Here is a 72,089-nt window from a genome sequence, read left to right as displayed (position 1 = left end):
GGGGAGAGAGAGAGAGAGAGAGAGAGAGAGAGAGAGAGAGAGAGAGAGAGAGAGAGAGAGAGAGAAGAAGAAGAAGAAGAAGAAGAAGAAGAAGAAGAAGAAGAAGAAGAAGAAGAAGAAGAAGAAAAAGAAGAAGAAGAGGAGGAGAGAAAGGAAAATAAGTATTCTTTGAGGAGAACAGAGGGAAGGAACAAGTTTTATGCATGCTCAGATGCTCAGACCATGGCACAGAATAGAAGGTAACATGGCACCACGGCATCCACCTAAAGATAGCCTATAGTTTAATAGTTCTGGAGATTTCTGACCCCCTAAAGAGAAGGAGCACTTCGATACTTTGTTTGGGAAGGGAGACTTGAAGAGAGCATCTCGCCGTGGACCAATGGGGACCAGAAAAGGAAAGCAATGCCCAATCTAGAGAGCAGAAACCCAATATTCTAATCCTTTTTATGTGATGCTAAGACATATATAAAAGAGTGAAATATTTACTACTAGAAAACTATAACTTTCGTGAGAGGAAAACTAAAATAAAAATGAATTTCATTTCAAAACTGAATGTTAAAAGTGATTATTGTTTTCAATTTCTAGTTCTTTGTCTCTCCAATAATCTTTTCCCCCCACCATCCTGATTCAATATCAGTTTTCCAGGAGCTAAAGAGTCATCTCCCACCTCCTTCCCTCACTCGGCATTTCTTGGGATTTCCTGAGGATTATCAACCACTTCTCATGTTGAGGATGGTAACACAAACATAGGGTTTTATGAAACTTTTCCAAGTCTGTCTTCACATTCACACCCAGGGGCAGAAAACTACATGGAATCTCCCACTTGACAAAAACAATGCTGCACTTATCTATGACCTATGAAATACATTTATACAGTAAACAAGAGATGTGACATCAAAGATCAACCTCCCTGACGCTCCGGAACGACTTGTGTTTCAACATCTTAGCTTCTTAGTGACGACTTTCCGAGAGTCTGAGGCGCTTGATCGGATAACGCCCCCTTCCCTGTGATTCATCTGAATTCTTATGTTTATCTCTTTTTCCTTGGAATCTACTTTCCCCAACCAATTTCTCTTTTAGCTTATTTTCCTGGAGCACATTATCAAGGAACTATAGGCTAAAGTTCTTTCTCTATCTTCAGATGTATGAGACGGTGACAAAAGGAGTAAAAGGGTGAGTAAATTGACCTGATTCTTTGGTAGAAAAGTAGTATGAAAGAGGACCCAAACCAAAATTAAATTCACTGCCAGAGTCTCCATAGGACAGGGTAGAACTGCCTCTGTGGGTTTCCAAGACTGCAATCTCTCCAGGCATAGAAAACCTCATTTTCCTCCCATGAAGCAGCAGGTTATTTCAAACTGCTGACCTTGTAGTGCGCAGCCCAATGTCCAACCCGTCACCAGCAGGGTTACTATGAAGATGACAGAAAACAGCAGTAGCTCCCATTGGTTAACAGGAACGTACTCACATGGTAAAGCACTGTGCTCTCTCTGAGTTTGCTACAGATCAACTCTATTGCTTCTAAAATGAGCTATGATTGTGTTGCCTTTAGAGATATCATCTATATTTTAAGCTGTAATATCTACCAATCTCTCATCTGATATTTAAGACACAGATGTCCAAAGTAATTTGCTTCCTTAGACAAAGGAAGAATCAACTTCATTATAAAGAAGGGATACTGCACAAAACTTCAATTGACTCACACGAAAAACAAATTTATTTCCTTTTTGGGAACATACATGCCTGAAATTAGAATTGATATGAAGCCAATCAGCCCAGAAATGGAACCAGGGATGACTATATGAGTATTGTTTTTTATATGGGAATAATTATCTGACATGTTTAATGTTAGCTGTAAGGCAGTGAGGAATTCTCACATCTAAAGTGAGTACGAGAAAATGAAGACATCCAGATTTAATAGTTGGAATAAAATGGGAAAGTGAACAGCCAAATGGAAGGAGATAAAGAACAGAGTTAAAGATGACACTGGATTTGGATAATCAGCATAAATCATCAAGAAAATTTTTATTGCAGAGGTATTAGAAAAGCCAGATCCCAAATCTTTAGCATCAAAGAAGTCATCATTTATATTTAAATATTCATGGTGTGTCACATACTGTGCTCTATGCTTACTTAACAGGAGGTCTGGTGGCATACTGGTTATCCATTGGGCTGCTAACCTCAAGGTCAACAGTTCAAAATCATGAACTACTCAGTCCAAGAAAGGGCTTTCTACTCCTGTGAAGAGTTACAGTATCAGAAACTCACATGGGCAGTTCTCCTGTGCCCTATAAGGTTGCTATGAGTTGGAATTAACTCGATGGCAGTGAGGTTTTTGGGTTTTTTTGTTTTGGGTACTTTTTGTTTTGGTACTCACTCGCAGTTCCTCAATAAATGTTCAAAACAACCTAGAAATAGTGTTAACCTGTTCATCGGGGTAATATCAGCTTTGACTATCCTGGCCATTTGAGAGTCAGACATGTCCACAGGCTCTCAGACTTTATTTTTCTCTGTAATGCCCAATACATTCTTGTTTGGCTGTCTGTTTCCTATTTTTAAATGTTCATGTGGTTTATCTTCCATGATTCAAACCCATGGAATTATTCTTATTTTCTCAATCATTTTTGGTAATTCCCACTCTTAAATTAAGACACTCAGACATCTTCATACCCATCACTTGAGAGTTTCTGAAATTTTCTCTACTTACTAAAATTCAGATCTCCTCCAGGAAAATACCTTCCCTGAATTTTTTCAATCATTTTCCAATATATCAAAATTATCAGAATCCAGAATGACATGAGGAAGCTCCTTGCTATCTACTGCTACTTAGAGACAATTATACTTGCCTTCTCCTGCAAAGGGGAACCTTTCATCTCTTCCCATCACAAATATTTTAAAAACATTTTATTATGAACTGGGTGAAGTTTTAAAAAGTAGATAATCTGTTTTACATATTCAGTGATTGACACACATTTAGTTCCCACTCATTCATTGAAATTCCCCGAATATAACATTACTTACCTACTTTCTCCTTGTATTGCTATTTCTTTCCTGTCCCTTCCTGCCATCTGGACTTTATCTATGAGTAAATGCTGTCAAGTAAAGAGATGCAAAAGCTTACCTTAAAGTTCATATGGAAAGTAAAGAAACCCTAAATAATTAAATTTATTTTAAAAGAACAAATTGGTTGTAAACATCACTAATTATGCACAAAATAACTCAATATAGATCAAAGATGTAAAATTACCAAAGGAAAAATTAGAGAAAATTTAAAGTCCTTAATATGTGACCAAAGACACCCCCCCCCACTATCTAATATCACTAAAAACACACAAAGAAGACAAACTAGATGATAGGAACATCCTTTTGTTGTTGTTCCCAAATCACTCTATTGGGAGCTCTTATAAACATCATACCATTCCATAGTTCAATCACAGCAAGCAGTAGTGTACATTTGCTACTCCAATGAGTTTCAGAACATGTCTTCCTTCTTGAGCTTTTTGACATCAGCTCCCGTTTACCTCCCTCTCCCATTGTGCCCCCAGGAACCCTTGTCCTACTTGGTGCCTCTATAGGTTCATCAATCCCAGGTTTAATATACTGAAATATGGAAAAACATGTAACAATTCAAGAGGGCTACCCATAATGACAAGAAACATCATAGATAAACTCCACTATGAAACCCCTCCCCCATGATCCACACACAAGTATTGAAAACTAGATCAAGTCCACCGTGTATCAGCGGTGGGAACAAGAGACAGGGTTTTAACAGTTCGTCAGATTTATTTTTTTGATCTCCTATAGTCATCTCTCCAATACACTCTGCTTCATAATCAATTTATTCCCATTCCTCAGTTATGGTTAGAGAGAAATCCCTGCTGGAGCCTTATTTCCTGTGTAGCTCTTTCAAATGTATCCTAGGCTTCTACTGTCTTCCATAGCTTTCTGCAAAACAGAATTTCACAATTTAAGCTCTGATGCTATTCCCTGTTTCAGCTCTGGATTATATAATTTACAATCCTTGGGTCATGGACATTGGTTTGTTTCTTCCATGTGGACTTAGTTGACATCTCACTTAGATGGCTGTTAGGACCCCATCTAATTTCTTCACCACACTTTTCTATAGCACTCACATCTTCTGTGCTTCCTTCATGAGGGCACATATCAAGCAAGGCCATGTTTTAAGAATTAATTGTTTTTAAAGTGGAGCTTGGATTTAGTGTCCAAATTCCATTCTTGAATCTATGTGCTTTTTAAAAATCTGCCTTTGGCTCCCTTAGAGACCTTCTTGTTAATTTATGGTAGAGAATCTAATCAATCTTCTCCCTGGAGGATGAGGATATTCCATGAATAGTGTCATTGATTAGCTCCTGGTACTGATTTTTGAGACACTGTTGAGGAAGGGATATTGGATCCATGTAAGCTAACTACATATCACAAGACATGAATTATTCCCCTGTACAGAATAAATCTTTACATGCTGGACACTATTTACACAAATAATGGGAGTTGGTTGTCAGGCAAAATTTACAATAATATTCACTGCCAATATTAATCACTGGATCTGCTGGTATACTATATATCTTAATCCAGCATTGATGTACTAAGTCAATTTTTGTCTGCCTAGACAGTTCAAGACTCTTGGTAGAGCTGTCTTCTGCTTCTTCCAGCACCATGAAGTTTCAGTCTTTTTTCCTAAGGTTACAGGTGTGTTGGAGGTAGAGTCCAGTTTCCTAGTGGAGTTTCCTCATTGGATCCTTCAGATATGGCTTTTGGGTGTGTCGTGCACCTTGAAGATCCAGGTGTCAACACCCCGGTGTCTTATGGCACTTGGCCTGGATCTCTAGGGTGTTCCCAGAAGCTTGGGCCAATGTGGCTTATTAGGTGCATATTACCAGGCATATTCTTCCTTTAGGGTCCTTAAAAGTATTGTTAGCCATTTTCCCCCACTTGGAAGTTGGTCCCCCTCCCCATTTTCTACCAATAGACATGCACTTGTCTTCTCCCAGACAAGTCTGCTCCCTTTCCCCTCTCCTGACTTGACTTTGTTATCAGTATCCCTCACTCTTCTGACACGGATATCTACCTGTCCAGGGGGTCCTCATCATAACTTTGCATGGAAGCCACTAAGTGGTCAATATCCCTTACTTACACCATTGGCACTTTGAGCCCAGTTGATGTGAGGAGCCCTCTACCAAAGTGACCTTCAAGATACATACCTAGAGAGGATGGCGCATGAAAAATCTGAAAAACCAAACATCCATGTGCATCAAAACTTCACCAAACATACCGAGTGGGAGAAAATTTTTTGGCAAGAACATATCAGACAAGGGACTAAACTGTAAAATTTATAGAAAACTTGAGCACCCCAACAACAAAAAGCAAACAATCCTGTTTAAAATTGAGTAGAGGACACAAATAGACATTTCACCAATGAAGAAATTGACACATTTACCAATCTCAAGAAATGCTCAGACTTATTAGCCATAAATGTGATGCAAAGCAAAACAGCAATGAGTTATCATCTCTTACCAGTATTTTTAAGCAAAATTCAAAATAAAATGCTGGTGGGGATCTGGAGAGACTGGAACCTTCATACATGGCATGTGGGACTTTAAAATGAGGCAGTCACTTATTATTGTGACCTTGTGCTTCTTTTAAACATTGGAAACAGGAATACCATATAACTCAGCAGTCTCATTACTAGGTATGTGTCTCAGAGAAAAAGGATCCATGGGACCAGCAGGTATAAGTACACCCATGCTCATTACAGCATTATTCACAATAGCAAAAAAGATGGAAACCATCCAAATGCCCATCAATGGGTGAATGGGTAAACAAACTATGCAAAGCTAAGGCATACTTATGAATTTCTGAAATACCTCGTGACACGGATGAACCTAAAGGACATCATGATGAATAAAATGAGTCAATCACAAAGGCGAAAATAATTATATGGGAACAATGTTGTAAAATCTCGAGAAAAAGTTTATATACTGAAAGAAAATTCGTTAATGGTTACCGAGGGTAAGAAGGGAAGGGAGTTTGTTTACCAACTAGAGAATAGACTCATTAACCAGGGTGTAGAATAAGGTAATAAGGTAATTTTTGCAAATCAGAGCAACAATGAGGTATCCCCTCAGTACTGTACACCTCAGTACAGTAGCAAAGTCAAAAATAACAAAAATGTTGGTGAGGGTGTTGGAGAAACTAAAATTCTTCACTGTTGGTGGGATTTTAAAATGGTTCAACCCTGTGAGAAACCTCACAATCCCGCTATTTTTTTCCTAGAGAACTAAGAACCATGACAGGAACAGAAATATGAATACATCCATCATAGCTTTGTTCACAATAGCAAAAAAAAAAGGGAACAACCTAAGTGCCTCTCAATGGAAGACTGGACAAACAAATTAGTATCAGAACACAGTGGAATATTGTGTGGTTCTACGTATAAAACTGGTCCTAAATATATCTGATTCTCTCCATTTTAGCTACTACCACTCCAATCCAAGCTACAATCACATTTTGGCTGGACGACTACAAGGATCTCTTAACTGGAACTTCATTCTCTACTTGGCCCTCAAAATCCACTCTTCTCATAGCGCAAACAGTGGTCATTACATCTCATCTTTTAGAGTACTCATGCACTTAGAGTAAAATGCAAACTACCTTACTTGAACAGCAAGGCCCTGTATCAGCTGTTCTATTTAACATCTAACTCTCTTTTTTCATTCACACTCATGTGGCTTGCTGACTTTTTTACTCATCCAACATCGCAAATTCATTTTTGCCTCAAATCAGTTACACCTATTTTTCCTCTACCGAAGATATTTTCTGTAAGGTGATCACCTGAGTCTATTCAGCTCTCAGCTCACATGTCATCCCATAGAGGCTATCACCTGTCTGTGCCAACACCAAGAATCTTCTCACAGAGCCCTGTTTCATTGTTTTAGTCATTATCAGAAAGTACTTTTTTTAGTTAGTTAGTTTTTAATTTATTGGGGACTCTTATAGCCCTTATTATAATCCATACACATACCCATTGTGTCAAACATATCTGTACATATATTGTCATTCATCATCTTTTTCTTTTTTTAATTGGGGTTCATACAACTCTTATCATAATCCATACATACATCAATTGAGTAAAGCACCGTTATACGTTCGTTGCCCTCATCATTCTCAAAACTCACCTTCCACTTGGGTTCCTGGAATCAGCTCATTTTCCTTTTTTCCCTCCCCCTCCCTCCCCGATCCCCCTCCCTTATGAACCCTTAATAGTTTATAAATGATTATTTTATCTTATCTTACACTGCCCATTGTCTCCCTTCACCCACCTTCCCATTGCCCATCCTCCAGAGAGGAGGTTATATGTAGATCCCCGAGATCGGTTCCCCCTTTCTATACCCACTTCCCTCCCGATCACCACTGTCATCGTTGGTCCTGGGGAGTTCATCTGCCCTAGATTCCCTGTGGTTCCAGATCCCTACTGTACCGCTGTGCATCCTCTGGTCTAACCAGGTTTGCAAGGTAGAATTGGGATCTTGATAATTGGGGGGATGGGGGAAGGAAGCATTTAAGAACTAGAGGAAGGTTGTGAGTTTCACTATTGCTACACTGAACCCTGAGTGACTCATCTCCTCCCCACTACCCCACTGCAAGGGATGTCCAGTTGTCTACAGATGGGCATTGGGTCCCCATCATGCACTCCCCTCATTCAGGATGATATGATTTCCCCACCCCCCAACCCCCCGCCTTTGTTGCTGGAAACCTGGTCCCCTCGGCCCTTCATGATCACACATGTTGGTGTGCTGCTTCCATGTGGGCTTTGTTGCTTCTGGGCTAGATGGCCACTTGTTTACTTTCAAGCCTTTAAGTCCCCAGATGCTATATCTCTCAATAGCTGAGCACCATCAGCCTTCTTCACCACATTTACTTATGCACACAATCGTCTTCAGCGTTTATGTGGGGAAGGTGATCACACAATGATGGTTTTTGTGTGTCTGCTACCTGATCTCTTTTGTGTGTCTGCTACCTGATCCCTTTTGTGTGTCTGCTACCTGATCCCTTCAACAACTCGTATTCACTTAGGCTTGTGTGCTTCTTCTCTGTGGGCTTTGTTGCTTCTGAGCTTCTTTGCCACTTGTTTGCAACCCCAGACGCTATATCTTTTTGATAGCCGGGTACCATCAGCTTTCTTCACCATGTTTGCTTATGCACACATTACAGTAATTTTTGTAATGGTTTGTTGTTGTTAGGTGCCATCAAGTCAATTCTGACCCATAAAGAGTTTATGCACAACAGAAAGAAACACTGGTTGGTCTCGTGCCAGTCTCACAATTGTTCCCATGTTTGAGCCTGTTGTTGTCTTCATGGTGTGTATCCATTTCCTTGAGAGTCTTCCTCTTTTTTGTTACCCCTGTATTTTACCAAACATGAGGTCCTTCTCTAGGAACTCTAGAATGTCTCTACTGACATCATGTGCAAAGTATGTAAGACAAATCTCCCCATCCTTGATTCTAAGGAGCATTCTGGCTGTACTTCTTCCAACACACATCAGTTTGTACTTTAAGCAGTTCATGGTACTTTTTATATTCTTCCCAGCACCATAATTCAAATAGAACCCTTCTTCATCATTCTTCCTTATTCAAAGTCCAATTCTCACATGCTTATGAGACATTGAAAGCACCGTGACTTAGGTCAGACACGTCTTAGTCCTCAGAGGAACATTCTTGCTTTTCAATACTCTAAAGGGATCTTGTGCTGAAGATTTACTCAGTGAAACACTTCATTTGTTCTCTTGACTGCTGCTTCCATGAGCATTCATTGTGGAGCCAAGCAAGATGAAATCCTTGACAACTTCAATCTTTTCTCCTTTTATCATGATGTTACCTGTTGGTCCAGCTATGAGGATTTTGGTCTTCTTTACATTGAGTTGTAATCCATACTGAATCCTTGAGCTTCACCAGCAAGTATGTCAAGTCTTCCTGCCTTTCAGCAACCAAGGATGTGTCATTTGCTTATTGTAGGTTGTGAGTAAGCTTTCCTCCTACCCTGATTCCATATTCTTCTTATAATTCATTTTCTCTGATGATTTGCTCAGCATACAGATTGGAAAAGTATGATGAGAGGATATAAGTCTGTTGCTCACCTTTCCTGATGTTAGAACCATGTTGCACAATGATCTCTTCTTCCACATACAGTTTCACCATGAGCACAATGAAATGTTCTGGAATTCTCATTGTTCTGAAGGAGATCCTTAGTTTTTTAATGATCCACACAGGCAAATGCCTTTCCATAGTAAATAAAACACAAGTAATCATCTTTTTGTTGTTCTCTACTTTGAGTCAAGATCCATCTGATATCAGTAATGATATCTTTTGTTCCAAGTCCTCTTCTGAAACCTACTGGAACCTCTGGCAGTTCCTGTCAGTGTACTGCTGCAACCATTGTTGGGCCATCTTCAGCAAAATTTTCCTTGCATGTGACATCAGTGATATTGTTTTATAGTTTGAGCATTCTTTGTGTCGCTCTTTTGGAATGTTTACTAATATGGATCTCTCCCACTCAGTCAAAGTAGGTGTTTTCCAAATCTCGTGGCATATATGAGTAAGTGCTTTCAGTTCTTTATCAGCTTTTTGAAACATTTCAAGTGATATTACTGAAGTCTTGATTTTGGGTAATGCTTTCAGCATAGCTTAAACTTCTTCCATCCCCATCATTGGTTCTTGCTCATATGATACCTCCTGAAATAGGGGAATGTCAGCTACTGGCAACTCTTTTTTGGCATAGTAGCTCTATGTATTCTTTTCATCTTATTTGGATGCTTCTTGCATCATTCAATATTTTCCCCATAGAACCTTTCAATATTGCACTTGAGACTTGAATTTTTTCTTGAGTTCTTTCTGTTTAAGATATTCTGCACTTGTAACAATCTGGAGGAGAAAACAACGGTACCAGTGGTTCCAGGGGAATATGGGAGAGGGGGAGGTTGGGGAAAGGAGGTGGTGTTGACCAACCCAGGAACAAGGGAACAACAAGTGATCCAAAATTAGTGGCAAAGAGGGTGTGAGAGGTCTGGTAGGGATTCAGCAAGGGCAATGTAATGGAGAGAAATTACTGAAACCCAAATGAAGGCTGAGAATGATAGTGGGACAAGAGGAAAGTAAAAGGAAATAGAGGAAAGAGCTAGGAGGCAAAGGGCATTTATAGAGGTCTAAATACAGGTATGTACATAATGTAAATATATTGATATAGGATGATGGGGAAATAGATCTATGTACATATTTTTATAGGTTTAGTATTAAGATAGCAGATGGACATAGGATCTCCACTCAAGTACTTACTCAATGCAAGAACCCTTTGTTCTATTAAATTGGCATTCATTGATGCACACCTTCCCAACCTGATCGCTGAAGACACATGTGTGCATAAGCAAATGTGGTGAAGAAAGCTGATGGTGCCTGGCTATCAAAATATATGGCATCTTGGGTCTTAAAGGCTTGCAGGTAAACAAATGGCCATCTAGCTCAGAAGCAACAAAGCCCACATGGAAAAAGCACACCAGCCTGTGGGATCACGAGGTGTTGAAGGGATCAGGGATCAGGCATCAAAGAACAAAAAATCATATCATTGTAAATGAGGGGGAGTACAGAGTGGGGACCCAAAGCCCATCTGTAGGCAACTGAACACCCCCTTAGAGAAGGGTCTCAGGGAGGATATGAGCCAGTCAGGATGCAGGGTAGCAACAATGAAACACAACTTTCCTCTATTTCTTAAATGCTTCCTTCCTCCAACTATCATGATCCCAATTCTACCTCACAAATATGGCTAGACCAGAGGATGTACACTGCTACAGATAGGAACTGGAAACAGAGGGAATCAGGACAGATGATGCTTTCAGGACCAGTGGTGAGAGTGGCAATACTGGGAGGGTGGGGGAAGGTGGGGTTTACAGGGGGAACCAAATACAAATATCTACATATAACCTCCTTCCTGGAGGGGGGGGATGGACAACAGAAAAGTGGGTGAAAGGAGATGTCAGACAATGTAAGATATGACAAAATAATAATTTATAAATTATCAAGTGTTCATGAGGAAGGGGAAGTGGGACTGTAGGGGAAAAATGAGGAACTGATATCAAGGGCTCAAGTAGAAAGCAAATGATTTGAGCATGATGATGGCAACAAATGTACATGGACTGTGATAAGAGTTGTACGAGCACCCAATAAAATTATTTTTAAATGATATGCTGCACTTCTTTTTCCCTTCGGCTTTTGTAATTCTAGGTCTTTGCCCATATCATTATAATATTTCACTTTGTCTTCTCCAGCTGTCCTTTGAAAATTTCTATTTAGCCACTTGACTTCATCATTTCTTCCATCTGCCTTAGCTTGTCTATAAATAAAAGTAAGTTCCAGAGTCTCTTCTGACATCCACTTTGAGCTTTTATTTCTTTCCTGTCTTTTTAATGATCTTTGTTTTCTTCTTGAGTGATGTTATTGATGTCCTCCCACAGCTCATCAAGCCTCTGTCATTAGTGTTCAATGCTTCAAATCGGTTCTTGAGATCTTCCTGAAATCCAGATGGGATAAAATCAAGGTTGTATTTTGGCTCTCGTGGACTTGTTTTAATTTCTTCACTTTAACTTGAGTTTACAGCCAAGCAATTGATCATCTGTTACACAGTCAGCCCTTGGCCTGGTTTTAGCTACTGATACTGATTTTTCTTCATCTGTCTTCCCACAGATGTGGTCAATTTGATTTCTGTGTATTCCACCTGGAGAAGTCAATGTGCACAGACATATTTTGTGTTGCTGAAAAGGTATTTGTTATGAACAAGTTGTTGATTTTACAAAATTCTCTCATGCTATCTCCAGCTTTGTTTCTGTCACCAAGTCCTTATTTTGCAGTGACCACTCCTCCCTCTTTGTTTCCAACATTTGCATTCCAATCACCAATAATTATAAATACATCTTGATTGCATGTTTGATCAATTTACAACTGATTTTTTGGGTAGAATTTTTCAGTTTCTTCATCACTAGCTATTGTGTTTGGTGCATAAATTTCAATACTCATTGTATTGATTATATTTCCTTGAAGGTGGATAGGTATAATCCTATCATAAACAGCATTTTACTTCCTGATTGATTTTGCAATATTCTTTTTGATAAAGAATGCCACCTCACTCTTCATTGTGTTATTCCTGTCATAGTAAATCACATGATTATTTGACTCAAAATGATCAATATTACTCCGTTTCAGCTCACTAATGCCTATGCTATTGATCATTATGCATTCCATTTCATATTTTTTTACCACTTCCAATGTTCTAGATCCACATTTTGAATAATCTAAGTTCTAATCATTAGCACCTTTTTTTGCAGCTGTTTCTCCTTACCTTGAGCCATGCCCCGTCAGCAAAAGAAGATCCTGTGGCCTCTACACCCACAGGCTTTAACTGACTCCCTTCACTGTGGTATACTCCCCTTGGAGAAATCAACTCCTTCCCAGTCATTTTGAGTGTCCTTCAACCTGAAGGCCCATCATTCCACAATGTCTCTGAAAATGTTCTGCTTCCAATCAGTATGCCTTCAGTATCTGGCAATGGTTCCAACTATATATAAGGTTTTCAGGGGCTCCTTCCTCTGAAGTGGGGCTCCAAGTTTTTCTTTGTTGTCTGTTCTTAGTATGGAAGCTCCACTGAAAACTGTTCAGTTCAGGTGACCCTACTGACTTTTCACATACCCATAACAGCTTCCAGGACCACAGCAACACAAGTCACTAAAGTAGAACAAACTGCCAGACAAGTGGTGGTACGTATTTGTCATGGTTACAAATATGTCTTCCAGTCAGTTGACCAAGTAGCTGTATTTCACATCTCCTGGCATTTGAATGCATTCCAACTTTGGCATTCCAATTGTCAATAATATTCAATGCTTCTTAATTGCACACTTGGTCAATTTCCCACTGAAGGTATAAGTTCTTTCAGTGCTTCATCAGAGCACTTCAATTTTTCAGCTCCTAGAGTCTTGTTTTTGTCTAATTCTTTCAGTGCATCTTGAACTTATTCATTCAACACCACTGGTTCTTGTTCATATACTACCTTGAGAAATGGTTGAATGTCGATTAGTTCTTTCTGACACCATGGCTCTATCTTTCCATCTTCTTTGGATGATTCTTGCATTGCTCAGTATTTTGCCCATAGGATCTGTCAATATTTTAACTCAAGGTTTGATTTTTTCCCCTTAATTTCTTTCACTTTATGACACAGGGTGGATGAGTCAATGTACCACTGGGGGAGAATTATGAGAGTATATTTTTGCCCCTGCCAGCTGAAGGAAAACTGCTTATGGTGGTCCTTCAAGACTGGTATTTAGAAGAATGCATTAGCCAGATCAATAGCTGCTTACCAAGTACCAAGTGATCAATTAATTTGCTCAAGCAATGAAATCACATCTGGAACTGCAGTTGCAATTGGAGTCACCATCTGGTTAAGTTTATGATAATCCATTGTCATTCTTCAGGATCCATTTTTTTGGGGTTGTGTTTTGTTATTTTAAACAGGCAAAATAGGTGAGTTAAATGGGGATGTAGTAGGAATCACCACCCCTGCATCTTTCAAGTCTTTGATGGTGGCACTGATGTCTGCAATTCCTCCAGGAATGCAGTATTGCTTTTGGTTTGCTATTTTCCTAGGTAATGGCATAATAACCTTTCCTACCATAATAACCTTTATTCTACATTTCAGGATCCAATATGGGGGTTCTGCCAGTTACTAAGTATGTCTATCCCAATGATGCATTCTGGAACTGGGGAAATAACCACAAGATGGGTTCAGGGACCCACTGGACCCACAGTGAGGTGTACCTGAGCTAAAACTCCATTGGTAATTTGACCTCCATAAGCCCTAACTCTGACTGGTGGGCTTTGAAACAGTTTGGATTTCCTGGAACTAGTGTCAGTTCTGAGTCAGTGTCCAGTAATCCTGAAAAGTTTTATTATTTCATTTCTCCCAGTGAACAATCACTTTTATGAAAGGCCACAGGTCACTTTGGGGAAGGTTAGAAGAAAGACTTACAGTATAAACCTTCGGTGATGTAGCAGGGTCCTCCTTCAAAGGGACACGGCGTTCCTCTCATTTGAAGGGTTGTGAGTCTGTAAACTGGCTCAGGTCTGGGAATTGGTTGACTGATCATGACTCTATTCTGCTGTTGACCTGATCTATCATTCTTCCACCTGTATAGATCACGTAAATATTTAGTAGGTTTCCAATGTATTTCACTCCTAGGTGCACTGTGGCTAAGTAGCCAATGCCATAAGTCCACATGAGACAGGTTGCTTTAATTACTACGGAAAACTTCCTGTCCATTACAATAACCATGTCCACCTAAACTCTGTTGATTCATTGCTGACACCTACCCTCTACCACACCGGGCCCAATCAGCCCCATTGGGGGCAAATGTCAGAGTTCACTAAGGGCAGTTCCCACTGTTAATCCTGGTGCAAATACAATAGCAACCAGAGTCTTCAGAGATGCTGAAGCCCACTTCACAAACTTGCTCCTTATGGTTGTGGTAAAAGGTATGTCCTTGGGCACTTCCATTTTGGGTCTATGGGATTATTTTGATAGAACCATTCCAACATACCAATTTCCCTAAGCTTTTGAATGCCTTCTTCTACAGTGTACCAAGGTAGGTCAGGTACCTCAAGTTGGTCTAATCTAGGCAATCTGGCAGCCCATGCTTCAGTGAACCAGCCAAATATGCAATTAGATACTCTCTTAACCTCTCTTGCTGAGACATTGAAGGAAGAATCTGTGTTTAGGGGCCCCATATCAAGAAAAACTGGTCTAATATTACATTCTTTTCACATAATGTTAAATTCCTTGCATATAAGGGTATCCAACACCCTTAGTAACCATTTCCAGGGATATTCCCCAGGCTTCTGCTTGTATGTATTAGAAAACCCATGCAGATATTTATGAGTATAGCATGCTTCTTCCTGAGTCATCTTCTGAATTCACCTTTAGGAAATTTCTGAGACTTAATTCTAATTAAGGGTCTAGAGGAAATAATGGGTGGTGGGGTGTTTTCTGGGGGCGCTCAGAAATATCTTGTAAGGCATAACCCCCAAGCAATGCTACACATGCTGCTCCACCTGGCATTCCAGCTTGAGCACTTTGGTAAATCTGCTCAGGTGTGGGTGGTTTTATTGATAGTGGATTAATCCCCTCAGGTTGGAGGGGTGGGTCTATTGACTGAAGTGGCTCAATCAACTCTAGGGACTCAATATCCTCCTCTTCTGGATTATCATCCCATATGTTCCCATTCCATGTTTCAGGGTCCCAAATTCTTTCTCAATAATGCCCTTACTTTATGCCACTATTCTAGACCTGCAATTCAACTGATGCTGGAATTCAGCTACTTCTATGATGTATAATGAGACTCTGGGTTTGGTTTTCGGCAATGTCGGCTCTATTCCTAGAGGAGAGAAGACTCTCCTTTTTAGCACATGCAGAAGGTTTTAGGTCTGTTATTTGGCACTTGAGACGTGCTTCTGAAGTTCTGAGATTATCCCTTTCCTTGATCACATTTTCTATTGTAAGGAGGACAAACCAGCTTCCCTATACTTCTCATCCTGACAAAACTGCTAGAAAATATCAAGCACACAATCATCTAGAGCCTCTTCTCTCACCAACACTTCATCTATTGGTGGTGATACTGTGGATATTAGCTTTGCTGCTTCACACCATGGGTTAACCCCACCCACTCTAGTAAGAGTGGCAGACTTATCCATGTCTTTAGGGGTAGAGATAGCATTATTAGTGCTGTTAAGCCTAATCAGGCTGGATAGCCAGTTTGAGAAGCCCATATTTATGATCTTGCTTCTCTAGAACAATTGTTCTCAACCTTCCTAATGCCATGACCCTTTTATATAGTCCTCAAGTTGTGGTGACCCCAACCAGAAAATTATGTTTGCTGCTACTTTATAACTGTAATTTTGCTACTGTTATGATTCATAATGTAAATATCTGATATGGAAGATGTGCTCTCATTGTTACAAATTGAACATAATCAAAGCATAGTGATTAATCACAAAACAATATGTAATTATATATTGTGAAATATTTTTTTCTAATTAGAAATAAATCAATTTTTTCTTGAAGCATGATGTAGCATGGGTAACTGTCTTAATATAACAAAAGTAAACTACATTGTTACATTTTGCAACCGTATGTGTAAAAAGCCAACATCAGTGTGAAGGTTGAGATAGCATCTTTCACACCAGATCAGAAATTCTTCAGGGCAGTCTTTGCAAGAACACAACGAAGATCATCTTCCACAACAAGTCTAGTTCTGTATTTAGACTTGATAACCAACAAACCAGAAAACCCTGTTTCACAAAGATATGTTGTTGGAAATGGAAGAAGGCACAACACAGTCTCAGACAGAACAGTATATGACTGCAAACCCTTGATCCAGAATTTTGTAACTAGCATTGTAGAGAAATCAGTTCTCACTGCATTGCTGTTAATAAGTCTAATGAATTCCTCATGTGCTGTCTCAGGAACATCTTCAACTTTGACTGTGAAGGGCCTTCTGGCAAGTGCAAATGGGTGTCAGGTAGATTAGGAAAGTATGATGAAATTTCATCTGCAAGCATGTGCAAGTGTTCTTTCACAGAAATTATCATAATCCTTTTGTCGGTTTCAATGTCATGTTCCTCAAAGAAAGCAGATAGGATAGGAAACATGTAAATTTTATTTGCATCCATTTTTCTTTTTTTCCCCCCAAAGCTTAAGTTTCATTTGGAATAATCAGATCTTTTCAGACAAATCGAGGCATGTTGCATTTGGTCCTTTCAGTGATAAATTTAACTCATTTAAGATGGCAAAGATGTCAACCAAGTAAGCTATTTTCTGCAGTTAACTTTTATCACTGAAAAGTGCCTTGAAGTGCGGTCTTGCTTTCTGATTTAAAAATCATTTTGAGTTCACCACAAAGCTCAAAAATATATTTTAAAACTGTTCCTCTCGACAACCATCTCACTTCAGTGTGAAATAGCAGAGCATTATTCAGCGCGTCCAATTCGTTGCATAGTTGTGAAAACAGTCGACTGTTTAAAGTGCTCATATTTACAAAATTGACAGAACTTATGACACTTTTCATTACTTTTTATAACTCTTGTGGCAGCATCCTCATTGTTAATATTTGCCAGTGAATCATATAGTGAGTTCAGATGACTTTTGGTGATTCATTCAGTACCAAACGTTGAAATCCAGATTGACATCCTAGCATAGCTGGAGTACCATCTGTGCACACACCACAAACCTTTTCCCAAGAGATCTTATGCTCTTTCAGAAATGAACCAACTGTGTTAAATATATCACATGCAGTAGTTGTTGTTTCAAGAAGTTTGCAAAAAAGAAACTCATCTGTAAAGTCACCATCATTAATATACCTCATGTAAGCCAGTGACTGTGAACAGTTTGCAACGTCTGTAGATTCACCATTCTGGATGCTAAATATTGGAAGTGGAGCAGATTTAATTTCCTGGGTTACCTGATCAAGAATATCAGCAGATATGTCACCTATTCTTCTGCCAACTGTGTTGTTGAATAAGGAAATTGCACGCAAATTCATAACAAATTCGTCACTGATCATAACTTGAGCAATGTCTTTGGCCACCAGCAACAGTGAATACTCAGCAATGGTGTGAGGTTTTATAGCTCTGGGGATTCTGAGTGCCACTAAATATGAAGCTTCAATGGCTACCACATTTTGTTTGTGGTACTTGCAACCAGTGTCAAGTCTGACTTTCTCAATTCCATCAGCTTTGCTTCTAAAATTGTTGGTATCCTTGCCGGCAAAGCTGGGATGTTGCTATCAAAATGGCATTTTAGTTTGTTCGGCTTCATAGATTCAGCTGATATAACTTCACAACAAATAACACATCACAGCTTCTCAATTCCTGCTGTAATTATTGAGGCAAAACCATACTGTAAAAAATGCTCACTATCTTTTTTTTCTTAGCATTCTTCTCTACATGATCCATTGTCATGGGATGGTTTGTTAATGAAAATGATATATAGCAATAGCTTTAATAATACTAAAGATGATACAAGGTATAGTTCAGTTAATAGAGTTCATTAACGTTGCCTATGATTTACCATTGCTCTGTTGTTTTTTTTACATACCTGTTACTATCACAAGGGGGCAGTATTCACACCATGCACAGCTGAATATAAAAAGACCCATCAAAATCCAGATGGATATCATATATATATATATATTGCAGTCATTGATGATTGTATAATACATAATTTTATATTTACCCTATAATTATAATTCATGAAGTGTTGTTTTACCTCCAATATTGCTGCTTTCAACACAGCAGCTGCATTCTACACAGTAGCTGCTCTCTACACGTGTGTCTGGTCCACATAAGTACATTATGGCACCAACCCTGTCACACACACCTTTATTTGTATGGGGTGTATGTGATGGGTTGGTCAGAAGATTCCATCACACCAGGTACTTGTATGTGGGTGTATCTGTAAGTGGGCAGACCCACCTGGAGATAGATAGTAGAGCAGTGTCTCAGTTTCTAAGGCCATTGGAAATATGTGTTTTCCGGTGGTCTTAGGTGCCCCTTGTGAAAGGGTGGTTAGACCCCCAGAGGAGTTGCAACCACAGGTTGAGAACCACTGTTCTAGAACCACTCTGGTTACCAATTGTGTTAGACAAAGTTCTCTAAAGAAACAAAACTAGAAGATCTATCTATCTATCTATCTATCTATCTATCTATCTATCTATCTATCTATCAAACAAAGGAATATAACAACTAATTAGTCCACACAGCAGAGCAATACAGAGGGCTCAGTTCAACCCATTTCTGTAGAACAGTCAATATACTGAAAGTCCTTTAACTTACCAGGGCCCCTTGGCCCAAAGTCAAGGAAGCAGACAGCTGAGTCTTCTGTAGGGCAATGCATGCAGCCAGGTCACAGGCAGCAGACAACATGGAGGGTCACCAACAATCAGCAATATGACAAGATCTGACAGTCCCACGCTCAAGCAACATATACACCAGCAGCCTGGCCAAGCAGGTCTCAAAGGAATCTCAAGCTCTAGTGACATGATCCATGGGTTGGCAGTTCCACAGGTAGGGTAGCTCACCAGTTGAGGCAGAAAACAATCAGCCGCACACTCGTACAATCACAAGAGAGCAAGAGAGAGAGAATTGGGGCTTGATGAGCCATTTCTCTCTTTGCTCACCAATCAAACTGCGACCTTATTAATCCCACATAATCCTATTGGCCAGGTTGGCACAATTAACCTACCTATCACAGGGTTGATCATAATAAACTCTGGATAACCTTGAGAAGAATGGGAATTCCAGAACACTTCATGAGGAACTTTCACATGGGTCAAGAGGCAGTTGTACAAACAGAACAAGGGAATGGCACATGATTTAAAATCAGGAAAGATCTGTGTCAAGGTTGCATCCTAACACCACACTAATTCAATCTGTATGTTGATCAGATAATCAGAGAAGCTGGCTTATATGAACAAGACTGTAGCATTAAGATTTCACGTAGACTTATTATCAACCTGTAATATGCAGACAGCACAACCTTGCTTACTGAAAGTTAAGAGGAATTGAAGCACTTGATGATGAAGATCAAGGATTGCAGCATTCTGTATGATTTGCAATTCAATATAAAGAAGACAAAGATCAATAAGAAACATCATGATTAATAGAGAAAGGTTGAAGTTGTCAAGAATTTATTCTTGCTTGGATCCACAATCACTGCTCATGGAAGCAGCAGTCAAGAGATCAAAAGATGTATTGCATTAAGTAAATCTGCTGCACAAGACATTTTTAGAGTACTGAAGAGCAAGGTTGTTACTTTAAGGATTAAGTTTGCTGACCCATTCCATGATAGTCTGAATTTTATATATGCCTGTGAAAGTTGGACACTGAATAAGGAGAATCGATTTGAATTGTGGTTATGGAGAAGAATATTGAAAATACCATGGACTCCTAAGGACAAAAGACCTGTCCTTTGAAGAAAGAAAGCCCAGAGTGCTCCTTAGAAGCCAGGATGACAAAACTTTGTCTGTGTTAGTCTGGGTAGACTAGAGAAATAAATTCATTGACACTCATATGTGTATAAGAAGGAGTTTCAGAGGAGGGGAGAAAATGGCGACGAGATAGGACTCATCCATCCAGAGCTCCTCCTGCCAGACCAGAAAATTGGGAGGTAAGGTGAAGGAAATGGGGAGGTGGAGTACTGAAATTAGAACTGGGGTACTAGGGTTTCTCCTGAGCCCCTTTTTGTGTGGGATTTCCACTCACAAAGCAAACCAAGAGCACTTTAAAGTGCTCTAACTTTGGCGAGGCAGCAGGCGCCGGCTGTGCCCTTGCTGGGAGCAGCGATTTCTGCAGGCAGACACCCAAGAGGGGACAGAGTCCCAGACATGAGGGGAACTGTTAGGTAGCTTAGCCTAGGGATTGGGAAGACCATTGACGCAGGCCCAGGATAGCCAGTATAGGACAAAGCTGGATTTTCCCGCCGGTGGGCACGGATGGGCGTTACACCTGGAGCAGCCCACCTGGGCCAGGTGACAGCAATTCAGCCAATGGGATTGACCTGGGGTCATTCACCACGCCTCCCTCGGGAATCCTTGAAAAGGCAGGAACTGAGAGGGAGAGGGACTTGTCTTGTCTTGTCTGGTAATCTTCGTGGGAGGAAACTTGGGAGAGAGATCTTTGCGTGACCCTGAGCAGTCTCTGCCAGGCCGCAAGGTCAAAGGAATCCTATGGGTTCCAGGTAAAACCTGATGCTTCTTTGAATTTTCATTAAATTCACTTGGATCATGAGCCCAGCTCCAGCGTGAATTCTTTCTCGTGTGGAGCCAAGGACCGAGGTTGGAATTTAGCCCGGAGAGAGAGACAGCACAGAACCCCACTCCAGATCTCTCTAAGCAGTTGGCTGCCTTGAGCTCGTGCCCAGGGGAGTGGTGGCGGGTAGCCATAATTTAGAGTAGAAAGGAAGATCGCGCTGTGTGGAAAAAATAGGCCAAAAGTCTGGAGCCCAGGGAGAAAATTTAGTTCCAATTGGCGGAGAGGGAAACAACACCCCTGATAAGCTGGATCTCTCCCTTTGGGGGTCAGCCTGACAGCCCCAAATCAGAGCATATCACAAGCATAATAATAAAAAAAAGGGTGAAATATATATTATTGGTTTAAAACTCAAACCCAAGTCTGGTTGCTCAGCTCCAAGGAGCACATAGGTGGAGGCCCTTAACATAAATCAGCATAAGAAGAAACCTAGCAAAGGAATGCCAGAACTCAGCTACAGGGCCTGGTGGCTTTTAGCATAACAAAGATCTGCTGTAGCAAGTGTCAGCTTTAAACACCAAGGAGCTGCAGCCCAGTGACTGTGAGAGACATTTTCATTTGAGTTTATTCTAGCAAATGTAATATACACCAGTAGACTAGATAGGACAACAAGCCGAGCTTCCCTCTCAGTGATTCTACACATAGCTAGGGAGCCCTGCCTGTCCTGGGGCCCTAGATGGGGCTGAGGGAACACCCCAGTGACCCCCCTCCCCCCATCCCAGCCCCTACTGCCATGCTATATACAGCACAAGGCAGGTACACCAGTGAACTCCAGTACCCAAGTGACCACTGGTCATGGGCGTGATCTTGCTTTTGAAGTAATTGCACACAGCATCTGTGGAACCCTATCAAACAGGACCACCCTGCTATCTTGAGGAAGAGTTGGAATACCTCCAGCCTCACAGACAGGTGATCAAAGCTCAGTTATTTCCTTTCCACTACTCTATTTCTTCTCGCTATATTCACTAGCCCTTCTAACTTTCTCACCGCACCCAGTTTAAATGAGCTCAGGTTTGTGTTGGGGTTTTATTTTCTCTCTTTCTTCTTAATCCCTCCCCCCCCCCCTTTCCCTCTTTTCCTCTTCTCTCCCACTCTCTCCTATAAGATGCCACTACTGGCTTCCATGTCACTAACCTCCGCTTAGGGCAAATCAACCTAAATAGCAGGAGGAACTCTAGCCTGCCCTCCGTGGGAGTGCTGTACACCACACAAGGCAGCTGGGACAAACACCTACACTGTGCTGTGCTGCTGAGGAAACGTCCGCCAGACCTCTAAGGCGATCTCATCAACTAGGGCAATTCTGCCTAGCACCACTGGGTACTGGCATTAAAAGGCACACCAACCTGCAATTTGGGGCCAGGGTCTAAACGCCTCTGGCCCCACATCCAAGCAACCAGGGATCATCTATCTCTTTATTTGTTATTTTCTCCTTCTTTCTCTCCTCCCTCTTTATCTTCACAGCCAATCTTAGTGAACACAGTTGGGTTTACTTCCTTCTTTCTCTTTATTCTCTTTTTCTTTCTCTCCTCTTGCCTTGCTCTCTGGTTGTATGATTCTCTCTGCTTCCTCTCATTTCTTGCACATGCCACTGCTATTACCCAGGGCAACCCTGTCCTCCCAGTAGGCAGCCTGACCCTTAAGACAGTGCTGCACACAGGATTAGTCAGTGCTACACACAGCACAGGGTCAGCTATTTCTTTAATTATTTTAAAAATTCTCTCTCCTCCTCCTTCCTTTTCTCTTCTTTTTTTCTTTCATTGCACTCTTCTTACACGTTTTCTTCTTTTCTCCTCTCCTTTAAGCTCATCTCTATTTCCTACCACAGCCTCAACAGATTTAGTTCTCCTTTTTAGTTGTTTTCTTCCTTTCTTTTTCTTTTTACTGTTTTCACCTTTGTTTACTCTGTGCATTTTAGTTGTGCATGGGTGAGTGGCTGTCAGTTAGCTTGGCATTATAACCCCAGTCTGTGTCTTCCTCTTTCTATTTCTTCTCCTTTCACTATAATTACTATAATCAACTCCTTTCACTATAATTACTAGCAGCCTCCAGGCCACTCCCCTCTGCCTAGGGCAACTTGGAAGGCACAAATTGGGGAGCTCCCACCCTGCATTTATTGGCTTTGGAAGAAGCTGGGGAATCCATGCTGGTCCTCTCCCACAGACCAAGCAGCAGGGAGTTCTCCTCTACAAAAAGCGGGGCATTCCCAGCTTAAATCCTGAGACCCTACAAGTGACTGGGGAAAACGCCTGACTACCACTTGTGGGGCTCCACGCTACTGCGGGAACATCAACCCAACCTCCAAGGCGATCTCTTTGCTACAGTAATTCCCCTGCCAGCTACAGAGTTCTACACCAAAGAGGGTATACCCGCACGCCCTCCTCAGCACTACAGTTGCAGAGAAAAACACCATAGGACAGCTGAGGTGCACCAAGAACTGTGAAGCCTACTTAGAGATAGGCCATGGAAGTGACATCATCGTGGACCCAAAGCAACCCAACCAGTGTCACATGAGAGGAATATCCAATGCAAATTCCAAGTAACGGAATTGTGGGTGGCTAGGATAAGAGTGAAACCACAGGAAGATACAGCAATATCCTAACCCCTCAGAACAGTTACCAGCAGGTATTTCATAGAAGTACTCATACAAATCCCCCAAGAGAGCCCAGAGATTTTTAACTTAGGAAGATGGCTACAGGATCCTCTAAAACAACATGTAAACAGCAGACAGTTCTAACAGCTTCGACGAAAAATCAGGAAAAACAGAAAACAATGACCAAAGAAGTCATGAACCTAATGATGTACATAGAAGAAGCAGATACTGAAATGCCAAAAAAGAAACTTTCAAAATGCTGCTTAAAGTCATAAAGGATATGAGGGAAGCAATACAGGAAAAAAGATTAAATAAAGACAATGCCCCAAAGGGAAATACAACAGTCAATGGATGAAAGAACAAAATCCAGTGACAAATTGCTAGACGTTGTGAATAGGCTTGAGGAGGCAGAGAATTGCACCAGTGACTTAGAGGACAACCAAGCAGACCTCATCAAACGGGAAAAACAGTCAAGTCAAATAAGACAATCAAGGAAGCTGAGGAAACTTGAGAGCCATGTCAGATGTTATGAAAAGAAACAATATTAGAATAATTGGACTACTGGAACAAGACACAACAAAGAAGTCAACAGTGATAATAGCAAGAGAATTCTTAGAGGAAAACTTCCCCAGCTTAATAAATGAAAATCAAGCAACCATACAAGAGGTTGAAAGAACAACAGCCAGACTGAATCCCAAGAAGAAGTCACCAAGACACATAATTGTCAAACTATCCAATTATGAGGAAAAGGGAAACGCAAATAGTCACATATAAAGGTATGCCAATAAGAGTATGTTCAGATCTATCAGTGGAAACGATGAGGAAGAGAAGGGAATGGAATAACATATTCCAAAAATTGAAGGAAAACAACGCAAACCCAAGAAGACTTTACCCAGCCAAATTATATATTCAGATAGATGGAAAAGTAAGAGTCTTCCCAGAGAGAAACAACCTCAAGGAATACATAAAAAGAAACCCATCCCTAAAAGATCCTTGCCGATCCAGTATGGACAGAAGATCAACACTCATCGAGGGCAAATAAGAGATCTTCACATAGAACAACTCCAGCCATCGGGCGTCAAAGAGGAAACAGCCCCCAGAATAGCATCAGCTCAATAGTGGAAAGAAGGCAAACATAAACTACTCACTCAAAACAAGAGGATAAGATAGGTAGATAGGAAAATATCCATCACAAAAGGTACAATATGACATCACAGAGCCCACAGATAGATATAATAACACTGAATATCAATGGCCTGAACTCAGGCAATAAAAGGCAGAGGCAAAAAGAATGGCTCAGGTAACATAACACAACGATGTTATACCCCTAGGAGACTCAGCCCAAGCTTACAGACAAAAACAGGTTGAGAATTAAAGGCTGGAGGAAAATATACCAAGCAAATGGTAATATAAAAAAAGCAGAGGTAGTGATCATAATATCTGACCAAATTGATCTCAAGATACAGACCATAACAAGAGACAAGGAGGGGCATGATATAATGCTCAAGGGAACAATAAACCAAGAACCAGTGAACTTAATAAACATATATGCAACTAATGAGAGACCTGTGAAATTCATAAACGAAACACTCCAAAAGATGAAAAAAGAGATCAAGGTTCAACAATTATAGTTGGTGACTATAATACACCACTCTCTGATAAAGACAGATTATTTGGAAAGAAATTCAAGAAGGAGGCTACAGATCTGAATAGCACAATTGGACGACTTGACTTGACATATTTTCAGAGCTTTCCACCCACATGCAAAAAATTCACATTTTTTTTCCAAACTCATATGGCACATATCAAAAATAGATCACATGCTGGGACACAAGTCAAACTTGAGTAAATTCAAGCACATAGAAGTTATACAGACATCTCTCTCTGATCATTGCACCATAAAGCTGGAAATTAACAGACAGTGAAGTAAAAACAAGGGCAAACATTTGGAGGATGAACAATTCCGACTGAAAAAGGAGTGGGTATGGACCCAGATCGGAGATGAAATTAGGAAGTTTCTAGAAACCAATGAGAACAAAAATATGACATACCAAAACTGTGGGATACAGCAAAGGAATTTATCAGAGGAAGGCTGATAGCAATAAACGCACACATTAAAAAAGAAGGGACTTGTGGATGATATGCTGACACAAAATTTACACCAATTAGAACAGAGTCAACAGAACAATCCTACTAATTGCAAGAGGATAGATATAATAAAAATCAAAGCAGAGATAGAGGAGAAGGAAAACAGGAAAACTATGGGAAAAATTAATGTCGCTAAAAGTTGGTTCTTTGAAAGAATTTACAGAATTGATAGACCTCTAGCAAACCTAACCATAGAAATAAAGGAAGAAACAACATTTTCACAGATGAGGGATGAAACAGGGGACATTACAATGGATCCTAATGAAGTAAAAAATATAGTTGCACAGTACTATGAAGGTCTATATTCTAATTAATTCAACAATTTGGAAGACATGGACAAATATTTTGAAATACAATCCCTGCCTAGACTATCTCAGATGGATGTCAACAACCTCAACAGACCCATAGCAAAGGAAGAAATAGAAAAGGTAATCAAGGGATTACCAACAAAACAATCCCCATGGTCAGATGGATTCACAGGAGAATTCTACCAAGCATTCAGGGAAGACCTGACACCAATCCTATACAAACTCTTCCAAAATATAGAAAAAGACAGAAAACTCCCAAACTCTTTCTATGAAGCTAGCATAACTTTGATACCTAAAGTGAGCAAAGATGCCACAGTATTAAGAACTATAGACCAATATGCCTAATGAACATTGATGCAAAAATCCTTAACAAACTACTGGCCAATAGACTACAAAAGTATATTAATAAAATAATTCACCACGACCAAGTTGGATTCAAACCAGGCATTCAGGGATAGTTCAATATACGAAAAACCATCAGCATTATTCACTGCATTGGCAGGAAAATTGATAAGAACCACATGATAATATCAATAGACACTGAAAAAGCATTCGACAACATCCAACATGCATTCCTGTTTAAGACACTTAAGAAGATAGGAACAGAAGGAAAATTCCTCAATATTATACAAGCCATATATGAAAAACCAACAGCTAATGTGGTAGTTAACAGAGAAAAGATGAAAACAATTCCACTGAAAAAGGGGACCAGACAAGGATTCCCCTTGTCCCCACTCCTATTTAACATCGTGTTGGAGGTCCTAGCTAACAACATACGACAAAGGAAAGATATTAAAAGTATTCAGCTGCGGAAGGGAGAGGCAAAATTATCATTATTCTCAGATGATATGATTCTATAAATTGAAGATCTCTTAAACTCAACAAGCGGAGTGTTGGAAGCAATAGAGGAATATGGCAGAGTGGCAGGATACAAAATCAACAAACAGAAATCTATTGAACTGCTCGACACATCAGACAAGACCACAGATGAGATGGTTAAAAAGGTAGTCTCCTTTACAATTGCCAAGCGCAAATGGAAATTTCTAGGGATATACCTGACTAAAAAAACAAAAAATTTGTATGAGGAAAATTATAAAACACTACTTCAAGGAATCAAGAGTAACCTCAACAAATGGAAGAATATCCCATGCTCATGGATTGGCAGACTGAATATAGTAAAGATGTCAGTTCTACCCAAGGCACTATATAAGTTCAATGCTATCCTGATACAAACACCACCATCCTTCTTCAAAGAATTGTCAAAGCAGATTACCACCTTCATATGGAGAGGGAAGAAGCCCAGAATTAGCAGAGAATTCCTCAAGAAGGACAAAGTGGGAGAGCTTACTCTACCTGATTTTAGCATGTACTATACCACCAAAGTAGTCAAAACAGTGTGGTACTGGCATAATGACAGATATTCAAATCAATGGAAAAGAACTGAAGATCCAGAAATAAAAACATCAGTATACAGGCAATGGAACTTTGACAAGGGCCCAAAAAAACATTAAATGGGAAGCAGATGCCATCTTTAATAAATGGTGCTGGAAAAATTGTATATCTGCCTGCAGAAAAATGAAGCAAGACCCTTACCTCACTCCATGCACAAGAATAAACTCAAGGTGGATCACAGACCTTGAGATAAAACCCCAAACAATTAGGCAATCAATGAGAGAATTAGGACAAACCTGAGAACCTTGGCACAAGGAATACATAGACTATCAGAAATAGGGAAGGATACAAATACAGAGAAATCACAAATAGACAAGTGGGATATACTGAAGATAAGACACCTGTGTACATCGAAAGAATTCACCAAGAGAGTAATAAGAGAGTCGACTGACTGGGCAAACATCTTTGGCAATGACACATCAGACAAAGGCCTTATTACTAAAATCTACAATACTTTGCAAGTTTACAATAAGAGAAAAACTAATTGCTCACTGAGGAGGTGGGCAAAGGACCTCAGCAGAAGTTTCACAAAGTCTAAAATCTGAATGGCCAATAACCATATGAGAAAATGTTCCCGATCATTTTCCATAAGAGAAATGCAAATCAAAACAACTATGAGATACCACCTAAGACTTTCAAAGATGGGCTGTGGTGAAATGGTAACTCTCATCCACTGCTGGTAGACCTGTAGGTATGTACAGCCACTATGGAAATCAATTTGGCGATTTCTCAAACTGATGGAAATTGAGTTACCATGCGACCCAGCAATCCCTCTAATGGGCATATACCCAGAAGAGGCAAGAAACAAACCACGGCCAGGCATCTGTGCTCCAATGTTCTTTGTGGCACAGTTCACAATCGCAAGGAGTTGGAAACAACCCAAATTCCCATCAACAGACAATGGATTAAAAAACTGTGGTACATACATACAATGGAGCACTATGCATCATTATAAAGCAGTGATGAACACATGAAGCATATCGACACATGGGAAGAACTGGAGGAAATTATGCTAAGTGAAGTAAGCCAAGCACAAAAGGACAAATATAACATGAGTCTGCTGAGGTAAGTTTATGTGTGTGTGTGTGTGTGTGTGTGTGTGTGTGTGTGTGTGTGTGTAAAAAAGAGAGAACAGAAAGGTAAGTGCAAAAGGGGCACAGGGAAAAAGTTACTGTATACAAACATTCGAGGGGTAATATGGCAGGGGCCAGACCAAATCCAGGGGTACATATGGTAGCCAACTAAAATGGGGGTGGAGGGAGGAAAGGGGAAAGAAAAAAAAGATGTGTGAGGGGGAAATAGGGTACTAACCCACTCAAGGGGAGGGTATTATTTGTGTCTCCACAGGGAAAGAGGGACCAGATATAAAGCCAGTGCCAGATGAAGGCAGTGTGCCGGGCAAAGAGTGGACAGCCAGTGGAGGGGCCTGAGGGCTCGGCCCCCATACCAGCTACGTGGACAATTGCCCCTCCCCCCAGAAGAATTTACTTGAGAGGACGGCACTGAAGCTGCAGCTAGGGGAGAGGGTCATGTCTGATCAGAGCAAATGGGAGCAAATGAAGGTGGAGGAAGAGAGAGTGGAGCACGTCCTGGCCCATCAGGCCTGGAGAACAATATCCCCACTCTGAACAGCCAATGGACAGAGTGGACAATATGGCTGATCCCACTATGAGACACATCATCCCTTGATGGCCCAGCGCCCTAAGCGGCACAATACTGGAACAACAATGGAGACTCAGGGCTGGGACTGGCCCAGACTGACCCTGACGCACCGAGGCAAACCCTAAAAGCGTGCGGCAGAGCAGCTGTGGGAGCAGAGCACGGAGCCCCCAAGGGAGTACTCTGGGGCCAAAGCATGGTACCCCATCTGACCTGACTGAAGGACACGCCTAGAGATCAAAAATCAGACATTGATCTATTTACAGGTTTTTCTTTCTTTAAACTTTTTTTTTCTTTTAGTTAATTTATTCTTCTATGGGTAATTGGTTTCCTTTTTTGATGTCATGACTGTGTTCTTACTCATCGCCTATCTTGCTATGACTTGATTTTTGGTGCACATTATTATCTCTACAGGTCTATCTAGATAAGATAGACTGGATGAATAATCTGGAGGAGAAAACAATGGGACCAATGGTTCCGGGGAGACACAGGAGAGGGGGAGGAGGGGGGCAAGGAGGTAGTGGTGACCAACCCAGGGACAGGGGAGCAATAAGTGAGTGGCCTGGTAGGGATTCAGCAAGGGCAAGGTAACCAAGAAAAATTACTAAAACCCAAATGAAGGCTAAGCATGATAGTGGGACAAGAGGAAGGTAAAAGGAAATAGAGGAAAGAACTAGATGACAAAGGGTATTTATAGAGGTCTAAAGATTGGAATGTGCATATGTAACTATATGTATATGAGTGTAGGGAAAAGATGTATGTACATATATTTATAGGTTTAGTATTAAGGCAGCAGATTGACATTGGGCCTCCACTCAAGCACTTACTCAATGCAAGAACACTTTGTTCTATTAAATTGGCATTCCAGGATGCACACCTTCCCGATGTGATTGCTGAAGAAAAATGTGTGCATAATCAAATGTGGTGAAGAAAGCTCACGGTGCCGCCCTGCTATCAAAAGATATAGCATCTGGGGTCTTAAAGGCTTGAATATAAACAAGCAGCCATCTAGCTGCGAAGTATCAAAACCCACATGGAAGAAGCACACCAGCTTGGCTGACCACGAGGTGTAGAAGGGACCAGTTATCAGACATCAAAGAACTAAAAATCATATCCGTGGGTGCCCACCTCTCTGATATGATCACTGAAGACAAACGTATGCATAAGCAAATGTGGTGAAGAAAACTGATGGCGCCCAGCTATCAAAAGATATAGCGTCTGGCGTCTTAGAAGCTCAAAGATAAATAAGTGGCCATCTAGTTCAGAAGCAACAAAACCCATATGGAGGAAGCACACAAGCCTGTGTGACCATGAGCTGTCGAAGGGATCAGGTATCAAGCATCAAGGAACAAAAATGCATATCATTGAAAATGTGGGTGAGTGCAGAGTGGAGACTCAAAGCCTATTGGTAGTCAACGGGACACCCCTTACTGAAGGAGATTAGCCAGTCAGGATGCAGGGTTGCAATGATGAAACATATAACTTTCCTCTAGTTCTTAAATGCCTCCACCACCACCACCACCACCACCCACTATCATGATCCCAATTCTACCTTACAAATCTGGCTAGACCAGAGGGTGTACACTAGTACAGAGAGCAACTGGAAACACAGGGAATCCAGGACAGATAACTCCTTCAGGACCAGTGGTGAGAGTGGTGATGCCTTGAGGTTGGAGGGAATGTGGGGTAGAAAGGGGGAACTGATTACAAGCATCTACATATAGCCTCCTCCCTGGGCGAAGGACAGCAGAGAAGAAGGTGGGTGGAGACATTGGACAGTGTAATATGTGACAAAATAATAATAATTTATGAATGATTAAGGGTTCATGAAGTATGGGGGAATGTGGAGGGAGAAGGAAAGGAGCAGCAGATATTAAGGGCTCAATTAGAAGGCAAATGTTTTGAGAATGGTGATGACAACAAATGTACATATGCTCTTGACACAATGGATGCATGTATGGATTGTGATAAGAATTGTAAGAGCCCCAATAAAATGATTAATAAAAAAGGAGTTTCATGTACAAGAGCAATATAATATTGAAAAATATGCCAGTCCAGTCCATATCAAGTCTGTAAGCCTGACATTAATCCATATGTCTGATACCAAGCTATAAATTTCCCTCCTGATTCATGTAGTGATGCCGAATGTGGGAAGATCACAGACCAGGGGGCAGAAAGTCTTGTGGATCCAGTGGCAGTATAAGCATCTCAGCGCTGTCAGGGGTCTCCACATGCCTGCGTTAGATCCAGGACTCTAGTGTAGCTTTGTGTGTCTTGTCTGCAGGAATGTCTCACAAGCAGTGAGTCTGTATCCTGTCTCCAGCATGCTATTGATCTCCTTAGGTCCTCCAAATGAGGTCATCAATCTGCGACCAGACTGACAGGCTAAACTCCACCTCCTCACTTGTAAGTCTCAAATTGACAACAGATTATATAACTACCATATCGTTTTACATACTTTGGATATATTATCAGGAGAGACCAGTCTCTGTGGAAAGACATCATGCTTATAAAGTGGAGGGGCAATGAAAAAGAGGTAGACCTTCAATGAGATGGATTGACACCATGGCTACATCCAAGGGCTCAGGCATAGGAACAATTGTGAGGATGGCACCAAACCGTGCAATGTTTTCTTCTGTTGTTCAAAGAGTCTCTTTGGGTTGGAGCTGACTTGATAGCACTTAGCAACAACATCTTGCTTGTTGGCTTGTAGCACTGTGGTGGCTCGTGTGTTTATGTAATGCTGAAAACTATGTCACTGATATTTCAGATTCTAGCAGGGTTACCCAACATGGATAGTTTTTAGTGGAGCTTCAAACTAAAAAACAGACTATAAAGAAGGAATAAGCTGCCCACTTTTGAGAAAGTACTTGCTGAAAACCATAGTATGGAAAATTTCAGATGCTGAAGGACCATTGAATGGAAACAAACATTAGCATACAGGGCCAGAGGGTGCGTCCCTTGGGTCAGAAAGTACCAAAAATGTGACTGAGGAGGAACTGCTTTCTCAAAGTAGAGTCAGCAATGGTGATGTGAATGGAGTAAAGTCTGTGGGAGTGGAGTCTTAGAGGTATTCACTTGATGATGAGGCACACCTCGAAGTGAGAAGAACAGCTAAGCGGTGCCAGACCCAAGCCAAAAATCTAGTAATAATTGGAAGTTAAAATGTACAAAGTATGAATCTAGGAAAATTCAAAGTAATCAAAATGAAATGGAAGCAAAGAAATTGATATGCTAAGTATTAGTGATTTTACATTGTTTGGTTCTGTCATGCATAGGGTCACTACGGGCGAGAATTGACTTGATGGCACCTAACAACAACGGCTTTAGTCATTGGTGTATAAATTTGAATTAAATTGTATTGACTGGATATCCTTGTATGTGAATAAATACTATCCTGTCACAAATAGAATTGTACTTCAAGACATATCTTGAAATGTCCTTTTAAATGATGAGTACAGTGCCATTCCTCTTGAATATATCATTCCTGGCATAATAAATCATAGGATTTTCTGATTCAAAAGGACCAATACCAATCCATTTCTTCTCACTAATGGATATGATATCAATCTTTAGATGATCCATGTCCTTTCTGATGACTTCTGATTTTCCTAGATTTGTACTTCATAATTTCAAGTTCAATTATTGTTTGCAATTGTTTCTTTTGAGTAGTGCCCAACACCACCATGAACATGTTTCCCAGACTATAAAGAGGGACTAGATTGTCCACGTCAGAGGAATGAGCCACTGAAAATCTTACGGATAGCAAAAGAACATTATGAGATACTGAAAACCTCATGAATAACAGCAGAAGAGTGTTGGAGATGCTACTAGAAGATGAACCTCTCAGATCAGAGGCATATCAAATATAACTAAGGAAGAGCTGCCTTCTCAAAGTAGGGTCAACCACAATGACATGGTTGGAGTTAAGTCCTCAGGAATGGACAGCCTATTTATTTCTTCTTTATAGTCTGAGCAAACCTGCTCACGTTGTTTGACCCTGCTGGTATTTGAAATCCTGATGACACAGTTTCCAGCATCATATCAATTCTTAGTCACTAAAGTAAGACAAATTGACAGGCAAGCAATGGTGGGCTTGGTTATAAAACGCAAATTAGAGTCTCGGATCTTACCAAATAAAGATTTAGGTCTCAAACCATTATACTGAAAATTAAAACTCTGAAAGTGTCCTTATATTGATATAAACATTTTCTTTCTCTCTAGTCCAAACTGGTTGACACCAGGGTGTCTGTTTTCTTTTGAGTGTAGGAATTTAGGTTTTATTTAGAAACTTGGGGCATATGGTAAATAAATAAGACAGTTGTATGGGTCCTCTAACTAGGGTTACCCAGTCTGACAAACTAGGGAACAAAAGCAGTCTCAGTAGAGAAATCATGAAGAGGAGAGGAACCACTTGCCACATGTTTATAGAGGCTATTTACAAAGAGAGTTTAGCTCCAGATCAACAAATTACCTTTATTACCTTTATACCGCAGCAAATTACCTTTATTATTTCCTTCATTTCAAAGGCCTGGGACCAATGCTTGGCTACTTGCCTCACTAACAAAGGCATGCTTTCTTTTTTCATGACATAAATACTGATAGCCTATAAAATGTATGTGCTTTGTCAAATGCAGATAGCTGTGAACTAGACAGTTAGGTAACTTTACTGAGAGATTCCAAAAATATGTTACCAAGCATAGTCCCAGAGAAGACAGAGAAAAATATATCAGCTATCAGAAAATGAAAATACAAAAGCTGAGACTTCCGGGAAGATGGCGATGGAGTAACACATACCAGAGGGACTCCGCAGAATCCAGCCCAGGAGAGTTGCTCAGAGGGAAATTCAACGCCACTGGATCGCAGGAGGCGCATCATAAAGATAAGTAGGCTCAGATCCCCGGGGTTTTGAGGGGCTGGGGGCTTTTGGCTTACCTCAGTAGAAGCCGGCTGGGGCTCGACCCTAGCCTAGCCGCTGTGTCTGCCCAAGCCTGGACCATTTGGAGCCTGTAGCAGGGCTTGGCCTCGGTGCAGCCACAGTTTTCCCCTGCCTGCCTCAGGGCAGGGACAGGGCCCTTGAAGCTCCACCGGCAGGCATTTGTGTGCAGCTGCATTGTTGCTTCTGTTTGCGTCTCTGCTCTATATTCCCACGCAGCCTTGGAGGGCTGCGCAGGGGCTTTTTCGGGGCACAGCCACAGCTTGCCGCACCACGTGGGCTGAGCAGGGACTGAACCCAAACCCCCACAGCTCCATAGGCAGGGATCAAGCTTCAGTTACACTGCGGTGCCGGTTAACATCTCTGCTCTCTGTACCCCAACTTCTCTGGGGGCTGCTCAGCAGCTTTCTTGTGACTCTTCTTGGGGCTCAGCTGCGGATTGCCGCTGGGGCTTGGGGCAGGGAGTGGGCCCTCTCAGGTCCACAGGCAGGGAGTGGGACTCAGCTGCATAGTTGCTTTTCCTTCCCTCGCTTCCCTGTACCCCGGCACAGTCCGGTCTCACTGTTTAATTTTGCTCCCCCTCTTGTTCCTGAACTGCTCTCTCACACTCCATTGCAGATTTACGGGACACTCCCATTGCCCTAGGGCATTTGCGCCCAGGCCACACCCAGCTAGGTGAGCTCCACCCTGCATAGATAGCCCAAGGCTAGGGAAAGGCCTGCTTGCTCTCCAGGGGATACTCCTCTGACTCCTCACCAGGGAGTTCCTGCCTGTGTACCTGGGGACATAAGGCAGCTCAGCCAACACTTATCAATATTCAAACCAATAGCAGGAACTTCAGCCCAGCCCCTGAAACACTGGGGCAGGCAGCCGACCTGCCATCTGGGGCACTCCCCTGTTAGGGAAGCAACAGGAAGATAAAGTGGTAGGTTAGTAACCTAGCAAAATCAGCTGTAGGCAGTTTGAAGAAGCATTCCTATAAGTCTTCCAGAGAGAGACTAGAAAATGGCACCTGGTCCCTCAAAAACAATTCAACGTAAACAGCCATCAGCCCCAACGACCTCAACGAAAAAACAGGAGAAACCAAAGACAAAGGCAGAAGATATGCTGAACATAGTAACATACATAGAAGAAGCAGACATTGAGAAGCCATACAAAAAATCTCTCAGAATGCTGCTTGGAGTCATGCAGGATATGAAGGAAACAATACAGAAAAAGGATGAAACGATAGAGGAGATAAAAGCCATATACCAAAGGGAAATATAGGAGCTTAGGGAGGAAATAACGAAAAACAATAGCAAAATCATGTTCCTTGAGAATCGACTGGAGGAATCAGAGAACCGCATCAGTGTCTTGGAGGACAACCAAGTAGACTTTAATAAACGTGAACAAAAATCTAATAAGAGCATCAGAGAAGCCAAAGAAAACCTAAGAGCTATGTCTGATGCTATGAAGCGGAACAACATTAGAATTATTGGCCTACTGGAGGAAGACACAACAAAGAAGTCATCTGCAACAGTAGCGAGAGAATTCTTGGAGGAAAAGTTCCCCAGCCTAATGAATGAAAACCAAGCATCCATCCAGGAGGCTGAAAGAACACCAGCACGACGGGACCCCAAGAAGAAATCACCAAGGTACATAATAGTTAAACTATCCAACTTTGAGGAAAAGGAGAAAATCATGAGAGCAGCTAGGGCAAAAAAAGCAATCACATATAAAGGTCACCACATAAGGATATGTTCAGACCTATCAGCAGAAACTATGAAAAAAAGAAGAGAGTGGAGTAACACATTCCAAAAGTTGAAGGAAAACAACGCAAATCCAAGAATACTCTACCCAGCCAAATTATCGATCAAGATCGATGGAGAAGTAAAAGTCTTCCCAGACAAGGAAAAACTCAAAAAACACGTTACAACAAACCCAGCCTTACAAAAGATCCTCGCCGACTCAGTATGGGCAGAAGAACAACACTCACCAAGCACAAATAAGAGACCAACACATAGAACAACTTCACCCAGACCACAACAAAGAGAAAACAGGCCCCAAGATAGCAATGGCTTAAGGATGGAAAGAAGTCAAGAATGAAACACAAACAAAACACATACTAATGATAAAAGAAAGTAGGAAAAATCCCAACACAAAATGTATAAAATGGCATCACAGAGTCCGCACATGGAGATAATAACCCTGAATATCAATGGCCTGAACTCAGGCATTAAAAGACTGAGACTAGCAGAATGGCTTAGAAAACACAACCCATCAATTTGCTGCCTACAGGAGACACATCTCAAGGCTACAGACAAAAATAGGCTGAGAATCAAAGGCTAGAGAAGGACCTACCAAGCAAACAGCAATACAAAAAAAGCAGGGGTTGCAATCCTTATCTCGGATAAAATTGACCTCAAAGTGCAAACCATAAAAAGAGATAAGGAGGGACACTATATAATGCTCAAGGGAATCATAGACAATGAACCACTAAGCATTGTAAACATATATTCCCAGAATGAGAGAACAGCTCAATACATCAACCAAACACTCCAAAAGATTAAGAAAGAAATCACAGACTCGGCAATTATAGTGGGCAACTTCAACACACCACTCACTGAGAAAGATAGATCACAGGGAAAGAAACTCAACAAGGAGACTAGGGAGATAATCTCCACAATTAGACAATTTGACCGAATAGATATTTACAGAGCTTTTCATCCAAATTTAAAAATTTTCACATTCTTTTCAAGTCCCCATGACACATATTCAAAGATAGACCACATGCTGGGGCATAAGGCAAATCTACATAAATTTAAGCACATTGAAATAATACAGACCTCTCTCTCTGACCACTGTGCCATAAGACTGGAAATCAACAAAAAGAAGGCAAAGAAAACAAGAGCAAATAATTGGAGAATGAATAACTCTCTACTGCAAAAGGAGTGCATACTGGTGCAGATCAGAGATGAAATCAGGAAATTTCTAGAAACCAACAAAAATGAGCACACGACGTACCAAAACTTATGGGACACAGCAAAGGCAGTCATCAGAGGAAGGTTCATAGCAATACAAGCACACCTAAGAAAGGAAGAGAGAATCATGATGGATACGCTGCCACAAAATTTACAAAAACTAGAGCAGAGTCAGCAGGACAACCCTACTAATAGCAAAAGAAAAGAAATTATAAAAATCAGGGCTGAGATTCAGGAGAGGGAAAATAAAAAAACTATGGAAAAAATTAATATCGCTAAAAGTTGGTTCTTTGAAAGGATAAACAGGATCGATAGATCATTGGCAAACCTAACCAAAGAAAGGAGGGAACAAATCTCAATAGCAAGAATAAGGGATGAAAGAGGGGTCATTACAACAGACCCTAATGAAATCAAAAGGATAGTTACACAGTACTATGAAGGATTGTACTCCAATGAATTCAACAATTTGGAAGACGTGAACAAATTCCTGGAAAAAAAATCCCTCCCTAGACTATCCTCGGCGGACATCAAGAATCTCAACAGACCCATAGCAATAGAAGAAATACAAAAGGTTATCAAGGGATGACCAACATAAAAACCCCTTGAACCAGATGGCTACACTGGAGAATTCTACCAAGCATTCAGGGAAGAACTAATACCAATCCTACACAAACTTTTCCAGAACCTAGAAAAAGATGGCAAACTCCCAAACTCCTTCTATGAAGCTAGTATAACTCTGATACCAAAACCGGGCAAGGATCCCACAAGAATCGAGAACTACAGACCAATATCCCTAATGAACATTGATGCAAAAATCCTTAACAAAATACTAGCCAACAGAATACAAAAGTATATAAAACAAATAATTCACCATGACCAAGTGGGATTCATACCAGGGATGCAGGGATGGTTCAACATACGAAAGACCATTAGTATTATTCGTCACATTGACATAAAAAAGTATAAGAATCACATGATTATATCAATAGACGCAGAAAAAGCATTCGACAACATCCAACACCAATTCCTGTTTAAGACACTAGCGAAGATAGGAATGGAAGGAAAGTTCCTCAAGACAATACAAGCTACATATGAAAAACCAACAGCCAAAGTGGTAGTCAATGGAGAAATGACTAACACAATCCCACTGAAAAAGGGGACCAGACAAGGATGCCCCTTGTCCCCACTCCTACTTAATATCGTGCTGGAGGTTTTAGCTAACAGCATAAGGCAAAGAAGTGACATCAAAGGTATACGTCTGGGGAAGGAAGAGGTGAAACTATCGGTATTTGCAGATGATATGATTCTATATATGGAAAATCCGAAAAGTTCCACAAGGGGAGTACTAGAAGCAATAGAAGAGTTTGGCAGAGTGGCAGGATACAAGATCAACAAACAGAAGTCCATCGGACTGTTATACACATCAGATAAGACCACAGAAGAAGAGATCAAAAAGGTGGTACCCTTCACAATAGCCAAACACAAATTGAAATATCTAGGGATACACCTGACTAAAAAAACAAAAGATCTATATAAGGAAAACTATAGAACACTATTAAAAGAAACCAAGAGCAACCTCAACAAATGGAAGAATATTCCATGCTCTTGGATTGGAAGACTTAATATAGTTAAGATGTCAGTTCTGCCAAAGGCACTATATAAGTTTAATGCCATCCCGATACAATTACCATCATCTTTCTTCAAAGAAATGAAAAACTGATTACCAACTTCATATGGAGAGGGAAAAAACCCAGAATTAGCAGAGAACTCCTCAAGAAGAAGGACACCGTGGGAGGGCTTGCTTTACCTGACTTTGGCACATACTATGCAGCCACAGTTCTCAAAACTGCATGGTATTGGTACAATGACAGATACTCAGACCAATGGAAGAGAACTGAAAACCCAGAAATAAAAGCATCAGCATACACACAGCTGATCTTTGATAAGGGCCCCAAATATATCAAATGGGAAGCCAATGCCCTCTTTAACAAGTGGTGCTGGAAAAAATGGATATCCACATGCAGAAAAATGAAGCAAGACCCTTGTCTCACTCCATGCACAAGAATAAACTCAAGGTGGATCACAGACCTTGAAGTTAAACCCCAAACTATTAGGGACATCAGTGAGGGAATTGGGACCAACTTGAGAACTTTGGCGCAGGGAATACACAGGCTATCAGAAATAGGGAAGGACACAAACACAGAGGAGGCACAAATCGACAAATGGGATATACTTAAGATAAAACACATGTATACATCTAAAGAATTCACCAAGAGAGTAATAAGAGATTCCACAGACTGGGAAAACATCTTTAGCAATGACACATCAGACAAAGGTCTTATTACTAAAATCTACAATACTCTGATAGCTTCCAAAAAGAAAAAAACCAATAGCCCACTTGAAAGGTGGGCAAAGGACTTGAACAGAAATTTTACAGGGACAGAAATCTGAATGGCCAACCAACATATGAGAAAATGTTCCCGATCTTTAGCCATAAGAGAAATGCAAATTAAAACAACAATGAGGTACCACCTGACACCCTCAAAGGTAGCCCAATTCAAAAAATCAGAAAGCAACAAGTGTTGGAGGGGCTGTGGGGAGACAGGAACTCTCATCCACTGCTGGTGGGCCTGTAAGTATATACAGCCACTATGGAAATCAATCTGGCGATACCTAAAACAGATGGAATAGAGTTACCATATGACCCAGCAATCCCCCTACTGGGCATATACCCAGAAGAGGCAAGGAACAAACCAAGACCAGACATCTGTGCTCCAATGTTCATTGCGGCACAGTTCACAATTGCAAGGAGTTGGAAGCAACCCAAATTTCCATCAACTGATGATTGGATTTAAAAACTGTGGTATATACATACAATGGAGTACTACGCATCACTAAAAAGCAGTGATGAACGTATGAGGCACATAGCGGCTTGGGAAGAACTGGAGGAAATCATGCTAAGCGAAGTAAGTCAGGCACAAAAGGACAAGTACAACATGAGCCCACTGAGGTACGTATTAAAATTTTTTTTAATTAAAAAAATTTTTTTTAATGCAAAAGTGGCATAGGGGCAAAAGCTACTGTATACAAACATTTCTGGGGTGAAGACTGGGTAGTATGGCAGGGACCAGATCAAAACCAGGGATGCACATGGTAGACAACAGGGGAGGAGGTGGGGAAAGGAAAATAAAAGGATGAATATAAGGAAGAAAAGGGGAGTGGGGGCATGGGGCACTAATCCACCCAAGGGGAGGGTATTGTTTATATCTCCACAGGGAAAGTGGGACCAGACTTCAACCCAGTGCCGCAAGGTGTGAATGCAATATCCCAGCGTGGAGTAGGGCCCAGCACCAAAAATTAAGTGGATTCCTGCCCCTCACCCGAAAAGAATTTGTTTCAAAGGATGACATTGATTCTGCAGCTCCGGGAGATGGACATATCTGATCAGAGCACACGGGAGCAGATGAAGGGGCAGGAGGAGACAGTGGAACACAGCCTGGCCCACGAGGCCGTGAGGATGATGTTCCTGAGTAGAGCAGCCAGTCCACAGAGAGAACAACATGGCTGGCCCTACTGTGAGACATGATGCCCCTCAGTGACTAAGGGCGATACGGGGGACAGCACTGGAGACACAGTGTGGGAATTGCACCTGACCTGATCCCACCACACCGAGGCAAAGCACTGGGGTAGTGCAGTGGAACAGCAAGGGAATGGAGTGGCAAGGTCCCCAGGGAATGCTGAAAGTGGACTTTGGGGCCAGGACGTGGTGCCCCAACAGACTGGACTGGAAAACGTTCCTAAGGGCCAGCAAATGATCCTTGAACGAGCTACAAGCCTTTCTTTTGTGAAGTGTTTTGTTTTGTTCTTTGTCAGTGGTTTGTTTTTGTTGTTTTATTGTCTGGTTGTGTACTGTTGCTTTGTTGTCCTCTGTCTTGTTTTCGTGCATGTTAGTGTCTCCACAGGTCTGCCTGAATAGGACAGGCTGGATGAACTATCTGGAGGAAAAACAATAGGACAGACAGTTCCGGGGGGACAGACAGATCCGGGTGGGGGAGGGGGAGGAGGGTAAGGAAGTGGTGTTAATAAACACAGAGACAAGCGAACAACATGGGACCCAAAATGGTAGTGAGGGGGGAGTGACAGGCCTGATGGGGAACGATCAAGGGTAAGGTTGCGTAGAGAAGAGGTATAGCTGTAGCCCAGGTGGGGATGGAGTATGGTGGTGGGGCAGGAGGAAAGTCAAGGTAGAGGGAGGAAGGAGCTGGGAGTCAAGGGGCATTTATGGAGGTCTAGACAAAGACGTGTACATGCAAACATATATATGAGGATGGGGAAATAGATCTAATTGTCTACGTTTATAGGTTTAATATTAAGGTGGCAGAAGGACCTTGGGCCTCTACTCAAGCACTCCCTCAATGCATGAATACTTTCGTTTATTAAATTGGTACTCTATTATGCTCACTCTCCTGACACAACTGCTGAAGCCAAAGTGGGTGAACAAGTAAATGTGGTGAAGAAAGCTGATGGTGCCCGGCTATCAAAAGAGATAGTGACTGGGGTCTTAAAGGCTTGAAGATAAACAAGCGGCCATCTAGCTCAGAAGCAACAAATCCCACATGGAGGAACACACCAGCCTGAGTGAGCGAGTGATCCCAAAGGGATCAGTTATCAGGCATCAAAGAACAAAAAATCATCATATCATTGGCTGCACACCTCCATGATAGGATCGCTGAAGACAAATGGGTGCATAAGCAAATGTGGCGAAGAAAGCTGATGGTGCCCGGCTATCAAAAGAGATAGTGTCTGGGGTCTTAAAGGCTTGAAGATAAACAAGCAGCCATCTAGCTCAGAAGCAAAAAATCCCACATGGAAGAAGCACACCAGCCAGTGCGATCACGAGGTGCCAAAGGGACCAGGTATAAGGCATCATGCAAAAAAAAAAAAAAAGAATGTGTCTGTGTGTGTGTGTGTATATATATATATATATATATATATATATATATATATATATATATATATATATATATATATATATATATACCACATTGAATGAAGGGGGAAGTGCAGAGTGGAGACCCAAGGCCGGCCACTGGAGATCCCCTCCTAGAGGGGTTTAGGAGAGGAGATGGGTCAGTCAGGGTGCAAGGTAGTACCGATGAAGAGTACAGCTTTCCCCCAGATCCTGAATGCTTCCTCCCCCTAACTACCATGATCCGAATTCTGCCTTGCAGGGCTGGATAGGGCAGAGGTTGTACACTGGTACATATGAGGGCTGGAGGCACAGGGAATCCAGGGTGGATTATACCTTCAGGACCAAGGGTGTGAGGGGCAATGCTGGGAGAGTGTAGGGTGAGTGGGTTGGAAAGGGGGAGTTGATTGCGGGGATCCACATGTGACCTCCTCCCTGGGAGAGGGACGGCAGAGAAGGGGGTGAAGGAAGACTCCGGATAGAGCAAGATATGGCAAAATAACGATGTATAAATTACAAAGGGCACCTGAGGGAGGGGGAGCGGGGAGGGAGGGGAAAAAAAAAGAGGACCTGATGCAAAGGGCTTAAGTGGAGAGCAAATGCTTTGAGAATGATTGGCGGTGGGGAATGTATAGATGTGCTTTATACAATTGATGTATGTATATGTATGGATTGTGATAAGAGTTGTATGAGTCCCTAATAAAATGTAAAAAAAGAAAAGGGAAAAGAAATAAAGAAAAGAAAATGATTAGGGCAAAGAATGTACAGATGTGCTTTATACAATTGATGTATGTATATGTATGGACTGTGATAAGAGTTGTATGAGCCCCTAATAAAACGTTAAAAAAAAAAGAAAATGAAAATACAAAAGCTGTATAATGAGCAATAAGGGATAGAAAATTGTGTTCATATGTGATAGAATATGCTGCATCTGCCAGTTACATAATCTCCTGTCAATTTGAGCAAAGGGGTGGAGTCTAGCCTGTCAATCACATCATAGCCAAGAATGCCTTTGTGTGGGCAAGGCCTTCTCTTGAGGATTCTGGGAACTCCTGTCTTCCTTCCTGGAGGTGGGACACATACTCTCTCTTCTTCACATTCCTGATGACAAGCCAGATAGAGTTATACTGATTCAGCCAGAGCTCTGGAGGAGCCTTGTGGAAGAGCTGGAGGTGGGGAAACCATGTGGAGACCCACACTAGAACTGAGAAGCTTCCACTGCCCCTGGATCCACAGGATTTTCCACCCATTGGCCTGTGATCTTCCAGCATTCAGCATAATTGCATGTATTGTGTGACTCTGAAGAGGAATTTATAGCTTGGGATCGAACATATGGACTAATATCAGACTTATGGAATTCATCTGGACTGAGTTGGGATGATTTCTCAATATACAATCGCTCTTTTATAGAAAGCTCTTTTTTATATACATATATGAGTGTCTCTGAATTTGTTTCTCTAGTCAACACAGTCTAACACATTATGGTACCAGGAGAGGGGTAGAAACCACATTCTCAGTGCTATTAGGTCTAATCAGGCTGGAGAACCAATTTGAGAATCCCATATTTATGAGCTTATTTCTCTAGAACCACTCCTGGTACCAATTGTGTTAGGCAGGGTTCTCTAGAGAAACAAAATCAGGACACTTACGTTTATATATATTATGATATAATCATATGATATTATTATTATATGTGATATATATGATATAATCATACATATGATATAATTACATATATGATATAATACGATGTATATATGATATAATAATATACATTATGTTAGGCAGGGTTCTCTAGAGAAACAAAATCACGACACTTATGATTTTATATATATACATATATACATATATATATATATATAGAGAGAAGGAATATAACAGCTATTTAGTCCACACAGCAGTACAGAGGGTTCAGTTCAACTCAGTTCTGTGGAACAATTAATCTACTAGAAGTCCTTTAAATCACATGGGCTGCTGGGTGGTCCAAGGTCATGGAAGCAGGCAGCAGAGTTTTCCCACAGGTAAGGCAAGCAGAGTCTGCCCACAGGCAGCAAGTAGCTGGGTGAGTCACCAACAGTCAGTAGCTTGGCAGTTTAGTGAAGCAGGCCTGGATGTGATATTGACACAAGCAATGCAAGGAGACAGGATTCACCAGTCTCAAGCTCAAGTGATGTACGCACCCATAGTGTAGGGAAGCAGGTCTCAAAGGAGCCTCAAGCTCTAGCAACATGATTCATGTGTAGGCCGGCCTACAGGTGGTGTAGCTCACAGCTTGAGGCAGAAAACTAGCTACAGCAGCAGCATGCATGTTCCAGTATGGTCTGATCACCAAAGAGCAAGAGAGAGGAAGGCAGGCCTTGCAGAGCCATTTATCTCTTGCACTGCAATCAAAGTGTGACCTGATTAATTCCACATGTTCCTATTGGCCAGGTTGGTACAATAAACCTAATTATCACACTGCATATTAAAAGTAAATATCCCCTCCCCCCCACACACACACTGCCTTTTGTTTACTTTTATAGCCTGACAGGAACTATGTATCTCATTGACAGTACAGAATATATAAAATTGCCCCATTGAAGAGCGAAAAAAAGTGAGGATTGATAAAAATTAAGTGATTTGTTGAAACCATGTAATTAGTAAATTACAAAGTTGGAGTTCAATCCAGAAATATGTTCAATTTGAAACACCTTTTAAACTGTCCCTTTTCCCTAACCTTGAAGCAGGCTGCCCCAACTTCCGCCCTATGCTTAATGCCACTGCTTTATTTCAAATGAATCCAATTTGGAGACTAGGGACTTTCTAGCTGTCACACTCCTTCAGAATTCCAAATGTTGCCTTAAAAAGCATTTGTCCATCTATAGAGATTTCGCATCAAAATACAAAAAGGATAGGATCAATTGAAAAGCTTTTATGTGTTGCATCAATTTTTGCTATTCATTCCTTCATTCTACCACACACCTCACAAATATATACAAACTAATGGATATATCCCTCACATATCAAGTAGCAGGGCAAATTCTTGGCTTGGGGGACACAGCAGGGGTCACTCATTCAATAGCAATTACAGCATTCTCAGTACGAGGGCAATAAAAAATCTCCAGGGCCATAGACAAATTATCCTTCAAAGTCAGAGATCTGTTTCTAACCGACCACGGAGTGTGCTGCAGCTAGCATCATTGCTGTGTTTGGCAAATACCTCTCTTTCCCCCTTATCCCAGTACCCAAGATGGTGCAAACAGAAGGTACTTAATAAACATGTTTGGAATAAATGGAAGAAGTTTAGATTTATATAAACATTTCTTGAGTCTGTTCTTTGGATGAGAAACAGATGTCCACTCAAGGAGTTTAACTAAAAAGAGTTTATTAGCAGCTTAGGGGCTTGAAACAGCAGGAAACCATTATGATTCTGAAATTTGAAGGCTTAGAAGAGGATGTGATCTGATCAGAACCCAGTGAGAACTGGAGCCAGGAAAACTTGCTCCTCTCAAGTTGAATCCAAGTCATAGTGAGCCCACACGTTTCACAAAACGACTGCTTGTTGGGGGTCTTCAATGCCTGCAATCTTTCAGAAGCAGATATCCAGACTGTGCTTTCACACTACTATGTGGTGGCTTGAACCACCAACTTTTCAGTTAGTAGTCCAGCACGACTGTTTGCATTTTCTAGGGAAGGTGCTATGTGACAAGAGCTGCTTTTGTAGAGGAATTCAGTCATGTCTACAGCAAGGCAGAGAGCATCACAGGAGAATAGAATCACAGGCAGGAAAACACACACACGAGCAACTTACTATCTGTGTCTCCAGTTGCTCAAATGCAAGAAGAAGCCAGTGTGAGAAGGCCCAAGTGAGGTAGGCCAACAGAGCCAGGTCTTCAACACACAGAGCAAGGCAGAGAAGATCAGAGGTGGGTCTGGACCAGGGGAGGCAATGACCAAATACCTGTTGAGGTAATTATAAAGAAGTAGATCACACGTTCATTTTTATGAAACAAGACAATTTCAGGCTTTATCTTGTTAGGTTGAAAATTCATAATGTTTTTTCTCATATACCAAGTTCAATCCAGCAAGTTGATTCTGACCCATAGGGTTTCTATGGATTGGAACCAACTTGTGGCAACGAGTTTGTTTTTGTTCTTTTTTTATACTCAGATAAAATTCTCTACGAAACTATATATTTAAAAATAATAAAATTATGCTTGGACCCATGGAAAAGATGTTGAGTTTGCTCATTTTTATCATAGATCGTTATTAATAAAAAGTTGTCCTTCTAAGGTAAAATAGGGGCAGCACAGGAAGGTATTCGAATGGAAAACAAGTTGGCAAGAAACCAAATCCCTTCTACTGATTTTCCCTCCAGATTCCTTTGGGATAAGACATGTTTTGTAAAGCAGATTAAAAAGCACAATTCAATGACATGGAGAAGTAAATCACCAAATATAATAGTCTTTTTTTTAACAGAAAGCATAAATAAAAGACTCACTCATATGCTGTGACATAGCAGAAAAAGAGATTTGGACAGAATAAGATTTTGAACAAAGATATATTTTTGGTTTGTATAAATTTGAAAGTTTTATTCACATATGATTCACAGATGATAAAATTCAATGGCTTAAATGTATTAAAAAGTGTTGTGAAGTCATTGGACAATGACATTTGGATGAACTACGAAAAGCAGTAACAGGAACATGAGCAAGCCCCATGAGGCTGACTTGAATTATTGGAAAACACAAAGGAATTCTTTCTAGATAACCCTACAAATACTTACTAAGAGTAGTGTGCGAGATTCTTGTACCCAGAGCAGATAAGAGAATGACTACTAACGATGTTATTGTTTTTAATATGACTCCTTTTTAAACCTGAGAAAATTTAGGCTATACTGTAATAATTCAGGGGCTCTGGTGGCGTCGCGGTTTATTTATTAGGCTACAAACTACAAAGGCAGCAGTTTGAAACCACCCGACACACTCTAGGAGAAAGATGAGATTTTCTACTCCCCTAAACGAGTTACAGTTTCAGAAATTCACAAATGCAGTTCTAGTCTGTCACATAGGGTCACAACATGTCAGAATTGACATGATAGCAATAAGTTCATTTTCTGATTTTTTTGATAACTTAAAAATAAAATGACCAATCAGATTTTATCTTTTTTATATCACCTGTGAGAAATACTATTTTATTCCTTAGTAACTGTCATGGGATCTTAGTGGGCTGCTTGAGATATTATATTTTCAAGCCCCCGTTGTATCTGGATTTTATTATGTGACTAACATCTGGCCAATAAAATGAAAGCAGAAAGGTGTAAGGCATCCTGTAAATCTCTTTATAAGATGTGATATGATAACTGGTGCAACAAGCAAAGGAAGTCCAGAGGAGCCAAATAAAAGCATTTAGTTTCTGATGTCTGTGATACAGCTCCATTAGTCCTGTACTCCTGGCCTCCAGCCTTCTAGAGAAATAAAACCATCTACCTATTTTCCAAACTTCGTGTTACTGTGGATTCAGCCCAAACTGAAAAGGCTTCTTCACTATCACCAATTACACAGTCCCATTATATTTCCACTACTCTAAAATTTGTACACATGCATCTGACCGCCTGTCCTGGGGTAAGATCCTTAGAGTAGAGCTAGATCATACTATTTAGGATACTTGTCCAAAAGAGTTCTTGAGTGAGCCAATTTTCCAGAGTCTGGCTTCATGTTACTTAATACACTGTGGTAATATGTTTGTATTCCCTTTGAATTTTCTTCCATTTAGAAAGTAGTGAGATGTCTGGTAAATATGTTAACAGTCACGGCCTGTACTTAGTCATTTGGTAGGGTGTAAAGGGGTGTTAATGATTACAGTTCATGGCTAGTTTTCATTAAGATCCCTTGGTACTGAGCAGCCAGTCCCAAGAAAAGAGTTATCAGAGTGTCTGTAATTGTGCTGCTCCCCACCAGGCCTAAAACGTTAACAGAGTCGACTGTTTCCAGTCTCACCCCTGCTGATGCTTGAGAAAACCCGATGCTTAGGAACTATGGTGCCAGCCTGGATACCACAGTCATCACAGAGAAGCAGGATTAGGAGAGCCAAACTGAGCTTCCTCTAGCTGTGCTCAGCTGCTTGTTTTCCCAGAGTGGGTGTATCAGGAGTGCACCTGAATTGGTTTCCTATTTAATAACCTATCCCTTTTGAGTCATAAAAGAAATAAGGGAAGTCAGAGTCCACACTGTTCCTTCTGAATCACCAGTGATCCAAATGCCATAGGGGATGATGTTAATTTTGTATTTGAGTTAAGCTACGACTTTGTTTTAATCCTACTTCATGACTTGATACAGGGGAATTTAAATATCCCTGGGCAGCACAACGGAAAATAAACTTTTTTTTTAACTTCTAATCTTGCAAAATGAAGATTAGTGCTATTAGGAATTAAAATGCACTATCCTTGGCACTATGTAATTATGATTTAGAGATCTCCCTAAAATAGAAACCATATCACATTCTGTGCTTATTCCAATATCCTTTGGTTTTCCTTGGATAATGTCTCACATAGGAATCTTTATGACGAATTGCAAAATCACTTGGAGGTTGTGAGAAAGTATCAGCGGCCATTCACTCCTAGCTCCATCTCTGTGTCTCCAGGTTCCTTCAGCTCATCATTTCCTCCACAACCTGAAACTGCACCATATTTCATTTTGGTGGGTTTGTGTTGCTTCAGATATTTCTGGCTCTCATAGCTACTTGCCAGCCTCTGTACAGTATGAATCCCACGCACTTGAGAAACCTCCCTTTCCCCACAAAGATAAACAATAATTCCAAGAATATATTCAGGAGGAGGGGGTGAACTCAGCTTCAGAAATGTTTGTTTCAATTTGTAATGTAAAAACAACGCTGTAATTAACATAGTTTACTTCTTATTTACTTCCTTTGATTCCTGGACTATAACGCACACAGGGTAAAACATGCAAAACACAGTTATGCATCCAACTCCTCGGAATAATACTCCAGAGAGCGCCCTGAGCACGTGTAGCTCTATCTTTACCCTGCCCCTATGCCTTGCCATAGCCCTCGACGTTTGCTTCTTTTGGTGTGAAAAACATTTTTCTTGGATTTTTCTTCTTCTTTTATAATAGTAGTGTCATGTAGTATTTATCTTTATGAGATTGGCAAACTTTTCTAAACAAAGTGCCTTCTAAGTTAGTCGTGAGGTTTTTAGTAGTTTCATTATTGTTTTTTAGAAATGTATCATTTTCCATTGTATGTACATACCAGAGTGAATGTGTCCATTCCTTCACAGATGGGCTGTGCAGTTGCTCCCATCTTTTTATTATTATAGATTATACTGTGATATATGCATGAGTGTGCATATCTATCTTTGTATTTTTCTCTTTGTTTGGGGGGGATATACACTGGACAGAGAGAATACAGGGATGTGAGGCCCTGCCCCACAACTGTGTGGGTTCAAGGGGGCGGTTGTGTAATTGAGGGGTACATTAAAGAGACATGAGACAATGCAAATTATGCAAGGGCTCACCTCTTCCATGGAGACCTGAACCAGAATGAGGCCATAGTGTATTCTCTCAGAAACTTGTATAATCTTGTGAGATATTGGCATGGCATGCAAGCCATGGTAAGCACATACGTAACAAGGAGGGGTTGGGTCTTTTAGATGGATGCATGTAATATGAAAGGGACAAGCTAGGTGTATGCACGCAATAGGAAGGGGAAGGACTAGAGGCATACATGTATCAGGAAGGTACATACTTAACAAGATGGGAGGATTCTAGAGTTAAGATGGTTACCTAACCTGAGCTGACTTGATCTTAGGAGATGCAGGGGTGGCGATTCCTGCCACATCCTCATTTAACTCACTTATTTGACCTGTAAAGAAGACAAATGGATCCTGGAGAATGACTGGACTATTGTCAACTTAACCAGGTGGTGACTCCAATTGCAGCTGCCATTCTAGATGTGATTTCATTGCTTGAGCAAATTACTACTTCTCCTGGTACTTTGTATGCAGCTATTGATCTGGCCAATGCCTTCTTAATACCAATCTCAAAGGACCACCAGAAGCAGTTTGCCTTCAGCTGGCAGGGAAAACAATACACTTTCACAACTCTCTCCCAGGGGTACATCAAGTCTTCTGCCCTGTGCCATAATTTAGTCCAAAGGGAATTTGATTGCCTATTACACAAAATGTCACACTAGTCCATTATATTGATGACAATATGCCAATCGGACCCACCAAGGAGGATGTATCAAAGACTCTAGATTCATTGGTACATCTGCATACAAGAGGTGGGGAAATTAACCCAATGAAAATTCAGGCACCTTCCACGTCAATAAAAGTTTTAGAGGTCCAGTGGTGTGGGGCATGTCAAGATATTCCTACTCAGGTGAAGAGTAAGCTATTGCACCCGCTGCTCCCCCCGTTCAACAACTAAACAGGAAGCACAAGCCTAGTGGGCCTGTTCGGATTTTGGAGGCAACATATCCCTTACTTGGGTGTTCTACTTTGAACTATTTACCAAGTGACACAAAAGGCCTCCAATTTTGAGTGCGGCTCAGAACAAGAAAAGGCTCTTCAACGGGTTCAGGTTGACATGCAAGCTGCTTTGCCACTGGGACCATATGATCCAGCTGACCCGATGGTGCTCTAGGTGTCAGTTGTAGATAAAGATGCAATGTGGAGTCTTTGGCAGACCCCTATTGGTGAATCACAGCTTAGACCATTGGGATTTTGGAGCAAACTCCTGCAGACAACTACTCCCCCTTTGAAAAACAGCTGTTGGCCTGTTACTGGGCGTTGGTGGAGACTGAGCATCTCACCATGGGCCACCAAAGCACCATGAGGCCTGAATTACCCATCATAAACTGGGTATTGTCTGACCCACAAAGTCATAAAGATGGACATGCGCAGCAATACTCCATTGTTAAATGGAAGTGGTATATATATGAGATCGGGCCAAAGGGACAAGTAAGTTGCATGAAGAAATGACCCAAATTCCCACAGTCTCCAATCCTGTCACATTACCTTCTTTCTCCCAGTCTGCACCTATGGCCTCCTGGGGAGTTCCTTACCATACTTAAAATGAAGAACAGAAAATTCTTGCTTGGTTTACAGATGGCTCTGCACAATATGCAGGTGGCACTTGTAAGTGGACAGCAGCAGCACTACAGCCCCTTTCTGGGATCTCCCTAAAGGACAGTGGTGAAGGGACATCCTCCCAATGGGCCAGATGTGAGACTGTATACTAATTCATGGGCGATGGCTAATATGACATGCACTGTGGAGACTGGTCCTCCTCTTTCCTCTCCCACTCCTGTTATTGCCCATTGGCACATGAACAAAATGGACATGGTGGCAGGGATGGAGGTTATGAACAGGTGCAGTAACATGGACTTCCACTCACCAAGGCGAACTTGGTCACTGCCACTGCTGAGTGCCCCATTCGCCAGCAGCAGAAACCAACATTGAGTCTAAGATATGGGACGCATCCTTGGGGAGATTAACTGGCAACTTGGTGGCAGGTTGATTACATAGGACCACTTCCATCATGGAGGGGACAGCGTTTTGTTCTTACTGGAATAGACATCTACTCTGGATATGGATTTGCATTCCCTGCACGTGATGCTTCTGCCAAAACTACCATTCGTGGACTTACAGAATGCCTCATCCACCGGCATGGCATCTCACATAGCATTGCTTCAGATCAAGGAACTCACTTCACACCAGATGCAGTGCAGAAATGGGCACATTCCCATGAAATCCACTGGTCGTATCATTTTCTTCATCATCCTGAAGCAGCTGGATTGATAGAACGATTGGATCTCCTAAAGACTCAATTATGATACCAACTAGGTGGCAACAACTTGTGGGGTTGTGGCAATGCTCTCCAGGATGCTGTATACTCTCTAAACCAGTGACCAATATATGGTTCTGTGTCTCCAATAGCCAGAATTCATGGGCCCAGGAACCAAGTGGTGGAAGCTGGAGTGGCACCACTCACTATTATTCCTAGTGATCCCCTTGCAGCACTTTTGCTTCCTGTCCCAGCAACCCTGTGTTCCTTAGGCCTGGAGGTCCTGGTCCTGAAGGAAGGTCCTGAAGGAAGGAACTCTCCTGGTCCCAAAGGAAGGAACTCTTACCCCCTCCTCCCTGGAAACACAGCACGAATTCCACTGAACTGGCAGCTCAGAATGCCCCCTGGCCACTTTGGGCTTCTCAAGTCAGGAAGGTCAGGAAGGGTGTCACTGTACTGAGTGGTGTGATTGATCCTGATTTCCAAGGCGAAATTGGACTGGTGTTACATAATGGAGGTAAGGAAGAATATGTCTGGAATCCAGGAGATCCCATAGGCGAAGGCTTAGTGTTACCATGGCCTGTGATTAAAGTAAACGGTAAGTTACTGAAGTGCTTGCTGAAGGCAAAGGTAATACAGAATGGGTATTAGAAGGTAGTTCTACCTATCAGTTTAGACCACATGATCCAGACTGGGAAAACATCTTTAGCAATGACACATCACACAAAGGCCTTATTACTAAAATCTACAATACTCTGCTGGCTTCCAAAAAGAAAAGAACTAATTGCCCACAGAGGAGGTGGGCAAAGGATCTGAACAGAAGTTTCACAGGAGCAGAAATCCACATGGCCAATAAACATATGAGAAAATGTTCCCAATCTTTAGCCACAAGAGAAAAGCAAATTAAAAGAACAATGAGATACCACCTAACACATCCAATGATAGCCCAATTAAAAAAATCAGAAAGCAACAGTGTGGGAGGGGGTGTGAGGAGACAAGAACTCTCATCCATTGCTGGTAGACCTGTACAGTCACTATGGAATCTGGAGATATTTAAAACTGATGGAAATCGATCTACCACATGACCCAGAAATGCCCCTAATGGGCATACACCCACAAGAGGCAAGAAAAAAAACCACAGCCAGACATCTGTGCTCCAATGTTCATTGAAGCACAGTTCATAATTGCAAGGAGTTGGAAACAACTCAAATTTCCATCAACTGATGAGTGGATTAAAAAACTGTGGTAGATACATATAATGGAGTACTACGTATCACTGAAAACCAGTGATTTCCACATGGGAAGAACTGGAGGAAATCATGCTAAGCGACGTAAGCCAACCACAAAAAACAAGTACAACATGAGTCTGCTGAGGTAAGCGTAAAAAAATAATGCAAAAGGGGCACATGGAAAAAGCTACTGTATACAAACATTCCTGGGAAGAGGACCAGGTAGTATGGCAGGGGCCTGACCAAATCCAGGGATACATATGGTAGCTAACTAATAAGGGGTGGGGGAGGTAAAGAAATGAAAAGAAAATGGGTAGTGGGGGAACAGGGCACTAAGCCACCCAAGAGGAGGGTATTGCTTATATATCCACAGGGAAAGAGGGGCCAGACTTCAACCCAGTACTCCAAGATGTGAATGCAACAGGCCGGCATGGAGTATGGAACCAGTGGAGAGGTCTATGGGGCTGGCCCCAATCCCAACTACTAAGGGGACACCTGGCCCTCCCCATAGAAGAATTTATTTCAGAGGACAGCAGTGAAGCTATAGCTCAGGGAGAGAGACATATCTGATCAGAGCACATGGGTGCAAATGAAGGGGGAGGAAAAGAGAGTGGAGCACATCCTGGCCCACAAAACCTTGAGGACGATATTCCTGCTCAGAGCAGCTAATCCACAGAGAAGACCATATGGCCGGCCCCACTATGAAACACGACATCCCTCACTGACCCATTGCCCTACAGGGGACAACACTGGAGACACACTGTGGGAATTGCGCCCGATCTGATCCCAACACACTGAGGCAAAGCACTAAGGGTGTGCAACAGAACAGCAAGGGGAACAGAGCAACGAAGTCCCCAGGAAATACCAAAAATAGACATTGGGGTCAGTATTGGCATCCTATTAGACTTGACCAGAAAACACTCCTAAAGGCCAAGGAAGTCTTTGAACTAACTACAAGTTTTTTGTTGTTGTTGTTGGGTTGTGTTTTTGTTGTTTTGGGGGGGGGTTGGTCATTGGCTTTGTGTTGTTGTTGCTGTTATTGTTTTGTTTTCTTCTGTTGCTTGGTTTTCCTCTGTTTGATTTTATGCGTGTTATTATCTCCACAGGTCTGTCTAAATAATATAGGCTCGATGAACAATCTGGAGGAGAAAACCATGAGACCGACAGTTCGGTGGGGGGGGGGGGGGTGTGTGGCTGGACATAGGAGAGGAGGAAGTAGGGGGTAAAAGAAGTGGTGTTAACAAACCCAGGGACAAGGGAAAAACATGTGATCCAAATCGGTCATGAGGAGGGTATAGGAGGCCTGGTAGGGCATGATCAAGGGTAATGCAACCGAGAGGAATTATTGAAACCCAAATGAAAATTGAGCATGAATGATAGTGGGACAAGAGAAAAGTAAAAGGACATAGAGGAAAGAACTAGGAGGCAAAGGCACTTATAGAAGTTTAAATGTGCATATGTAAATATATTTATATATGAGGATGGGGAAATAGATATTTGTGCATATATTTATAGGTTTAGTATTAAGTATTTAGTATTAAGTTAGCAGATAGACATTGGACCTCCACTCAAGTACTCCCTCAATGCAAGAACACTTTGTTTTATTAAACTGGCATTCCATGATGCTCACCTTCCCAACACAATCTCTAAAGACAAAGTGAGTGCATAAGCAAATGTGGTGAAGAAAGCTGATGGTGCCTGGCTATCAAAAGATATAGTATCTGGGGACTTAAAGGCTTGAAGGAAAACAAGCGGCCATCTAGCTGAGAAGAAACAAAGCCCACATGGAAGAAGCACACCAGCCTGTGTGATCATGAGGTGTTGAAGGGATCAGGTATGAGGCATTAAAGAATAAAAAATTATATCAGTGTATGCTCACCTCCCTGATATGATCGCTGAAAACAAATGGGTGGATAAACAAATGTGGTGAAGAAAGTTGATGGTGCCCAGGTATCAAAAGATAAAGTGTCTGGGGTCTTAAAGGCTTGAAGGTAAACAAGCGGCCATCTAGCTCAGAAGCAACAAAGCCCACATGGAAGAAGCACACTAACCTGTGTGATCATGAGGTGTCAAAATGATCAGCTATCAGGCATTAAAGAACAAAATATCATATCATTGTGACTGAGGGTGAGAGCAGAGTGGGAACCCAAAGCCCATCTGTATGCAACTGGACATCCCCTTACATAAGGTTCAAGGGGAGGAGATGAGTTAGTCAGGGTGCAGTGTAGCAATGATGAAACATACAACTTTCTTCTAGTTCCTAAATAACCCCATACCCTGCCCACTGTCATGATCCCAATTCTACCTTATAAATCTGGCTAGACCAGAGGGTGTACACTGGTACAGATAGGAACCAGAAACAGGGAATCCAGTATGAATGACCCCTTCAGGACCAGTGATGAGTGTGGCGATACCAGGAAGGTGGAGAGAGGGTGGGGTAGAAAGCAGAGGGTGGGGATGGACAACAGAAAACGGGGGGAAGGGAGACATTGGACAGTGTAAGACATGGCAAAATAATAATTTATGAATTATCAAGGGTTCATGAGGAAGGGGGAGTGGGGAGGGAAGGGGAAAAATGAGGAGCTGATGCCAAGGGCTTAAGTGGAGAGCAAATATTTTGAGAATGATGAGGCTAACAAATGTACAAATGTGCTTTATACAATTGATGTATGTATATGTATGGATTGTGATAAGAGTTGTATGAGCCCCTAATAAAATGTAAAAAAAGAAAAGAGGAGAAAAAAAAAAGAAAATGATTAGGGCAAAGAATGTACAGATGTGCTTTATACAATTGATGTATGTATATGTATGGATGTGATAAGAGTTGTATGAGCCCCTAATAAAATGTTTTAAAAAAAGAGTTGTATGAGACCCCAATAAAATGATTAAAACAAACAATGAAACATACAATTTTCCTCTAGTTCCTAAATGCTTCCTGCCCTCCACTCTCATGTTCCCAATTCTATCATACAAATCTGACTAGATCAGAGGATGTACATAGGTACAAATAGGAACTGGAAATACAGAGAATCCAGGACAGATGACCCCTTCAGGACCAGTGGATACTATAGGGTGGGATGGTGGAGTAGAAAGGGGGAAACGATTACAAGGATTTACATGTGACCTCCTCCCTGGGGCACAGACAACAGAAAAGTGGGTGAAGAGAGACATTGGACATATGACAAAATAATAATTTATAAATTGTCAAGGGTTCATGAGGGAGGAGGGAATGGGGAAGGAGGACAAAAATGAGGAGCTGATACCAAGGGCTCAAGTAGAAAGCAAATGTTCTGAGAATGGTGATGACAACACATATACAAATGTGCTTTAAATACAATGGATGTATGGATGGATTGTCATAAGAGTTGAACGCGTCCCCCAAAAAGTGATTTTTTTAAAGACCACGTGATCAATTGCAAAAGTGAGGTTTGTGATTTCATTAAGTGAAATGCTGGCTATTGGTTTTGCATATGTGACCTTTATGATGTTAAAGAATTTCCCCTTTTTTATTTAATCATTTTATTGGGGGCTCGTATAATTATTATCCCAATCCATATATCCATTCATTGTGTCAGGAACATATGTGCACTTGTTGCCATCATCATTCTCAAAACATTTGCCTTCTACTTGAGACCTTAATATCCACTGCTCATTTTCTCCCTCCCTCCCCACTTCCCCCTACCTCATGAACCCTTCATAATTCATAAATTACTATTATTTTGTCATATATTACACTGTCCGATCTCTCCCCCTGCCCTCTTCTCTGCTGTCCCTTCCCCCAACGAGGAGGCTATATGTAGATTCTTGTAATCAGTTTCCCCTTTCTACCCCACATTCTCTCCACCCTCCAGGCATCACCACTCTCACCACTGGTCCTGAAGGAGTCATCTGTCCTGAATTCCCTGTGTTTCCATTTGCTCTCTGTACCTATGTACATTCTCTGGTCTAGCCAGATTTGTAAGGTAGAATTGGGATCATGATAGTGGGCGGGGGGGTGGGGAGGAAGCATTTTAAAACTAGAAGAAAGTTATATGTTTCATCGTTGCTACCCTGCACCCTGACTGGCTCATCTCCTCCCAACAACCCTTCAGTAAAGGGTGTCCTGTTGGCTGCCAATGGGCTTTGAGTCTCCACTCTGCACTCACACACATTTTCATTGATAGGATTTTTTGTTCCTTGATACCTGATCCCTTCGACAGCTAGTGTTCACACAGGCTGGTGTGTTTCTTCCATGTGGGCTTTGTTGCTTCTGAGTAAGATGTCCACTTGTTTATCTTCGAGCCTTTAAGACCCCAGATGCTATATCTTTTGATAGCTGGGCATCATCAGTTTTCTTTACCACATTTGCTTATGCACACGTTTGTCTTCATTGCTTGTATCAGGGAGGTGGGCACCCATTGATATGATTTTTAGTTCTTTGATGTCTGATAACTGGTCCCTTTTGAACCTTGTGGTCAGACAGGCTGGTGTACTTCTTCTATGTGGGCTTTGATGCTTCTCAGCTAGATAGCCGCTTATTTATCTTCAAGCCTTTAAGACCCCGGATACTATATCTTTTGATAACCAGGCACCATTAAATTTCTTCACCACATTTGCTTATGCACACATTTGTCTTCAGTGATCATATTGGGAAGGTGGGCACCCACTGATGTGATTTTTAGTTCTTTGATGTCTAATAACTGGTCCCTTCTACACCTCGTCATCAGACAGGCTGGTGTGCTTCTTCCATGTGGGCTTTGATGCTCCTCAGCTAGATGGCCGCTTGTTGATCTTCAGACCTGGCTGTGTGAGATAGGAGCTCTCATCCACTGCTGGTGGACCCATAGGTATGTACAACCACTATGGAAATCGATTAGGCGATTCCTCAAACAGGTGGAAATTGAGTTACCATACGACCCAACAATCCCTCTATTGGGCATATACCCAGAAGACGCAAGAAAAAACCACAGCCAGACATCTGTGCTCCAATATTCATTGCGGCACAGTTCACAATCACAAGGAGTTGGGAACAACTCAAATTTCCATCAACAGACGAATGGATTAAAAAACTGTGGTACATACATACAATGGTGTACCATGTATCACTGAAAAGCAGTGATGAGCACATGAAGCATATCGACACATGGGAAGAACTGGAGTACATTATGCTAAGTGAAGTAAGCCAAGTACAAAAGGACAAGAATAACCTGAATCCGCTGAGGTAAGTTATATGAGAACAGAAAGGTAAGTGCAAAAGGGGCACAGGGAAAAAGCTACTGTATACAAATACTCAAGGGGTGAGGTCCAGGTAGTATGGCAGGGGCCAGACCAAATCCAGGGGTACATATGGTAGCCAACTAATATGGGCGTGGAGGGAGGAAAGAGGAAAGGGAAAAAAAAGATGTGTGAGGGGGAAATAGGACACTGACTGACTCAAGGGGAGAGTATTTGTGTTTCTACAGGGAAAGAGGGACCAGATATAAAGCCAGTGCCAGATGAATGCAGTGTGAGGCAAAGAGTGGGGAGCCAGTGGAGGGGCCTGAGGGCTCAGCCCCCATACCAGCCACGTGGACAGCTGCCCATCACCCAGGAGAATTTACTTGAGAGGATGTCACTGAAGCTGCAGCTAGGTGAGAGGGGCATGTTTGATCAGAGCAAATGGGAGCAAAGAAGGGGGATATGAATAGTAGACTTTCTAAAGAGAAAGAGAAGAGAGAGTGGAGCACATCCTGGCCCTTCAGGCCTGGAGGACGATATCCCCGCGCTGAACAGCCAATGGACAGAGTGGACAATATGGCTGATCCCACTTTGAGACACACCATCCCTTGTCCCTTGTCCCCTTAGGGGGACAACACTGGAGACTAAGGGCAAACCACTAAAAGCGTGCAGCAGAGCAACCATGGGAGCAGAGCAGGGAGCCACCGAGGGAGTACAAAGGACAGACTCTGGGGCCAAAACATGGTACCCCATTGGATCTGACTGAAGGACACACCTAGAGATAAAAAATCAGACCTTGATCTATTTACAGGTTTTTCTTTCTTTTTAAATGTTTTTCTTTTAATTAATTTATTCTCCTATGGGTAATTGGTTTCCTTTTTTGTTGTCATAGCTGTGTTCCCACTCATCACCTATCTTGCTATGACTTGACTTTTGGTGCATATTATTATCTCTATAGATCTATCTAGATAAGATAAACTGGATGAATAGTCTGGAGGAGAAAACAACGGGACCAGTGTTTCCGGGGGACATGGGAGAGCAGGAGGAGGGGTCAAGGAGGTGGTGGTGATCCACCCAGGGACAGGGGAGAAATAAGTGAACCAAAATCAGTAGCAAGGGGGGTGTGAGTGGCCTGGTAGGAATTCAGCAAGGCAAGGTAACCGAGAGAAATCACTGAAATCCAAATGAAGGTTGAGCATGATAGTGGGACAAGAGGAAAGTAAAAGGAAATAGAGGAAAGAACTAGGTGACAAAGGGTATTTATAGAGGTCCAAAGACTGGAATGTGCATATGTAAATATATTTATATGAGTGTAGGGAAAAGAGTATGTGCATATTTTTATAGGTTAAGTACTAAGGCAGCAGATGGATATTGGGCCTCCACTCAAGCACTTACTCAATGCAAGAACACTTTGTTCTATTAAATTGGCATTCCAGGATGCACACCTTCCCGATGTGATTGCTGAAGAAAAATGTGTGAATAAGCAAATGTGGTGAAGAAAGCTGATGGTGCCCGGCTATCAAAAGATATAGAATTTTCCTTTTATGTCTATTCTATTAAATTTTTATCAAGATTTGATGTTTAATTTTGTCAAGTACCTTCTCTTTATTATTTGATAGATTCATATCATTATTTTTCTTTTATTTTTATGGAAGATTACATTAACTGCTATTCTAATACTGAATCATTCTTGTGTACCTGGTATAAATCTTAGTTGATCATGATGTATTTTTAAATAATTTAATCATTTTCTTGGGGGCTTGTAAAACTCTTGTCGCAATCCATACATACAGATCATGATGCATTAAAAAAATTTTTTTTCATTAACTCAAATTTTGTTGAAATGTTAGCATCTTTGTTCATAATGGATATTGACCTATATGCTATTATTTTTTTATTCTGGTGATGTTTTTGCCTGGTATTGGTATCACATTATATGCATCAAATTAATTTGGTAGTATATTGTCCTTTTATATATTCTGGAATAGTTTGTGTAGAAATACACTTCTCTAAATGTTTGGTAGAATTTTCCAGTAAAACGATCTGTCCTGGAATTTTGATGTGGGGAGTTTTTTTAAATGACTGTATATGTTTCTTCTGGGATAATGATTATGATTTACTTACAAAAATATAAATTTTGTTTCTAGCAAAATAAATTTCATCATTCGTGTGTTAATTTTACAACAGGATGCCACATATTTCAACATATCCTGAAGAACTGGTTCCGAAGAGTGAAGTTAACTCATTCTTAGAGATAGGATATTTTCCAGAGCAATGTCATGATTTGTCATTTTACGGAGTAAATAAAGTCAGATATTGCCAGGCCACGTATCTCAAGGTTATGACGTAACAAGTTAGTGGAATTTTAAAATAATCACTGGTGATTATGCAATTGACTGTGGAGTCAGACACTTTAATAAAAGTAAATATAGTTGGTCTGACAACTTTCCAAATGAAAGAGTGGCTTTGTTTTATCATTGCACTTTTAGAAAGTCTACTATTCTACTTAAAATAAAATGGAACATGGCTCGATATAAGATGTCTCTTCTGATTCTTTAGCTCCATACTGTAACTCTGGAATTGGTAACATCCTTACCTAAAAATGTAGGTCAAGTAGGCCTGCGTATACTCTAAGTATACCACAGAGTCCAGGTTATGCAGTGGCTAAATTCTTGGATGCCAACCGAAAAACCAAAACACCGTTGTCGTTGAGTCACTCTGCCTCAGCAGCTCTGCAGGACCGGCTAAAACTGTCTCTGGATTCTTTCCTGGATGAGAAAGCCTCATCTTTCTCCCACAGAGTGGCTAATGGTTTTGAATCACCAACCTTGTGATTAGCATCCCAACACATAACAACTATATACCAGGGTTCTATTTTCAACGGCACAAATGGTGACTACAATCATAGGATCCTTCAGATGGAATATACAGAAATTGAATGGACTACACATGTGGAAAGAGAATATGGAGAAGCTCAATATTAGCAGCTGAAACCAGCTCAAACCACAGTTGGCCAAGTATAAGTTCAGGATGGAGTTGAAAAGAAATTAAAATAAACCCATGGCAACCTTGAGTCTATCTCCCCCAAATTTGGAGAACATTTCAGGAACATCTTAAACATTAATGGCAGAAGGCCTGGTGAGTTCAGGGATGGCAACAAGAACATCATACACGAAGAAAGCAAAAGGCCTAGAAAAGACAGGAAATCAAAGATCAGAGTGAAAGTCAGAGGAGACTCTGAAACTTGCTCTTAATTGTAGAGTTACTAAGGTACAATGAAGAAATGATGAAGTCAAAGAGCTGAATAGAAAAAAATTTAAAGGGCAGCTCAAAAGACAAGGTAAAATATTATAATAAAAATATCAAAGACCTACAGTTATAAGATCAAAACCCAAGAACATGCTCAGTACATCTTAAACATGGAAGAGCTGACAGAAAATTGTAACTTCTAATTGCAGTGTTGAAAGACTCTATGGGAAAAATATTGAATGATTCAGGGATCATTAAAAAATAATAAAATAAAGAAAACCCAGAGTTGCTATAACAAAAATAACTTCCATGTGACTTTTGTGTTTTCTTGTTGACATTCAACCATTTCAAGAGGTAGCGTATGAGCAAGAGCCAATGGTACAGAACCAAGAAGTTAAAGCTGTGCTTAAAGCATCAGCAAAAATGAGGCAGGAATTGATAGAATGCCAACTGAAATGTTTTAACAAGCTGATGAAACACTAAAAGCATTCACTCACCTGTATCAGGAAATTTAGAAGACAGCTACTTGGCCAAATGAGAAGAGAAACATATTTGTGCTCAGCCAAAGAAAGGCGATTCAATAGAATGTTTAAATTATAGAATAATATCATTAATACCACATGAAAGTAACATTTTGCTGAGGACTATCCAACAATGGTTGCAGCAGTATATTGACTGGGACCTTCCAGAGATCCAGGTTGGCTTCAGAAGAGTAAATGGAGCAAGGGATATAATTGCTGATGTCAAATAAATCTTGACTGAAAGAAGAGACTACATGAAAGATGTTTGCTTGTGTTTGATTGACTATGCCAAGACAATCAAGTCTATGGGTAGTAACAAAGTGGGATAACCTTGAGAAAAATGGATGTCCTAGAGCACTTGATAGTGTTCACGAGGGACTTGAACCTGGATCAATAGGCAGTTATTTGAACAGAACAAGGAAATATATATGGTTTAAAATCAGGAACAGTGTACATCAGTGTTGTATCATTTACCATGTTTATTCAATCTGTATATTTAGCAAATAAGCAAAGAAACAGGAATATATGAAGAAGAATTCTACAGCAGGATTTGGAAGAAGGCTTATTAACAACTAGGGACATGCAGATGACACAGCCTTGCTTGCTGAAAGTGAAGAGGATTTGAAGTACTTGCTGATGAAGATCAAGGATTGCAGCCTTGTGTATATATTACAACTTAATGTAAGGAAATCCAAAATTCTCACAATTGTATCAATAGGTAGTATGATAAATGAAGAAAAGATTGAAATTGTCAAGGATTTCACCTTGCTTGGATCCACAATCAGTGCTCACAGACACAACAGTCAAGAGATCAAGTAATGCATTGGATTGGGTAAATCTGCTGCACAAGATTTCTTTCACATGTTTAAAAGCAAGGATGTTACTTTGAGGACTAAGGTGTATTTGGCTCAAGCCATGCTATTTTCAATTACCTCATATGCTTGTGAAAGTTAGATATTGAATAAGGAAGATAAAAATAATCTATGCTTTTGAATTATGGTGCTGGTAAAGAATATTGAAAGTACCACTGACTGCCAAAAGAACAAGCAAATCTTTCTTGGAAGAAATGCAGCCAGAATTCTCCATCGAGGCAAGGATGGAGAGACTTCATCTCACATACATTGGGCATATCAGAAGAGACGAATCCCTGGAGAAGGATATCATGCTTGGTGAATTCTAGGGAAGAGAAAAAGAGAAAGACCATTGACAAGATGGATTGGCACAGTGGGCTGTGTCACATATACAAATATCAAAGAGTAATTGTATATCAAGAAAACAGCTCAGCCCAGCCCATATCAAGTCCATAAGTCTGATATTAGCCCATAAATCTCTCTTCAGACTCAAGCAGCCACATTCAATGATGCAGGATGCAGGATGATCACAGGTTGGTGGGTGAAAAGTCTTGTGGCTCCAATGGTGGTGGAAGCATCACAGGGATGGTGCAGCTCTCAGCTGCATGACTCCATCAGGTTTCAGCATGGCTCCACTTGACTTGTCAACAGAAAAGTGAAGCAGATAGAGAGGAAATTCCCAGAATCCTCATGAGAAGGCCATGTCCATAAGGATGCATTATCAGGCTGTAACCTGATTGAAAGGCTAGACTCCACCCCGACACTTATTTATCAAATTGACATGAAATTATGTAACTACCACAAGCTCAAACATAAGAAAATTCTGAGAATGCCCTCGGACCAGACAGTGTCTCATTGTGTTTTATGTAGGGTCATTGCTAGGAGTTGAAACCAACAGGATAACAACTGAAAGATCTGCTATTTAAACTCACCAGATAATCCTCTATGTACATTCTTTACCACGTTTTGCTATAGTACCCATATCTTCTGTGTTCCCTTCCTGAGGGCCATGATGTAAGAACAATTGTTCTTAATTTGGAGCTAGGATTTAGGGTGAGCCCCAAACCCATTCCTGGATCTATGCTTTTTTCTTTTCTTTTAATTTGCTGTCACTTGGGAGCATATATCCAGATTGGATTGTGTTTTTTTAAACTAGATGCATGTTCTCCAAATAAAACTGACACTGTTATTTTTAAATTCTGTTGTTAGATATCATCAGATCAGTTACGATGCATAACTCTCCTATGTACAATAGAACAAAACACTGCTCAGTACTGAATCGTCCTCATAATTGCTGCTATATTTGAACCCATTATTTAACCATTGTGCCACCCCATCTTGTTGATGGTCTTCACTTTCTTTGTTGACTCTCTACCAAACATGGTGCCCTTTTCCAGGGATTAGTCCTTCCTGGTAATATGTCTGAAGCATGAATCTCACCATTTTGCTTCAAAGGAGCACTGTGGTGTCTTCTTCATTCTTATGAAAGCCCAGTGTAATTTAAGTAATATTTAAGAGAAACTAAGCCAATGTGTTCCAGTTATGTATTTCTATGTAACACAATATCTCAAAACTTAATGCCTTTAAACAATAACCTTCTATTAGCCCCCAGCCCCCCTAATCTGTAATTTGTGATGAACTTGGCCAAGACTGGTTATTTCTTCTCTACTCTAAGTCAAAATGGCTCATGCAAAGACTGTGGACTGGTGATTCATGTTGGGAAGACTCAAATTATTAGACTAGAATAGTTGCCTCTCCTTGGACATAGTTGCTTCTGGGTAACCACACTCAGAGTTCCCAAGATAGAGGCATTTTCCAAACCTGAAGTTGTGTTGATTATTTTACTTAACTTTTAAAAAAAGACTATAGATTGTGAATATATATATAACTGTTATATGAGGTTGCTTCAAAATACTGTGAAAAATCCTATTGTCTATTAATTCCATTTTTGCAAGACATTTTTGACCTTCCATTGTACATGTTCATTAATTTCTGTACATATATTTAAATGTGTAAATATATGTAATAAGCTACCACCTCAAGATTATGCACCAAAGGCTTAACAATATTTAAATTTGAGTGGAAGGCTCAGAAGGCAAAGCCATTTATTTTAGTTTATCTGCAGTTTTGTTAGAAGCTCTGGTGGCCCAGTAGTTAAAGTACTTGGCTGCTAATTGAAAGGTCAACAATTTTAACCTAGCAGAGAAAAAAATTGGTAGTCTGCTTCCATATAAAAGGTATCCATCATAAGAACTCTGGGGCTCTTTTACTCTATCCTTTAGGGTTGCTATGAGTGAGAATCTATGTACCTGATACCAATGGTTTGGGTCTATTACGTTTGTGGTTTTGTTTGATATTTTTTGTTTGTTGTGGGAGGGTCTTTTGGCTTTAAAATTTTTTAAATAAAAACACACCACAATACAATCTATAAACAATATGTAAATAATTATAGAACAAAGAACGATATTTCAAGAATATCTGAAATATTTTTGTTTTGCTATGGTATTTTAAAAAATCTGACACAGTAATCTCTTGCTTTGGACACTTTCAACAAAGAAGATATTCCATTCAGCAAAGGTAAAGCATGTGAGGGAAGGGGGTGAAACTCAAGAAATTTTACAGATTTAAACCTTGAACTTCTTTTTTCTTACATCTGATAGGCCCTTAGGAGGATTCCATTAACCCCATGTTGGGGCCTGATAAAGTAACTTTGACCATTCTTGTTGCTGTTAATTGCCAATAAGTCAACTTCCGTTCATGATGAATTTATGTATAATAAAATATTCCCCAGGGCCGTACCATCTTAATAATTATTGGCAAGCTTGACTCCAGTGTTGCTATTATACTGTCCATTCAGCTCATGGAGAATTTCCATCTTGTTGTTGGCCGTCTACCAAACACGTGATTGGTTTTTCCTGATGACATTACCAAAGTAACCAAATCTAAGTCTCACCATCTTAACGTCTAAGGAACACTCTATTTTTAAGAAATACGTTCTGGTAATTCTTCTAAGATGAATTTATTTTTTTCTTACGGTATTTTGAACACAGAAGTTCTCTCTTTCTATTTTGCATGTATGGGATAGGATTGGATCGACCACCATAATGTGTTGAATTGTATCGCATCCATAATAAGATACATTTAAGTCCTAACCTTTGTACCTGTGAATATTACCTTATTTGGAAATAGGAGTTTTACCAATATAAGTTAATGGTCTCTCCATATTTGCCATTGCCACCTCCAATTCATCCTCTACAATTTGTCAAATAGCTAAGTTTCTTCCCTTACTAATAAATGTAACATACATCTCACACTACTTGTCTGCATTTTAACTCTTGGTGCTCCATTACATAACATTGGCTTCAGCCTACGTTAGTGTACACTTATCTTAGGATTTCTATTTATACCCCACCTTCAAGCAGGAGCACTTGTGTTGCGTTGTTCATTTTGCATTCCGTCATGCTTCTAAACTCTCCCTTAAATGACATTTTTCCTTGTTCACTTTATTCATTCCTCAGAATGTAAAAACAATCTGATATTGAGAATAAAACAAGAATAGCAACAACACCACATACATACAAAGACATATATGTACAACTGCTTTCCAATCCTGGCCAGGGACCATCTTCCACATGAAAATTTCAAGGTCCCTGCCAAATAAGCATAGTCATTTTCTGTGTTTTCATATAACTCTTTATAATTATCTTTTCCTACTACTTTAATTGGATTTATTAAGTGTGTCTGCCTGGCTCATTCAATCCTGTATCTTTATTCTTAAGCATAAACTATAGTTGGTATTTGAATATTGGGGATATGAAGACATAAAGACATAAAAAATCCCCCCACACATTACAAATGTGAGTCATTTTTAGTAGTGATTAAGTTTCTGAAGGAATTGACTCATATGGCTACTTGTGCTTGTTGAAGGTGGTAGGAAGGGAGAGTTGAGATAAGAATATTCTAAATTATGAAAACCTTCTAGGGAGACAGATTTGAAAAAAGAAAATATTGAGGAAAATTCTGGTCTCTTAGCATGTAATCCACGGGATGTGGAGTCAGAGATAAAACAAAAAGAAGTGAGGAGGGAGAATAGTAGAAGAATTTGAGGAAAGTACCTGAACCAAACTTTCCAAGCTAGTCATTGTTCCTCGAGGCACGTACATTGGTCCTGAATAAGGTCATCTTCTGGAACAAATGCCAAGGAAGTGGCATACTTCTTTCACGCAAGGACATTTACTATGGGTAATATGTGTTGGAATTTTGCTTTAGCACTTAACATGTTTTGTGCTGTTTCCTCTCAGAAATATTTGTAGCCTCCAGGGAGACAAAAAATTAGAAGAAACTAGGACATATAATTTAGTTAATTATCAAAGAGTATCTAATGAGTGCAGCTGACGTAATTCATCACGGCATCCAGGTATCTAGTCTGACTTGAAAGTGAGATCACATCATAAATGGACTGGTGTGAGAATGAATTGGGAGGATGGACAATTTTAAGAACCCAAGAGTTTAATTATTTCCCTTCACGATTCATTATACTTTTACTACATGCTCTATACTAAGCATGTAAGGTCTTGCTAACAATTTATAGTCAAGTTAGAGAAATAAATATACAATTCAGTACCAAGATGAAAATATATTTGAAATATAAGCCAGGACCAATGTAAGAATTTTTACATTACTGGCAGAATAATGGGAGGGAAGGGAAGATTAAAACACCCAAACTGACCATCAAGTCAATTCTGACTCATGATGATCCTATAGGCGTCTGAGTTGTAACTTTTTACAGGAGTAGAAAGCCCTTCTTCTGAGAAGCAGCTCGTGGCTTTAAGAACTTCTGATCTTTCTGTGAGCGGCTCAACTCTTGAAGAAAAAAAGATGAAAAACTTAGAAGGACAGCAGTTTGCAGCCCACAGAGTCCTTAGCAGTAAATATAGAGATGGGACTTTCTAGAGGCCTAGAGGAGTAGAGTATGTGGCTCAGGATCTTTGATATTATTCCATTAAGACCTAACATCAAAGTTTACCTGACTACTTGCCTCCCATGTAGATCATTCAGTATCTCATTAAATATCATAGGCAAAGAATGACAGCAAATAGCTACTGAGTATTTACTATGTGAAAAGCAAGATTCAGAGTGATGTATTTATGCTAATTTAATATGATAATACTTTTATACTACTGCTATTATTATTTTATAATTTGGGAAAATGAAGAATAGAGAGGTAATTTTCCAACAGCATAATTCATATGCATCAGTTCTTCTTTAGTCTTCCATTTTCCAATTTTCATATGCATGTGATTGAAAATACCAAGGCTTGGGTCAGGCACACCTTAGTCCTCAAAGTGACATCTTCACTTTTTAACAATTGAAAGAGGTCTTATGCAGCAGACTTAGCTATTGTTTGGGTGGGCTGGGACTCAATGTAAGAGAGTTCAGTTTCTAGTTACCGATATATCGACTCTGCTTCTCCATGCATCATGTTGAAAACTGAGGCAGGCAGTAAAGGCATCTCTTGTAACAAGGAGGCATTTTCAGAAATTGCTGTTTTAATTGGACCGAATTTAACATTTTTGGTGTATCATTTGTGATGTCTCTGACAGTAGGAAGAAAAATCCTTTAATCACGATGCTACGTGAGGAACAACAGGTGATTGCTATTTTGCTTTACAAAAAGGATGATTCCTGTTAACCTTATTTTGCTTTGTGTTTGTGGGATTGTCAAGTTTATACCTAAGTTGAATTGTGAAATTTCTAGAAGCGAAGATCAGCCTATATTTTTGGTCCCTGAACCTCACTAAGTAAGTATTAACAGCAGAAGAATGAATGTATTCAAATTGTGGTGTTAGTGAAGAATATGGGATATGCTGTGGGCTAAGAAAAAAATGAACAAATCCACCTGAGAAGAAATCCAACCAGAATACTCAGTAGAAACAAAGATGGCCAGCCTTTGGCTTGCTAACTCTGGATATGTCATCAGGAAAGAATAAATGCTGGTGGCAGAAGGGCCCTGGACCTCTACTCAAGCACTCCCTCAATGCAAGAATATTTATTCTATTAAATTGGCATTCTATGATGCTCACCCTCCCGACAAAACTGCTGAAGCCAAAGCGGGTGAACAAGCAAATGTGGTGAAGAAAGCTGATGGTGCCTGACTATCAAAAGAGATAGCATCTGGGATCTTAAAGGCTTGAAGATAAACAAGCGGCCATCTAGCTCAGAAGCAACAAAGCCCACATGGAAAAAAACACCAGCCTGTGTGATCACGTGGTCCCGAAGGGATCAGTTATCAGGCATCAAAGAACAACAAATCATGTCATTGGATGCACACCTCCGTGATATAATCGCTGAGGACAAACGGGTGCATAAGAAAATTTGGCGAAGAAAGCTGAGGGTGCCCGGCTATCAAAAAAAAAAAAGAGATAGTGTCTAGGGTCTTAAAGGCTTGAAGGTGAACAAGATGCCATCTAGCTCAGAAGCAACAAAGCCCACAAGGAAGAAGCACACCAGCCTGTGCGATCACGAGTTGTCAAAGGGATTAGGTATACGACATCATCAAAAAAATTTTTCTTACCATAATGAATAAAGGGGGAAGTGCAGAGTGGAGACCCAAAGCCCATTTGTCGGCCACTGGAGATCCCCTCGCAGAGGGGTCTAGAGGAGGAGATGAGTCAGTCAGGGTGTGATGTAGCACCGATGAATACAGCTTTCCTCCAATTCCTAAATGCTTCCTTCCACCCACCCCCCCACCCCCCACTACCATGATCTGAATTCTACCTTGCAAGTCTGGATAGAGCAGCAGATATACACTGGTGCAGATAGGAGCTGGAGGCACAAGGAATCCAGGGCGGATGATACCTTCAGGACCAGGGGTGTGCTTGGTGATACTGGGAGGGTAGGTGGTGAGTGGGTTGGAAAGAGGGAGCCGATTGCAAGGATCTACATGTGACCTCCTCCCGGGGGGATGGACAACAGAAAAGGGGTTGAAGGTAGACATCAGACAGGGCAAGATTGACAAAATAATAATTTATAAATTATCAAGGGCTCATGAGGGAGGGGGGAGCAGGGAAAGAGTGGGGGGGGGAAGAGGACTTGATGCAAAGGGCTTAAATGGAGAGCAAATGCTTTGAAAATGATTAGGGCAAAGAATGTACAGATGTGCTTTATACAATTGATGTATGTATGGCTTGTGATAAGAGTTGTATGAGTCCCTAATGAAATGTTTAAAAAAAAAGACTAAATGCTAGAAAGAAAAACTACATTTGGTAAACTACTAAATATGATAGTTAACCTGCCTTGCAACTATATATTTTAATTCATACCAGTCCCCATATAGTCCATAGTTTGTAACAGCCACTTGGTTGGCATGAGAAATAAAAGCTTTGCTAACAAAATGACTTGCCCCAAATAAGATCATCTACCCCTCCCCTCCGTCAGAGCTCTGTAGCTGGGCCACAAGGTGGGCACCATCTGACTGACAGAGTCCGTAGTCTGAACAAGAGGAACAAGAAAGGTAACTGACTACAGGAATGCCAATACTGCCTTACTTACTTTTCATCCATCTAGAAGAAGTGATCCCCTATACTCAGCCTTTTGTGAGCCCAATGAGAATACTGCCACCAGTATGAGCAAAATTCAAAACTGTGGTTGTGTACTCAGTCCTAATTGCCTGAATTCTCAACCCAAGAACATCCAATCAAGGGCCATTGAGGCTAAATAGTTGTGGTTGCGGAGCAAAGAATAAAGCCTCTGATTCTCAAGGTGTCTTCGTCTCATCTATGTTCCCTTATGAGTGTAGTGGAGGGAATCTTGATGTCATATAGCCGAGTAACCAGTTATTTTTCTAGCTTAATATTTCCTCTGCAGATATAATCAGGAAGCAGTGTCTGATTAACAGTTTACTTCTCTTTGGAGCTCTAAGAATTCATGGGGTTAGAAGCATATTTTTCAGTGTTTCAGATTCCTTGATGAAGTAAAAACATGTAAATAGTAAAAAGAAATTATAGGGATTTTTACAAAAGTTCTAGTTTGAATGAATTTTATATTCTAAGGTAACACTGTTATCTGCTTTTATGTATTTTAATATTTTTATTATATTCAATTTAAGAGGGTGATTTCTTTACAGATTTTTCTATAGTCTTTATCTACCATTCATTTCAGATCAAGGTTGTAAACAAAGAAACATAAATAAATGTAGTCTCCAAATTGCATTACTCTTTTACTTGATACCATCAGCTATAGATTTCCACACATAGTTCCATAAAAATGGAACCATGAGAGGGCTTCAAAACTTTGTGGAAAAATTCCATTCTTTTGAAATTACATTTTCTCATAAACTTTTGAAACCACCATGTGTGACAGAAATAGTAGTTACCATTTTATTTGCCAAGATCTGAGGAAATTAGGAGTTCCTGAGTTTTTTACCCTCCCCACAGGAGACTTAATGAGTATGAGTAATTTTGATGACAAATATCATCTGAGAAGCTACATTATGTAAAGAATATCTGTATGAGAATTAGAGGAAGGATTGTTAATACCTTGCGATATGAAACAATCTTGCTTGCCCAAAGTGAGGAGGACTTGAAGCACTCATGGATGAAGATCAAGGACTGCAGCATTCAGCATGGATTACAGCTCAATCTAAGGAAGACCACAATCCTCACAACCTGACCAATGGTTAACATCATGGAAAATGGAGGAGGGAATGATGTTGTCAATAATTTTGTCTTGCTTGGATCCACAATCAATGCTCATGGAAGCAACGGTCAAGATCAAAAGACATGTTGCATTCGGCAAAGCTGCTGCACAATACATCTTTAAAGTATTGAAAAAGCAAGACTGGTACCTTGAGGACAAAGGTACACCCATCCAAGTCATGGTATTCTCCCTTGCCCCATATGCATGTGAAAGTTGGACATTGAATAAGGAAGACCGGAGAAGAATTGATGCGTTTGCATTGCGGTGCTGGAGAAGAACATGCAAAGTACCATGAACTGTGAAAGGCTCTGGATCTGAGGACGGACTTAAAAATCAGCAGAACTAGAAGACTTTTGCATACATAAAAATGATGTGACATCTTCATTTAAGAGTCCATACCTAACATTTTTTGGAGCACAGTCACAGAAAAAGAGAGAGAGAAAGAAAGAAAGAAAGAAAGAAAGAAAGAAAGAAAGAAAGAAAGAAAGAAAGAAAGAAAGGAATTTGGTATTTTTTAATTGGCCAAATGTACTACTACTGGTTATGACTTAATGACTATATCATGGACATCGATCTCCTGGTAATAGGACCTGAACAAAATATCATGATGAACTGAATGGACATTTTGACT

Source organism: Tenrec ecaudatus, chromosome 2 (assembly GCF_050624435.1).
Source record: "Tenrec ecaudatus isolate mTenEca1 chromosome 2, mTenEca1.hap1, whole genome shotgun sequence".
NCBI lineage: Eukaryota > Metazoa > Chordata > Mammalia > Afrosoricida > Tenrecidae > Tenrec > Tenrec ecaudatus.
Note: the sequence above shows the minus strand (reverse complement) of the source record.